The sequence below is a fragment of the Microchirus variegatus genome, assembly GCF_963457635.1.
Source record: "Microchirus variegatus genome assembly, chromosome: 4".
Taxonomy (NCBI): domain Eukaryota; kingdom Metazoa; phylum Chordata; class Actinopteri; order Pleuronectiformes; family Soleidae; genus Microchirus; species Microchirus variegatus.
Window position 1 is genome coordinate 32,219,527 of NC_139805.1, and position 72,089 is coordinate 32,291,615.

Sequence of the window (72,089 nt, forward strand, 5' to 3'; positions counted from 1 at the left end):
AGACCCCGAAAAACAAGTCTCGTAAAAGCAGACCCTGAAAACAAATATCGTAAAAGCAGACCCCGAAAAACAAATATCGTAAAAGCAGACTCTATAAAAATCTTGTAAAACAGACCCGAAAAAAAATCTCGTAAAAGCAGACCCCGAAAAACAAATCTCGTAAAAGCAGACCCCGAAAAACAAATCTCATAAAAGCAGACCCTGAAAACAAATATCGTAAAAGCAGACCCCGAAAAACAAATATCGTAAAAGCAGATCCCGAAAAACAAATCTCGTAAAAGCAGACCCCGAAAAAAATCATTAAAAAGAAAACGATTTACCAGATTTACCGCACTCTTATTTTAATTCAGTGTCTTTAATGTTTTCTTATTTATGTTACAGTGAAATATTTAACACACATAAAAAGTAAAGACATGTTAACAAAGTGCAGCGTCACAGTCTCACATGGACACAGAGAGCGTTTACATCACAATGGAGCAAACGCACCTTTATCACTTTTTCCAACCGCTGCCCTATTTTCATCTTCCTGTGAGACCAATAGGCTGCTGCCGTCGTCTTAGTCTTCTTCTTTTATTCATCGCTGTGAAATCAGCACTTGGTTCTGCAGTAAAAATATACGTGGGGAAGAGAAGCGGGAAAGACCGAACCAAATTGTTGCTATATTGGAGCGTCCACCTGGTGCAGCCGCTCTATTTTTAACTGGGAACTACAGCCAAGCTCTGACTGCAGACACTCTGTGTGTGTGTGCGTGTGTGCGTGTGTGTGTGCGTGCGTGCGTGCGTGTGTGCGTGTGTGCACTTCTCTGACATAAACACTGACTTTGTCAGGACCAGTAGTCCTAATAGAGACCAAAAACCTGGTTCTACTGAGGCAGAACCTCATTTCGTGAAGTGTTTCATGGCTAAGATTTGAATTGAAAGGTTCAGGTTAAGATGCAGATTCATGGCTATGGTTGGATATTAGGGTTAAGGCTTTTATTTAGTCTGTTAAAGGCTGTTGCAAATGTGTCCTCACATCTTTAAGGGGCTTTTTGTGAGTAAACACTCGGTTAGATAAGGAACTAGGGAAGGGTTTCCTATCATACTTGTATTTGTTACCTCTTTCGGACCTTTGTTGACATTAACACTGACCTTGTCAGGACCAAGTTAGACCAAAACCTGGTCCTAATGAGGCAGAATTTCATTTCATTAGCAGTTAAGGCTGATTTGAATTGAAAGCTCTTTTTAAGAGTAAAGACTCGGTTTAAGAACATTTAGGTTATAAACAAAGAACTAGGGAAGGCATTATTATGTCTTTGAGTTTCCTCTCATACTTTGACCTTTGCTGGCATTAACACTGACCTTGTCAGGACCAGTAGTCCTCATGGAGACCAAAACCTGGTCCTCGTGAGGCAGAAGCTCATTTCTGAGGAACTGGTTAAGTTCAGGATGAAGATGTGAATTGTGGTTCGGGTTAACTTTAGGAATAATGTTTTATTTGGCCTCTTGAAAGGGTAGCTGTGCAAACCTATGTATGTGGTTGAGTGTGTGTATATGTGTGCTTGTATATATGACTTTGCGAGGACAAAAACACTTGAACCACAGGAAGTGAGGACATTTTGGCTGGTTTATGGGTTAAGACTTTGGTTGAGGATTAGGTTTATATTCTGGTTATAAGCATTGCGTTGTTTTGCTTAAAGGGACAATGTGTAGTATTTATGGGTTTATATAACCCAAAATCCACTTTTTTATACATATTATGTGCTCCTGCATTGTCTGGTCGCTGTATAATAGTTTTTGTTTCATTTTCGTAGTGTTTCAAAAAGTCATGTAAAATAACATGGTCGCGGGGCGCGGTTGCATAGTCACTGTTAGCAGCGAGACGCCATGTTTCTACCGGAGCCTGTAAGGACAAACGCGAGAGAACAAATCAAGCGTCTCTTTAATTGTATCGGAAGTCCCGCCTCCACTCTCTCCGCTTCGTCTGTTACAGCCGCGGTAGCTCGCCCTCTCCCTCGCCTCACGAACCTCATCTGCTGACACGGAGAAAGACAACGAGGACGACATTTGACCAGCTGCGGATACCGTAGCGCTCAGGGAAGGGAGGGGGTGAGCAGAGCAGCAGTTCTTTGTTGTAAATTTCAGCCTCTCCTCTAGATGGCACTATAAACTACTTACTTCACCTTTAAGATTAGGGTAAGGGGTTCAGGGATGCGTATATAAATGAGTGTCCTCACTATGAACGATGTGCAAGAATGTGTGTGTGCGCACTGTTGTGCGCTTGCGTCTGCACTCGAATACTGACATTTCATTGACGGGACAAACACACGCACACACATTTGCGCAGCATTCGAACCTGAACCATCACAACTAAATCCCTAACCTTAAGACCAGGTCTTTGGTCCTCACAAAGATACAAATACAAGAACACTAACATAGGGTGAATGCATGTGTGCATGTGCGCGTTGTGTTTTGATTATAAACATACGCAAGCGTGATCCTTGCTGTAGGAGCGCAGGATAACTGGTAGTCCTGATGCACTGCGGGTGGTCCGAGAGAGAGAGGGGGAGAGTGTGTGGATGAGAGTGTGTGTGTGTGTGTGTGTGTGTGTGTGTGTGTGTGTGTGTGTGTGTGTGTGTGTGTGTGTGTGTGTGTGTGTGTGTGTGTGTGTGTGTGTGGATGAGAGAGAGAGAGAGCGTGTGTGTGTGCGGATGAGAGAGAGAGTGTGTGTGGATGAGAGAGAGGCGCGTGCAGCTGCACATTGGTCGGGCCACTTTCCTGACGACACCAACAATCGTCAACCTGTGGATAGAGAGCAGAGAGCGGCTGCTCTGCGGTCTCCTCCACTGCCACCCTCTCCCTCTCCAACACCGAGCCGAGCCGTGCCGGTGCCACACTCCCTCACTCGGACATCCAGGACTCATGCACTGCCGGGGAGAGGGTGCCGGTTCGAATCCCGAGCGGCGGAGAGAGGAGCCGAAAAGTTGAGCGGCTCGTGCGCCATCCCCGCTTCGTGAATGGCCGGAACATGGAGGAGGTGCCATTGGAAAGAGTCAAGACCCGGCGGCGGAAGGGTCACTGGCCGGCCGCTGCGCCTCTGGGCACCATCGCCTGCGAGGACGAGTTCAACAGCCACGAGCTGGAGGTTCTGTTCCAGAGCTACAACCTGAAGCTGGAGCAGACCGCCACGCTCAAAGCGCTGGCCGTGCTCATCGTGGCCGCGTCGACGCTCTCCCTGGTGGAGCTGCTGTCCAGCCCGCGCCTCACCTTGTCCAAGGGCTCGTACCCGGTGCACTGCGTGGTCTTCCTGTCGCTCTTCATCGTCACCAACGTCAAGTACCTGCAGGTGACGCAGCTGCAGCAGATCGCCAAGCTGGCGCTGCTCTTCAGCTTCACCTTTGCGCTGCTCTGCTGCCCGTTCCCGCTGGCGCTCGGCACGCCGGAGCCGGTGAGCGCCGCCGCTGCGCCGGAGCAAGGCGTGTGGCAGCTCATGCTGGTCACCCTCGTGGCTTACGTGCTGCTGCCGGTGCGGACGCTCATGGCCGTGCTCTTCGGGGTCATGCTGGCCGCGTCCCACTTCATTGTCATCGCGACGTCGGTCACGGGGAGGAAGCAAAAGCTATGGAGACCGGTAAGTCCCGCACCTGGCTGCGTTATAGGTCACGTGTCCTCCAGCTGTCAAACAGTTAGTGTTTACATCGTCAAACGCAGCCGAGGAGCCGTTGAGCAACTTAAATTGATGATGAGAAAGGCAGAAAAGCCGAGGTTCAAACCGCTTCACTGATGCTTTTTAAAGTTGCACTTTAATGACGGAAGAGCAGGCGAGGAGCTGTCCAAGCCACAGGTGCTGAAACAAGCGCTAAGGATTCCTGCTCAAACTCAGTCACTCTCTCTAGTTTGAGCCATTATTTTTTTTATTCTAAAACATCCTCATTTTAATCTCTCTCTTAGGACATTAAGGTTATATAACTTTTCACCTTGGTTTTTCTTTCAAATATTCACTAGGTTTAGACCAATATGGATTTTTCCACTGCAGATAATTCATGATTTTTCTTTTTTCCGCTCCATCTGAAAAAGAAAATTCGGATATTGATCTACATTTTCTGCTCTCCTGTGCAATTATTTCCAGTATTTAAATATATATGAAACTAAATCATAAATACATGAAACATTTAATCAAAGACTGGATGAAGAAATTAAACCTATAGCAACATTTAATGCAGTTGTTATTGGTGGATTAATAAATGTTGATTATTAAAAATAAAGGCAAATATTGACCCGACTAATTGACCAAACTGATTAATTAATCTGCCTCTACTTGTGAGTCAGCATGTCACCTTTTAATTGTTTTATTTAGAATGTTTTGGCCCTTAAATATGTAAATAAACCACCAACTCGCCAATAAAATACTTGTAGTGGGATCTAGCTTGTACTATAACCCCCTTATGACCCTTTGTCAGCAAATGTGACCAAATCTAAGACTATAAAACTATGACTTAATTAATCGTCAACTATTTTAATGATCGATTTGATTGGTTTGAGTGTTTTCTTCATATTAAGCATTCAGATTTTTCACCTCTTAAATGTGAATTTTTTCTCCAGAGAAATCGTTAAAAACTGAATGTTTGGGAAACACAGCTGAACATTTTCCTACATTTGCTGTCATTTTTTGGCTCAAACAACAAATCAATAAATCAAATGTAAGCGACAAACTAGCAACAACGTGTTTTTACAACACATTCTCTTGTGGGAATTAGTGACAGAATGATTCGAGGTAAAGACACAGGACAGAGAAAGTGTCGTTCCATCTGTCTCCCTGACCTTTCACCTCTGGCCTTTCTGCAAATTGACGACCCAGAGTGGCTCCAGAGTTCATTCTCTAAATGAAGTGTCCGTCAGTGTCAATACGCTCTGTGATCTTTAATCAATAGAAGACACTTTGTCCTGCAGGTCATTTCACTGTATGGTCTTTGTCACCCAAGTCCCGCCCACCTCTCGTTCCACCATTCATGTTGTAATCCATCAGCTCACTGTGATGTTTGTCACTCAATCCATCCTATGGATTAATCGAGGATTGCAGAGTCTAATCCCGTCAGGGTGTGCGACCGCTTCACAAACGCATATATGGACATGGGGGTTTCTTTAGGCTCATGTTGCACTTTAGCCTATTTGTCATGTGATGTTTTAGCTGCTTGTATATATGTGTTTTTTATCCCATAAATAACAAAACTTATCCATGAAAGATCCAGCACGAGAGCTAGTGACAGAAATGCTTTGAAGTGCATTCAATGAACCTTGCAAATGTCAGTATATCACAATATAATTTTCTTCAATATCAATATGGCACTCAATCCATCCTGTGGATTAATCAAGGATTAGAAAGTCTAATCTTGCCAGGATTTATGATTACCTCACATATGGACACAAATGTTTTGTTACGCTCAAATTTTACACAACATTATTTGTATTAGAGGATATTTTAAGCGATTAATTGCCTCCGATAATTATTACAAGCTACTACTTCAGTTATGTGTATACATGATTTTTTTTCCCCTAAATAACAAAAACAAAGACTTAAATTAATCAAGGATTACGAAGTCCAATCTCGTCAGGGTGTATGGTTGCGTCCACATCGTTTAATATGGACTCGAGACCAATTATTTAGCTTGGATAAGACATTATTACAAGATACTGCACTGATTGATCGTGAAAACAACCCTTTAAAGACTCCATGAAACACAGGCCATTGCTGTGGCCATGAAAGATCCAGGGCATGAGAACGAGTGACAGTCATACAGAGTCCGCAGTGTGTTGAGTTTAGAGTTGCATTCAGTTATCTCTTTTTGGGGTCATATCCTGCAGCCCTACAGTACAGTAGCTGATGATGAGTTCAAGAAACCTTGAAAATGTCGTCATTTTGGCAGTCTGCTAAATTATTATTATTTTTTTTTATCCTTTTTAATATTGTCATGAATATTCTATGAGCCTTTAGAAATCTATTAGCGGTTGCCCTGTGATAAGCAGTCATATGTGGACGTTTTGGCGGCTTGTGTTTGACATGTCTGCTCTTGTTTGTGTGCAGCTGGTGGCCAACGCCGTGCTGTTCACCAGTGTCAACTTGTCGGGGGTGTTTGTGAGGATTATCACTGAGCGCGCCCAGAGGAAAGTCTTCCTGCAAGCCCGCAACTGCATCGAGGAGAGGCTGAGGCTCGAGGACGAGAATGAGAAACAGGTGTGAATGTGCACACACACACACAAACCTGTTTTTATATCATAGTGAGGACACATAATAGACATAATGCATTCCCTCGCCCCTTTTCATAACTTTAACCATAACCACAACCAAGTGTCTAACCCTCACCCTGGTCGTGACCCTGAAAGGTTCTCCCCTTTGGTCCCCACAAAGATATAAAACATACACGCACACACACTGTCTGGTTTCCATTACTTCAAAGGACAGTACATTGACGTCCCCACAACATGATTAATACCTGCAACACACAGGTTTGTGGGGCTATTCTTTGTAGGACACTGCATTGACTTCCATTCACATGGGCAGCCTAAACAAAATGTTATTCCTATATGAATCATCACCAGTTAACCAGTTCCTCAGAAATACTGTTCTGCCTTGTTAGGACCAGGTTCTGGTCTTCAGGAGGATGACTGGTCCTGACGAGGTCAATGTTTGTGCGCGTACACACACACTAGTCCCTTATCCTACACAACTAAATGCCTAACCCAACCCTAACCTACTTTTTTACCCTTAGTCGCTGGGTTAGGGTTAGTCCCTATAAAATTGTGAGGACCAACTAAAATGTCCACATATAGGTAGGTTTGAAAGGTCCTGAAGACGTAACAAATTCAGGTACACACACACACAAAGGTGCCCATCCCTTTGCCCGAACCTAAACCCGATTCTCTAACCTTAAAACCAAGTATTAACTCTGAGAAAAGCCCTTTAAAGTTGTGAGGACCAGCCAAAAATGTCCCCACAAAGATAGCTTTGCAAGTTTTTTTGGACCTTACAAAAATATAAATACAATCACACACAGCACGCCCCTTGCCCTTTACATGAACCTTAACTCACAAATAAATGCCTAACCCTTAACCCTAACCCTAACTGACTATTAACCCTCCCTTTATATATTTATAATATCCTGTTTAAAAGAAAATTTACCTTCACACAAATGTCCTACAGAAGTAACAAATACAGGTGTGTACACACACACACACACACACACAGAGGGGTGTGCGAGAGATGACGACACACGTCCACTTCCTGTGCTCATGAAAATCTTCCAGTCTATTGAGAAGTTTGTGTTTTTTTTTTTTTTTTGAAGGTTTCAGGTGCCAGTGTGTTCCAACAACCTGCCCACAGGCACAGAGTAACTATGACAGCAGCTATTTAAGGAAAGAACAATTACTGTGGCACATGCACCGGCGCCACACGTTCCACCCCCTTCGCGCGCACCTACAGCACACGGAGCCCTTTAACTCTTTTTTTAAACACGCAAAACGCACGCGTCGTCGTCGTCGTCGCGCACCGCAACTCGCACCGCAAAACCCGCCTACACCTGGTGCGTAATTAATTATGCCGTCTAACGTGCGCACGCACAGTTACTGTAGGACCTGCGCTTTTGTAGATTAGATGGTAATATGCTGTGTTTTCCTCAGCAGTAACAGGCTCCCTTCTGACAGGTAATTACACAAGCAGATTGCTTTCATGGCCTCCCCACTCCAGTAAAGGTCACAGTTTATCTGGGTGAGAGAAACACACACACACACACATACGGACCCCCTGATTCTGATCTGTCACCAGGCAGCCAACACAACAGCCTGCAAAAGCAAAACCTGCTTCTGCAGAAAAGTCTCCCGATTTGACTTTCACACATCAAACAGGTCGCTGGTTATCACGCGGGCGTTTGCGTTAGTTTTTTTTCTAGCTCCGGATCCATGTTGTATTGATTCCTGAACAATGTATATAGGCTCTGCTCTGTGCGTCTGGGTGGGAAAATTGACTCCGCAGTTCAATAGCAATCTCAGAACAGCACAGTGTCCAATGCGTGGTTTCCTCTCCACTCGTGGGATTCAGGGACGCCGGACAAAGACAAAGACAAAGCCTCTGCTCCTAATTCTAAAACTAAATAATGAGACGGCGTCACGAAAGTCCTGAAATGTAAATAACACGACAGGCAAAAACAATCACAGGCTCCCTTTATGAGCACATTTTTCCATTTAATACAGATGACAACCTCATTTTTGGTGCATCGATGACCATGAGGTGGCAGCAGCAGCAGCAGCAGCAGAAGCAAACATTAGGTCACTGGACATTTAAGAGGTTTATTGAATGCATCTTTAAGCAGCTCCTCCAAACGCAACACGCTGTGATCCCCCCTGCAAAAAAATTAATAAAATTTTCCTGGATCTTTGAATGCATCTCTTTAGCTGCTCCTCTAAACTGTGAGACCTGCATTACGTTACACCGAGCATATCGCATATGACGTTTGCATAAGCTCACTTTGCATTACCGTAATTATGCGCTGGTTTGCGCGATCGGAAGAATTCCAAAGGTTTCTGAAAGCCGAGAAGTTGCACGTCAAAGACGGCATGTGGTTATTATGGTCATTTTACTTGCGCTGTTGCAGGAAGTCGGTAAATCAGCGTCTTTGTCACCAGAGAGGAGAGAGTTGGGAAATACACCTGTACATACAGTACATTTATTTTTTGGGCTGTTTTTACACATTGAGACTCAAGCAGTTGTTTGTTTCATACTGTTCACATTTCAAATTTAACACACAAAATCTGGTGTTTGTTTTTCTACATTTTAAATTGCTTATTCACTATTTTAACATGGCAGTAAATGATAAATAACTGCCAGATATTGAAAGTTATTCTGGAGAAATGGGCAAAAGCTACGTACTCACAGGACCTTTTATGGTTAAAATAAGTACAAAAAAAAAAAAAAAAGAGTCCAGGCGGACAAAAAATTAATTACAAAACTGAAAATTACACACATTTATTGTTATTTAATGACCTTTCATGGCTGCGGCCCACACTTTGGAAATGGCTGCGCTGGAGCTCAGAATATGGGCATTTCATGCCAAAATACTCAAATAATATTTTGGCTGTCTCTCACACAGAGTGGCCTGAAAGTGTAGTAATTGTAGTGTTTTTTTTTTTTGTTTAGCTCACAGAACATCAACATTTAAAGATCCAGGAAGATGTGACAACATTTAACTGTAGTTAAAGTAAGGCTCAGGGGGGAAAAGGAGCTAATCCCAGCTGACATAGGACAAAAAGTGGGGTTCATCCTGGACAGGTTACCAAGAAACCAACCATTCACTCTCACATTCACACCTATGGTCAGATTAGAGTGTCTAACTAACCCCTAATCCCTGATCTGCATGTTTTTGGAATGTGGAAAGAAGCCGTAGAATCCCTTGGTCGAACAGGGATCCGAAACTTCTGATCAATTTCTTGATTCATCGTGCAAAGATTCATTTATGAGGAAGACAATCGTTAAAAAAATTGCCTAGTTTTAGTTTAGTAGTTTTTCTAAGTTTTCTACATGTAAGGACCTTTGGTCGAACAGGGATCTGAACTGGTGACCTGGTAATATTATCTAAAGAATTATTTAAAAGAGTTGATATTGATAATTATCACGACAAAATGTTTCTAAGATACACAAAGATGAGGTTCTAAACTTCTTTATGGACAGAAAAAAACAGTGTTCCATGTTAAATTAACACTTTTTGAAGTGTTTCATTAAAAACATGTTCCTTCTCTCTCTGAGACTGAGGCTTCACTTCACAAACAAACAAGTCAGATTCTCTCAGTTTCAAAATATCAAAGTCGTGTGCAAAGATTAACGAGTTATTGTTGGAGTTTAAGTGTTTTTTTGTTCAAATAGAGGGTGTGGAATATGTGTGTTAGTGTGTTAGTGTGTTAGTGTGTTAGTGTGTGTGTTAGTGTGTTGATGTGGGAGAAAATGAGCCGGTGATAATAAAGCAGCGTGAGCAGAACCACAGTCAAACAGAGCTTGGGACAGAGCAGAGCGCTGGGAATCATTAATGTGCGATTATGTAACGCGGCGCAAGGGAGGAAACGAGACGCGAGGAGCTCCGTCTCTCTAACACAACAACCACGCCTTAACACTCTGGTTATCACCATTTCTGGAACACACACACACACACAGATTCTTGCACAGCGTCCTCAGTAAGGACACAAATGTTAGCCCTAAGCTGAACCAGGCTCTGCCTCATGAGGACCAGGTTTTTGGTCATGACAAAGTCAGCGTTTATGCCAGAAAAGTTCCAAAGGAAAGTGACAACAAATACAAGCGCACGCACACTTGGACTCACACACATATCCCTCGCGTCAGCGCACACGTGTGTGTGTGTGTTATTGGCAGTTGTGTGAATGGCTGTACAGTGTGGAGAGAGAGAGTATTGTTGTTGCTGCAGGGAGACGCAGGAGAAGCCCCGGCAGCTTTGAGAAGGCTGCCTCTAAGCAGTTCTTCAGCCTGCGATGATTCATTGTGCATTCACAGACCATTTGACATCCTGCTGGAGTTTCAAGAGCACTTCTGTTGCTGCTGGAAATGCTGATCGACGAGGCCGATGGGTAGTTTATCAAAGAATGTGCTGATTAATATGAACTAAATAGTTGAAGCTAATAAAAAAGGGTGTTGTTTTCATTGAATCATCATCTTAGCTGGTGGATACTGATACTGATGATGAAGTGAAAACAGATTAGAGGCTGAGCGAAGCCTTTTCAGGTGTGCTAACATTAACGTTGTCTGTTTCCTCGTGGCTGCAGGTTCTTCGGTGCAGCTCATTTTCTTCTGGTCGAGATGTTTTTTCTAATAAATAACATTAAGGGCCAATTCAAATTCCTATCTTAATCCTCAAGCTCAACCCTTAATCTTAACTGGCCCTCAAAACCAAGTGTTGAGGGTTATTTTGTCACTTAGAAATGGGACACCCCTTAAATGCAGATATGTCTTCAGACTGTAGGGGGCAGAATAGCGCGAAAGCTGCGTCCAGTCTGTCAACTCCAAAAAAGAAGAAGAAGAACACATTTACGTCAGGATTATTTATTACGATCCGTTTGTCAGTCACGTTATTAGGTTGTCAGTTAGTTATAAGATGATACTCATACAAATACCACAACCACGGACATATTCAGCTGACAGTTACCACACACCACGGCTTATTGAAAAGTAAACCATAGCAAACCATCGCTTGTCCGCAACCGGCCGGCTATTGACAAAAGATCGTAAAATGAAAATAAATTTTACGCAACAATGACGTCAGTAATCCATAATATGGGCCTAAACTAAGATAATACAATGGTTTTCATAATTTTTTCTCTGCTTTCGGCACCATCTTTGTTATGGCAAAACACGCAATGCATTCTGGGTAGCCCTTGCTCCCAAGGGTGGTCTCAGAAAACCTCAATATTAAGGGCGATACAGCGCTTAAACTTGCCCCTCAACTTAATTTTTCTGAGCACGCATTTTTGAGATCGAGGGTTAAGCAAGGAATTGGAATTCACCCTAACATTTCTAACACTTCAAAAGCTGTGTTCGGTTAAATAATCTGGCAACCCGGGTGTCAAATCGCTGCGTGCCTCTGTAAGTCTGTAAATTAAAATTTAAACTGGCTTTTTTCCTGATTTCTCCCCATTTTTATTTGCAATAGAAAGCTGAAGAGCTTGAACTGCGTCTCGTTCCTTTGCCCCGCACTCAGAAAAACCCGTGTTTTGTGCTTTCATGTCCGTTTCCTCGTGGCTGCAGCAATCGTACCACGCCGTATGCGCGTTCATGTCCACGTCCTCCCAGAATAAACTTCTAACGCTGCTGTCTCCTCTGTTTAAACCCCCTCTCTCCTCCCTCCCCTCTCCTCACCCACCACCACCACCACCACCACCTCCTCAGGAGCGTCTGCTAATGAGTCTACTGCCGAGGAATGTTGCCATGGAGATGAAGGAGGACTTTCTGAAGCCGCCTGAGAGGATCTTTCACAAGATCTACATCCAGCGTCATGACAATGTCAGGTACGGGGGTGTCATGACAACTGTAGGAGCGGCGGTGGCCGCCGTGTGTTTTGATCCAGGATTCACCTGCTGTGACGTCAAGGTCAAGAATAGAAGGGGAGCAATTAAGATTAGCTGTTCACGGCGCCGATGCAATCAAACTATGTAAAGGTTAGAGAGAGAAGATGCAGCTACGACCAAATTTTTTGCTGTTTTTGTTTCTGCATCACAGTTGTTTTTATTCAATTTGCTAATATTAAGCCACCGAGAATGCCGACTTATTAGAGGCTCAGCAGCAAATCCACAAATTGGAATAACTTTAGTGCGTCTCCAAAGCACATTGGGACTGAACCGCCGTGCTCAATAATAATGGGCTGCTATAATATGTTTTGCCGTCTTTTCATCATCATTTCCTCACATTCAAAAACTGTGAAAAAATATTGGGGGGAAAAAAGCAGCTCTTTTTTTTTTTTAAATCATGAGTCAATAATGTTTAGAGGCGACATCATCACGACGTGATTAAATGATTCCTGTTTTCCAGTCACGCAAGTCAGGGAGTGCAGCAGTTCCCTGACCTCACTTTTGAATCCGCAAAAACCTTTTCTGCAACTTTTCTCCTTCTCGCTCGTTTAAGTAGGGTGCAAATCGCAAAAAAAATGGATGCCAAAATTCCAAACGGCCGACTTCCTGTTGAGTTGAGGCCATGGTTATGGTCGACTTTTGTGGTCGCCTTGGTCTATAACATCTTCCCACCAAGTTTTGGAAAATTCTGTGGAACTCAATTTTGCCTCTGTTTTCACCTTAGTGGATGGGTGCTATAAAGCCCTTGAGCAACGCACGGGTCTGGAAACTATGCCAATATTGCATTTTCGCCAGACCTGACCTCCGTGGCAAGTTTTTATGCACATTAAAATCAAAAATGATTGCAAATCAGTTTCGACACCTGCCGTTCGTTTATCAGGCCCTAATTAAAGCTGTAGTATGCAACTTTTAAACACGCTCACACAAATGGCTCTACATTTATTTATTCTTCAACCTTTTGCATTTTTATCTCGTCAGCGTATCATTTTAACTTATTCGATAAATATTGTCTGTAATATTACTGTTACTCGTCTAGTGGGCACACAAAATGTGCAATTTTGATTTTTAATTTTTTTTTATCATAATTCCCTGCAAATCCCAGCCCAGCCTTTGACCTGGATCTGGGATTTGAACCAGCAGTGACCCTCTGGTTACAAGCCCAAATCCCCTTTCCCTAATAAACAGCTGTAACTTTCAAGTTTGCATGTAATTACTCAGACGTATACAGGGGGGCGATAGAGGTTCTGCATTGGAGCTTTGGTCAGTAGGTTTGCAGAATTCGGGGAATTTAAAAATCTTTCCATGGGAATTTAAGTGAATATATGGGAATAACCTATTGGCATTTTTAAAATTGAAGGTTTATTGGAGCATAATCTTAACTAAAACTATCATATTTGATACAAATACAGTTAATTATCAATGCTATTCCACTGCAGTTTATTAATTCAAGTTCACATGGAAGGTTTCTGGATATTTACTGGGGATTTTCCGCACCGTTTGCTACCATACGTGTCCGTATTAAAGACATATTTATTGTTGTTCTTGGTCTTGTTGACACTCAATAATTGGCCGTGCAAACACAACACGTGAAACAAAAAGTACCAGCTAGACTCTCGTATTAAAATAAGATAATCTAAATTTAGATTTAGAAGTGGGCTTTCTGACTGTGTATTCCAGACGTTAAATTTTTACCCATAATAAGCCTCTCTGCTGAGTGTTCAGCATAAAAAACAGAAGCAGAAGGTTGGAACTCTGAGATGGATTCCATCCACGGGGGAAGCAGATATCGTCTTAGTCACTGCGTCAAACTATGGAAACTGGAGATATTCTCCTGCCTGTGAGTGTGTGGCTGATACAATTAGGGCATAGTTTGACATTCAAAACAACACCAAAACAATAACGACATTAAGTGATGAGATGAAGTATAATAAGCGATGCGCTTAGCGGCCTCGTTCAGGAGAACACTTGTGCTGCACTCGTAATGAGTGGAGCGTGAGAACCTGGCCTGACTTTGAGCTGATTTCACTCTAACGAGGCAGTAAAGAGAAAGTGAGAGCTGTATCAGTGCTGCTGAGTGTGGGAGTGGAGGGCGAGGTAGCATGTCAACAGCACTCCTGTCAAGAGACAATCCACTCCCCTCTCTCTCTCTCTCTGTCTGATGAGCTCCCACACTCACCCACGGCTCGGGGACATCACCTCCTGTTCTGCAGCCTCTCTGCTGCACTGGCAATCAGCCAAACATCACTGCTGCTGCTGCTGCTGCTTCTTCTGCTGCTGCTGCTGCTTCTACTGCTGCTGCTGCACCACCGTCGCCACCCAAGAGCGCTCGTCCCTGCTCGTCTTCAGGGAGACGCTGCTAAAAATACACACAAACACACACACGTGTAACTTTAACATAAAAAAAACGCCTCTCACATTCAAACCGTCGCCAAATTAGTTTCCGAAACGCTCATTAAGTGTTCCTCAATTAAGCGGTCTCGTCGTGGCGCCCCGGTGACATCACACAGGAAGTGACTGGTAATCTGCTCGCTAGCTTGAGTCGACCAGACTTTTGACAGTTTGGGGGTGGAGACCCAAGCGGTGGCACCGGCCCTCTTATGATTGGTCACTTTCAGTGTGAAGGAACTTCTTGTATTTGATTGACAGCTATCACTACAAATCTGTAATATGCTAACACTTAAAATACACAGTCGTTTTTGTTTGTTCTCTTCTGGCTCAAGACATCAAGGCTTATATCGCCACCTATTGACTTTGACAATAGTGCATACAAGATTATTTTCTCACGTTAACTCACGCCGTGTTTCCATGATGATTGACTGGTAATAGATGCGCGTGACGTCATGTTTACGTGCCACGGCACCAGAGTCCAGGGACCGTTTACCAGTTAGCTCCTTTAGCGCAGTAAGCACGCCTACAGTCGAACTGGAGCGGTCTGTTTATTAAACGAAAAGAGCAGCGCTACAAATAACCAGCGTACCTATCTACTGCGTATGTGTGCCTCTGTTTTCAAAGTTTAGAGTTACTTTAGAGACTCATTTTAACAATCGGGACTCACGTAAACATCTTTTTCCAGTCAGTCGTCATGGAAGCGCATCATGTGTTAAGGCTAACCCCGTTAACGTGCCCAGCACTATTATTTTTATCAGAAACCTCAGTTTTTCCAAATACACCACATTTGTGGACTAAGTAGCCTTAGTCGAGTGTCGTTCATACAAGAACTGACAAATTTTGTTCCCCACACAGGGCTCCAGTGTGTTGGGAACCCTACAATGGTATTTTTGTGAATACCACCAATTTGGGAAAACATCGATGTCTTCCTAAATTCCTTGTCGTTCGCCCTCTTCTTTGTGTTTGGAGTTCGTACACATAGCACACACAAGCTTCATGCGCACGCTGCACGTCTTCTACTCTGTGTTTTGTGTATTTCTGTGGTGGCCTTACAGCACCACATACAGGCTTGGCATATACACTACAGCATTTTTTGTATTTTGAAATGATGTCGTGTTGTTATGGAAAACGATTTTCGTCATGACCCGTGACCCCGAGTGACTGAAGCGCCTGCGAAATCAATCCGATCCAGCCTGAGCTTTAAGATCGATCGTGTTTTATGACAGTTCTTGCAAGTGGCTGCACAAACTCTGAACAAATAAGATAAAAAGTGTTTGGAAAACAAATTACAGACTGTAGCTTTAAACATACGGGGTGTAGACATTAAAAAGGCATGTTGCCAAGCAGTGGCGTGACATCTCCCCCAGCCTGCTCCCCTCACTTTGATGCTGGACAATGAACGTTTGATCACACACCCTCTCCTCACCTGCCTCCCTTTCTGCCCTCCTCTTCCTCCTCCTCCTCCCACCTCCTCCTCCTCACCCACCGCACATCAGCACGACCTGCAGCACAGCAGCGGCGTTCAAAGACAGATCACACAACAGAGCCCTTCTGTCGAACGGCAGTCGTGATCCCAGCTTTGCATACATCAGGCTCCCGAGCAGCTCCACTGTGCTGCCAAAAAAACAGACACAACAACTTAGTCACGATGCAGAGCAAGGGTTCTTCTTCTTCTTCTTCTTCCTTCTCAGGAACAGCACTTGACTGTTGACTGCCAGAGGCTCAGATGCACGGGGTTTTCTCCAAATTTGTTATCAGCCAATCACACAGCAGCAGAGACGTCGTCGAAACGACCCGATGAACTCACAGTTACTTTAGAAACTGTCGATCTTGTGAGGAGTCTGCTCTCTGGACGAGAATGACTCGTTGACAAGAGATATTTTATTGCCTTTATTGGAAAACACAGCATAGTGTGAACTAGGGGGGGGAGAGGGAATCGAGCCCCGCAGGGAGCTTTAAGCCATGGGACGCCAGCGCTATCGACTGAGAAATCCGGTGCCTCTTTGTCAATGTGTTGTCACGTAACTTGCTAAATCTATCTTTAGCTTCAGCGACATGAGTCCAGTGTCCTCCACAAAGAGCTGGTTCTACCTCTCTACTGGTGAGGTTTGGGTCATTTATCAGTGAATATTAATAACCCCGCACTTTGCAACAAAAGACCCAGTGAAAAGGTACATTTAAGTAAATAAAATGCCTCTTTTAGCACTGAAATAGATATATCTCTGAGAATAATACACAACTCCTTATATGGACATCCTGGGGGTGTGTGTGTTCATAGGTAATTTCTAGTCTTATTATGTGTTGAGGCAAATAAAAAAACACAGAGAATTTACAGAATAGACTTTAAACTGTGACATATTTCCTAATTTCACAAATTTAATCCGATTTTTTTTTTTTTTTTCAAATGTAGTACTTTTTTTTTACTTTATGGAGTTGGCAAAAATTATATTTACAAGAAATAATTTCATCAGATTGTCGATCGGTTGTGCTGGAAATAAATAGATAAATAGATCGCCAGTCCATAATTTTTGAATTTTCTAGATATTCTATTCTATTCTATTCTGTTGCTCACCCTGAAACAGTCGAGTGAATTCAATTTGCTGAAAATTACTTGACATGTGAGCGACTGTGTTGTTTTTTTTTTTTGTTTTTTTTTTATGCTTGTCGTCCTCCAGACAAAAGCATCGGAATGTAAAATCCAAAGATCTGTTTTCTGTTAAATGAGATGCATCGTGGGTATCGTATTAGTGTCAAACTATTTAAAACAAATATTATTTTTGTTGTTGTAATATCCCCCCTCAGATGCCTTTACTTCACTTTGTTTTTCCTCTTCTTTTGACGGAGTCGATAAGATCCATAACACCTTGTTTTGCTGCCAGCTGGCCTGCCTGCCTCTCAGCAAAGGAACGAGGGGCTAAGAAGCTTTCAACACCTTCATCAACGCCGCCACAGCAGCTAGCCAGCAGCGGGCAATTTAGCTCTGTAATGGATTTAGTGGTCGGCGTAAAAGTCGATGTTTACTTATCAGAGATTGAATTATGTTTCGCGAGCTGCGTTGCTTTGCTTTTGATCTTGATTTATTAGCAAACTTACCTGTGGCTGTTCTGTGTCAGAACAGCTCAGGGCAGAAACTGTGTGTTTCTGTGGATTTATCAACTGCAGAGTGTTTACTTCCTGCAGAAATGTCGGAACTCGGCTGTCAAGATGATGAGCTGAGCTTTAAATCGCTTCATCTTTCCTCTCTCTCTCTCTCTGTTCCCTGACAGCATCCTGTTTGCAGACATCGTGGGCTTCACCAGCCTGGCCTCTCAGTGCACAGCTCAGGAACTGGTCAAACTGCTCAACGAACTCTTCGGAAAGTTTGACGAACTGGCGACGGTGAGTAAACGCACACGTGTGCACAGTTCACCCTGTACAGAATTAACTAGAACATTGGTATTGGAGAATCAGTGGAGCGACATTTGGATGGATTGAACCTTTAAAACAGGGGTGTCACACTTATTTTATGTCAGGGGTCACATACAAGGCCATTTGATCTCAAGTGGGCCGGACCACTAAAATAATAGCACAATAACCCGTAAGCAACAAGATCACCAAACTTTTCCCTTTGTTTTACATTTAATGAAGTATCTTTTTACAAAACGTATTATGAACAACCTGAAATTTAAAGTGCAATTTCAACAATATTATTATGCAAAGTTGAGCGTTTACACGTGTGCATAACAACGTACAGATCGCATCAGATCTACGAAGGCACAAAACATTTATTCACAGCTATCTGGAACTGACAAATTCATCCTGCGGGCCACATAGGACCCTTGGACGGGCCGGTTCTGGCCCACGGGCCGTGCGTTTGACAGCCCTGCTTTAAAACATAGCCCTTTTAACTTGATGTATGCCCCTCCCCCTTCCAAACAGTCAAAAACCATTGAACAACAGAGAAAACAACATGTTTTGAACTTGTCGTATTTCAAGAACTGTTGATGATTGATCATTTTTTGGGTTTAGGAGGCTTTCAGGAGCTCCCACGTTTAAATTTGTGAAAAACGGGTGTGAACTGACCGAGAAATGACCAAAAAAAACAAACTGAGTTTTAACATGGGAGTCAATGGGAGGTTTGACCAGAACTCTCTGCGCTTTTAGGTGATTTTAACAAAAACTACAAGTCATATGAGAATTAAAACAACACACATGGCAAGACAACAACTATAACAGCATTTTAAGTAAAAATTGCCAGTGTAGGCTGGAAATTGTGGGCAGGAGAAGAGTTTGTTTGGAGATTTTTGTGATTTATTTTTCATGGACTTCAGCTATCTTTATTCTACACGCATTAAAAACGATGTCTCGTCTAATTCGTCTTGAAAATAACAAATTTTTCGGTGAATAACAGCAGGTTTAAAGTGTTTCTGCTGATATTCAAGTCTTCATGCTCTGAGTTTGGTCTCCACCATGTTCACCAGCTGCTCTCTAACTATGTGTGTGCGTGTGCGCGTGTGTGCGCGCGTGTGTGCGCTATTTGGTGCTGAGTTGGCATTTTACGGTGGAGTTTTTTTTTTCTTTTTTTTTTTTATCACAGCTTTTTCCTCTGAAAACAGCTGCCAGCTGTGACTGACAAAAACACTATGAGTGAGGTGAGAGGGAGGGAGGTGCAGGGTTCCTGTAGTGTCAGTGTAGCAATCACACAAGTTGTCATTTTAAAGCTGGAATAGAAAACTTTTTCTCTTAAACTTAGGTGCATTTACATCTTTAGAAGTTTTTCCTGTTTGTGACACAGGGGTTTTTGCATTTCTTTGTCCTCCTTGCTTCCTTGGTTTTGCTCTGTCATGAAGAACGTCAGAAATACCCGATCATTGCCTTTGAGACTTTGAGGCGTGTCTGTGTTTCACTGGACATTCTGGGTCTATTTTCAGATCAAAAAACAAGCTCATATTTTGTGTTTGTATGTATCACAATCACGTCGAATAGAATGTTTTTTTTAGAAGAAATTTAGTGTTTAAAACCACTGTAAGGCTAAAAACACAAAACATTGGCATATCTATTGGTCTATGACTGCAAGGTTTTTGACTCCTCCCCCCTTTTATAAAAATGCCAGAGGTGTGGCTTCATCTCCACATCTGCACTCTTAGAAATAAGGGTTCCAAAAGTGTCCTTCTACAAGGGCTGAGGTTCTACTTGGAACCATTTGCTTCTGAAGAAGGTTTTTCAAGGGTTCTTGGTAACACTGATGGTTCCAGTAAGAACCATTTTGATCCAGAGAACCCTTTGAAATCCCATTCTTGAATAAAATGTTTTAAAAGGGTTCTTGGTGGAACCCTACAAAAGGGTTCCAGGTAGTTCTAGCTGGAGCCGAAAAAAGGGTTCTCCTATGAGGACAAGCCAAAGAACTTTATATGGTTCTACTTAGCATTTTTATTTCTAAGAGTGTGGCATCAAATTCCGCTACCAGGCCACACCTCCTTCTGCTCTCAGTCCGTTTCATGGCATTCCTCAAAATCAGGCACTGGGCCGATGGGATTTATTTCCACTTTAATTACATCTGGGTTTTTTTTGCTGCAGCTACATTTAAAACTCATGTATATCTTAACTAGAAAAACAAGGGGCAAAGGCTTACAATTTATTAATTTTAGATTTTAAAGGTAGTGCAGATTAACACACTATTGTTAATCTACAAGAAAACAGGAAGTCGTAGTACTGTAGTAGATGAACAGTAGCAGCCACTCTCGTACTGATGTATAATAAAGTTTTCAGAGGCTCGTATATTGCGTCCGTTCTGATTAGGACTCACATATTAAGTTTTGCAAAGAAAACTAATTCTCGCTGCTTCTGCGATGACATGATGTCATCGAGCGGTGACGGTCGGCCAACAGTGAGGGAGGCAGTCTGGTCCACGACAGACTCCGAAACAGTTGGTGAGCTCCTGTTTCAGCCTGTCACTCCTGCACAAACACCGCAAATGCCTCCAAGACAAAAACAAGAATGTATTATTCAGTCCTGGCTGGAACTCATCTATTATGTCACGTCACATATTGATCCAAGAGTGAACAGTAAATGTGGGGATGCGGAGGAATGGAAGGGCGAGGAGGAGGAAGAGAAATGTTGAAGGTCAAGAAGAAGAAGAAGGAGGGGTTTTTTTGGGGTTTTTTTACAGCAGAATTAAAACCACCTCCACACACACAGAGACATTGGAATTATGGCTTTTCCATACTTTGTGGAAACGTCCTACAGAAGGCTGAATGTATAGAACGTTTATAAAACGTTAGAACGTATGACACATTTTATTTCTTCAAAACTGTACTGTTTACCTTCGAGACCAGGCTTAAAGAGGACCTAGACCGGAAGTTCTAATTAACGCTGTTTTTTAGTGTGTATCTGCGTCATTACCTTGTTTAAGAAGCCCTGAAGGTTCAAAACAGTTCAGCCACTGCTGAGAACGCTGTGTTTTATTCTAATCTCAGCGAGATCTCTGAAAAAACCTGGTCCGGTTACGTAAACACCGGTTCTCCTGAACAGCAGATCCTCCTGCTCCGGGCACTAGTCCGGGCACATCCGGTTGCGTACATTGAACTGCAGAAGAAGAATAACGTCCGTTGTGGAGGTGTTTCACGAGTGACAGTGTCTTCTGACTCTGGGTCTGACTCCGGGTCAAAGTCATAAAAGGGACTGCGGCGGGGAGTCGTGAAGAAGCTATTTTTAAACACTGTTAAAACAATGTTTTGATAATGAGTAGCAGTGCATCCACCGTTCCAGAGGGGGGAGCTGCGCTTCTGAGAGCGGGTGTGCTGATTATGTCACTTCCGGGTACTGGCCAATCACAAGACTCTGTCTTCTGGGTGAGAGAGTTGAGTCTCAAATCTCGCGGCTGGGGAACAGCGTCAGAAAAGAGGATTTCTATCGGCTCGTTTACAGCAACTAGGAGGTTTTTCACCATAAAAACAAGTTAATGTATGTAAGTAGACCTCCATAACTAACATATATGTGCAACAGGAGCACTCTATGTAAGCTTTAAAGCACCACAAGTGTTTAAAAAAAAACCTCTGTAGATGTGAAACTAGCAGCAGTGGTTGTGCAAATACGATCCTCAGGACTTCTCCCACATGTTAAACTTTTAAATTACTTCACATTTCAGGCTCCTGAGGTCACAAACATTTGATTAAAAATGTTCTATCTGGTCTAAAATGTCAGTTACGCTCACGCATAACCTGCCTGACCTCATCCTCCACCAGCCTCAGTCATCTCTCCTCTCTCTCACACACACAAACACACAAACACACAAACACAGGAGTCATGTGATCACCAGGATTATCCCTCATGGGTTCATTCTGCATCTCAGCAATCAGTCATGGCTTAACGTGAGGGAGATGGGAAGATACGAGGTGACGTGACGTGGTGTCAACGCTCCGGTGTTTAGTAAGACATTATATGGAAATCTTGCCATCAGGATATATATATATATATATATATATATAGTGTGTTTGTGTGTGTGTTGCTGCAGCAGCTGCAGCCTAATTGAGATTTATACCCTGTCGTGTTAGCAAGGAGGGAGGAAAAAGGGAAAGGAAAAAAAAAAAAAAAAAAAAAGAAGAATTCACTTCCATAGCTGTGGCTCTGTCACAGCTGCTGAGCCTGTCTGACTCTGCTGTATATGCTACACAACACATCCACTCCCCAGAGGCTCAAGCTGAACTTAACCGTAACAGACGCACACCTGACTTAACCTCGCCGTCGTCTGGCACGCGACCGTTAACGCACGTGCTAACCCCCACGCCGAGCCACGCTGAGGACAACGCACACACACACACACACGCACATACACATGTCCCCAGTCAGCTGGATCTGTTTTTTTTTTGTTTTTTTTCATTTTGTCTCCGAGAAGCAAACAGTGATAGCTGCTTCTCGAGACATGGCTCAACTGTCAGCTGATAACTTCTCTCTCTGACACACACACACACACACACACACACACACACACACACACACACACACACACACACACACACACACACACACACACACACACACACACACACACACAATCATCCACGTTCTGAATTCTCATATCCTCCTCCCACGACAGAATCTTTCTGCTCTCGTGAGCAGAAAACCAGAGCACCCCGTCTCCTTCTCATCTCTTCCGCTTTACCCTGCAGTTGCCGTGAATCCAGTGTGTGTGTGTGAGTGTGTGTGTACGTACACACACACTCACACACACTTGTGTTTGTCACTCAGAGGCTGCCTGCAGGCGAAGCTTTGTAGGGTCTACGTTTATGATTTGCTGATGACTATGTGTAATACAAATGCCACTAGGAAACCCATTTTTGTGTGTGTGTGTGTGTGTGTGTGTGTGTGTGTGTGTGTGTGTGTGTGTGTGTGTGTGTGTGTGTGTGTGTGTGTGTGTGTGTGTGTGTGTGTGTGTGTGTGTGTGTGTGTGTGTCCATCTAGGCACCTGTACAGTATGTGTGTAACTTGTATTCCTTGTGTGGGGACCTAAGTCTGTCCACACAGTCACATTATAGGCGACGTGCGTCTTCCTTTATTGAGTCCCCGTAATATGAATCACTGTATTTTAAGGTGAAGACGTGCTTTAAAGTTAGTTTTAAGGTTCAGGTTAAGATTTAAACCATTAGTAATGTCCTCTGAAGTCATGGAAACTGTGTGTGTGCGTGTGCGTGCGTGTGTGCATGTGCGTGTGTGTGTGTGCGCGCGCATGTGCATGTGTGTGTCATCACTGTTGAGTTTGTGCACAATGTGCAATGTGACAAATCTGTCTGGGAATGTGTGGGTGGGATTCTACTTCAAGAGCATGTCAGAGCAATTAGAGTTGGCCCGAACTATAAACACCCACACACACACACACACACACTCACACACACATTCTTATACAGTATTCTTAGTAAAGACAGTCATTGATATAAAGCTAAAACTGGGTCTTAACCCCCTGAAAAAGCCCTTTAAAGTTAGCAACAAATGTCCCCATTTTCCCCAAAAAGTCCTAAAACACACACACACACACACGCGCACACACACACACACACACTCTTGTACTTGCTGCACACTGAGGACCGGGTTGCTGACAAAGTGAGGACCAGCATTTCCACTTTATAAATCAACACAATTACAAATATCTACTTCATGAATGACATCTATACAGAACTACTGGGTGCAGTACCATAGAATGTCTGCAGGTGGAGCCCCAGAGCAAAACGTGTGTGGAAAAACCTGGGCCGGAAAACGGGTTTTTATACCAAATTGAGGACCTCGGTTAAAAGATATATACAGTATAGCATGTTTACAACCTAAGGAAATGATGTGAATGAAAACAAAGTGAGGACCAGCCAAAATGACCTCACTTTGTGGTCCTCAGTATGCCGCAAGTATAAGAACACACACACACACTGATCAGTACATTCTCTCTAAAGCGTGAACTGCGGTTAAATACAGAGTCGGTCGGCGGATGAACGATGTGATTTTTTTCCCTCGGAGAAACTGTTTTCCAGCTTTGATCAGCAGAGGAAACTTCTGTCTTCTGCGGGAGAGAACGATTAAAGAATGATGAGAACATCAACAACAAAAAAAACAGTGTAATAACATCTCGTACACTGTCGGAGCTGTTACCCCCACAGAATATCGCTTTGACTGTTTCCCAGAGAAACAAACACACGTCTGTACACTAAACTAACACAGAGACTGGACACGTGCCACAGTTTGAGAACCACGGAGGTCTAGACATTGGTTGAATAAAAGAAAGTCTTACTTTCAGGAGGAGACACTGGAACGCCTGTAAAAACAGACGATAGGGAAACACGCAACTGAAGAGAAAAGTTCCACATGGAATTATACCTGATAACCCACGTATTACAAAGCAATTTTGGATGGGAATCTGTATCAGATGGTTGAAAATGTAGAATCCGATACAAGAGTGTAAAAAAATTGGAATAAAAATCAGCAAAACCATTTTAGCTGAGTCATGTTTGGGCTGTTTATTATGTCAATGTGTGTTGTACACAGTTGGAGAATTGTGTCGTTGAAATGACTCGGCATTAACGTGTTCATAAATGGTCTTAAATGACTGCATCGTATCGTATCGGACACAAAAAAGTGGTATCGTCCCGTTCCTAAAAGTAATCATTGTTATCTAATCAAATAATGGCAGAAAACATGTGTAAGATGACGTGTGTTAGCATTAACTGCTAATATAGAGCTGATTTGTGTGCGTGTGTGTGTGTGTAGGAGAATCACTGCAGGAGAATCAAGATCTTGGGCGACTGTTACTACTGTGTGTCAGGACTCACTCAGCCCAAGGCCGACCACGCCCACTGCTGCGTGGAGATGGGACTGGACATGATTGACACCATCGCGTGAGTCACAGACACATTATAAGCCAAAGCTGAAGTGTTTGAAGGCTGTATTCTTTCGAATGGCCATCAGGGGGCGACTCCACTGCACAAACCCCCATAGTTATAAGCCCAGCACTGTACGTGATGTAGGTTTGTTTTGTTTAGATGCAACGATAAGGAACCTTGTTCATGCAAAGTAAGACGAATTCAGTGGCACACACACACACACACACACCTGTCCTAGACACACACCTGTCCTGCACCCATACACACACACACACAGATAGAGTTTACGTTGTGTGAGCACTTGTCTGTCATGTTCTTTCCCGGCTGCTCTGTCGTCTGAGAGGATGGATGCCGCTGCATGAGTCCTTTATCTCAGAGGACAGGTGCTGCCATATTCACTCATTCTTCCTCCCTCTGTGTGTGTGTGTGTGTGTGTGTGTGTGTGTGTGTGTGTGTGTGTGTGTGTGTGTGTGTGTGTGTGTGTGTGTGTGTGTGTGTGTGTGTGTGTGTGTGTGTGTGTGTGTGCACGTGTGCGCGCATGTGTGTGTGCGTGTGTGTGTGCGCGCGCGCGCATCATACCTCCTTCAACTTGGCGTGCAGACCACATTTTCTTTTCAGCCATAAATAACCCTAAATGCACACACACACACATTCTTGTACAGCGTTCTGAGTGAGGACACTCGCCAAGCCTTGAAAAACTACAACTACACATTTAACCCCTAACATTACCCCCTTTAAAAAAAAAAAACAACCTTTAACCCTTAGAACACAGAGCATTTAGGCTGTTTTATTTCCATTACTATGTCAAAACGTATATACAGGCTCTATAAGCGAGTGTCTTATATCCTTTTTTTTAGTGCAATCTTCATTTTCACCAATTATATAAACACACCTGAGCAAATTTGTGAAATTTGGAAACACGACAAAGTGTGCTTGGCTCGTTTTTGTGAACAAAAATAAAGGAAAAACAAGTCTATACCTACTCCTGTTTTTAAAAGGAAAATATGCAATAAATAATGAATCATAACTCAACAACACATACGAGGACGAAAAAACGAGTTGTCCTTCAACTGGGAAAATAAACTGTAATGTAAAGCAGCTCATCAAGACTAGAAAAGCTCTATATATTGTAAATACAGACCATAACTCTTCTTCTTCGGATTTTATTCTGTTGTAACGAGCAACATAGATAGTTAGAGGAAATGTAGTGAAGTAAAAGTTGCTAAAAATTGAAATAACAAAGTACAGATTTGTGTATTTTGTACTTTAACCTTAATCTAACTACAAATATTAATGAACCTAAACTGATCTGGTCCCTCAGATATAAGGTACCTTGCCTTATTAGGACCAGGTTTTGGCCTCCAAGAGGACTACTGGTCCTGACAAAGTCAGTGTTTTTGACAGAAAAGGTCCAAATACAAGCACACGCACACACACGCACACACACACACACACACACAGACACTTTGCTCTCCATTTCCTCTCTTGGCTCCGTCCGTGACTCTGTCTCTCGTCTGAAGTGTCCGACCTCCTGCTGGTGAAGGGGAAGCATTGTGAAGTGATTTATCTCCTGTGAACCACAGCACAGTAATGTAAAGGTGGTGCTGTGTGTACACACACATTATAAATCCACACACACACACACAGACACAGACACAGACACACAAGAGTTACTGAGCTGAGGTTTACTGCTTTTCTGAGGCAAACGGATTAAACGTGACATCCTCACTGGTCCGCCTGACTCTCTCCTCCCCCCCAGGTCAGTGGTGGAGGCGACGGAGGTGGATCTGAACATGCGCGTGGGCCTGCACACAGGACGGGTGCTGTGTGGCGTGCTGGGCCTCAGGAAGTGGCAGTATGACGTGTGGTCAAACGATGTCACACTCGCAAATGTGATGGAGGCCGGAGGGCTGCCTGGGTCAGTACTGTCAGTGTCAGTGTTGCACGTGCTGCACTGAAGTTGTGTGTTTTTGTGTGTGACTGTAGATTGAGTAAAACTACTTAAAATGGATGTGTTAATGTTCAGTATGAGTAACTGAATAACAACTGCTGCAGGATTCATGCGAGCGCCTGAGGCTTGTTTGAACTACTACTTCAAAAAAACTGTATTTTAATTCAATATTTTTTTTACCCTGCTGGTTTCTTGTTACTTATATTAAACAACACTTGCAGTAAGCTAGCAAAATGTGTCCCCACAGCCAACTTAAACATTAACCTCACTACAATATAAAGGTTTAAACTGAACCAGTTTCTCATAAATGAGATTCTGTCTAATTAAGACCAGGTTTTGGTCTCCATTAGGGACTACTGGTCCTGATAAGGTCAGTGTTTATGATAAGACTAACTACCTTTATAAACTACTAATACTTAAAAACTGTATTTTAACTTATACACGCTTTTTTTTTACCTCAGCACAATAACGCGTGAGTGTGTGCAAATCGCCAAGATGGGCACCAAATTCAAAATGGCCGACTTCCTGTTGAGTTGAGGCGGTGGTCCCAATTAACTTTTTTGTTCGTCTTGGGCGATTACAAGTTCCCACCAAGTTTCGTGAAATTCGGTGCAACTTAATCTTGGCTTGCTCCATTCACCTTTTGCCTGGGTTAGGGTTAGGGTTAGAGCCCTGGTGCAATGCGTGGATCCGAGCCCTATGCCAATATCGCATTTTCACCAGACCTGACCTCTGTGCAGAGTTTCCAGAGGTTTTATGGACATTAACCTGCTCAAAAATGACCGCAATGACACGGAACACTAATATCTAGGGCCGCTCGTACCACTAGCAGTCATGAAAGGGCCCTCGCCCCACACCTCGTCATATCCTAGCTTGAGCTAGCTCAAGCGTGCTAGGACGAGTTTGTTCAAATGCGTGGACTAGCCATTTTTGTGGGTGGGCGGAGCTAATGGAAGTACATTAGAAATTTGTTTGGTATCATGAGAGTAACAAGTGTACCAATATGTGTTTGGTTAAAATCGGAACGACTTAGACACGATAGAAAAAAAATGAAACATTTAGCATTTAATGCAATTTTGGCCACTTTCTTGTTACAAATTAACCAACATTTGCAGAAAGCTGAAAGTGGAATAATATAATGTCATCGCTTTATTCTGCTGTATAAATCCAGTCTAGATTGCCAAATTGCTCCTCGATGAGTTTCAACAAAAAAAAAATGTATTACGCAAAAAAACAAGCGTCCATCTCCAGCTGGTTTTATCATTTAAAGAGCAGTAAAATGAGGTCGCCTCGCTGGCTCAATTTGGTCTTGTTTCAAGTGAAGTAATAAGATTTTAGTTTTTATTAAATAAGTCGCTGGGATGGAAATTTCCTCTGCTGCGACGGATTTTCTAGCAAGCTCAGGGTCTATTAGACCGATAAGAAATAATGAGCGGGCCTAATGATTTGAGACCTGACTTTTATCAATAACCCCCCGTTTTTTCCCCCTCCGTCCTCTGCTCTGTTCTTGTTGCTCTCAGCAAGGTGCACATCACAAGGACGACGCTGGAGTGTCTGAACGGAGATTACGAGGTGGAGCCCGGCTTTGGACACGAGAGACACGCCTTCCTGCAGAAGCACCACATCGAGACCTTCTTCATCGTGCCGTCGCACAGACGCAAAGTAAAGGCCGGGCTGGGTTTTTCCATTTCTGCCGCTCTTAACGCCAGGGGGTCATCAAATGATGAGCCCCGTGATCCAGATTCGGACTGGAATGTGACTCGGGTCTTATTTTTCTGTCCACGGAGACAAACGGAGCCTTTCGTCCGTACTTTGCGTTCCGACAAAATGATGCCAATACCTCCGGAAATTGCGGGGGAGGCGGTATCGAGAACAATTGTCCGGAAAACGACTGAAAAGAGTCTAAAATGGCATAAAATATCTCTGTTTGTTGACGTTTGCAACGTGGCACTCGCCACTGCCCTCTAGAGGAAGCATTGCGTCAATGTCATACCGATGTAAGCGATGCGTATAGATATGCAGGGTAGTGACGTTTGGGGACGGACTGACTGACGGATGGACATAAAACGGACAACAGCGGTTATAATAGATTGGGATTTTTCATTAGATGGAGTATTTGCCAGGTGCAAGATTCAAAAAGGTCATAATAAGTATTGTGTCTCAACTAAAACCTTACTAAATTAGCGGCAGAGGAGAAAATAAATACACTTCATATGAACCCGAATGGATTACTTATGTATGAAATTGATTTACAAAGATGGAAACTCAGAGTGTAATGAGTATAATAAAATCTTGGCCCATCAGTTCTTTTTAATGAACTCTTATTGAACCGATCATTGTTTACATTTATTAACATAATCCAACTATGATGGTTTATTTTGAGGACAGGAAAAACATCCACTGTGGACGGATTTTAAAAAAACCTTGAAAACAAACTCAGTTTCTGCTTGTTGTCACTTATTTTTTTTACGTTTAACATCATTAAAGTGTTTATTCTATGTTTTCAACATGGAAATTCACCCTATTTTACTCCACGTTTCACTAAAATAACTTAAATGAAGCCCAGCAATCAATTTCTGGAAAAAACTAAGAAAAGAAAATGGTTCACAAACTAAAAGAAAATGACCTTAATTGGTGATTAAATTAAACTTTATTTAAACTAAAGTAAGCAACGAGCAAACTCAACTGATAATTGCCATGTACTGACATTTTGCACCAGAGGTTTAAAAATTCTATACAATCATCAACAATCAATCGGTCAATACAATTACAATTTACTGAATTTAACAAATAACATTGTTAAAACATTATTATTGTGATTTCTTTCATTTTTAAGTCATTTTGATGCACTCTGTTTTTTAATACATTGCGATGTTCTGGACGTCATTTGCATGAGGACATTTTCTCCCGGGCCTGGACCTCGCGGAATTTTAATCTCATTAACCCCCTGAACGAGAGGATTTAGGGAGCGGATGAACTTCATTTCCATTAAGACGCTGGATCTCGGTTCCTTCTGTGGACGTTTATATCGGGAGAAAGACGTGTGATTTGGGGAAACATGTGAATGTTTAATTTGGAGGGAAGTGCAGTTATTTTAATGATGATTCAGACACTGTAAAGGAACATGAATCAAAGCCTCCGGCTGCATTGTCTGGGATGAAAAACCGCTTGTGTGTGAGATCCACAGACTTAAGTGATCATTTATCACATTTACGGTTTTGTCAGGGCGGTTGAAGGCTTTCTGCTCGTCTCAGCAGAAATTGTTCGGATTATTATTTTTCTCCGCAGGGAAACTCGCTAAACGTGCGTGAAAACGAACGAAAAAATTGGCTCGCAAACCAGAACTGGCGGAAAAATAAATAATACAATAAAATAATGGACTCGTAAAAACCGATGCAAAATGGCTCCATAGCGCCCCCACAGGTCAAGCTCCTATGGAGCGGGCCGAAATTTAGTTAGCCAAATTTCGTGAAATTCTGTAGGAATATTGTACGGCCCGAGATGAACAAAAAACCCTCTTGCCACCATGACCTCAACACAACAGGAAGTCGGCCATCTTGGATTTGGCGTATATCTTGGCATTTCGCCAGTTTCATAACTGAACTTGCTAGTCTGAGGGCGTTTATCCTAGGAAGACGAAAAACGCGTCAAATTGTACTAGACTCATCCAAGTTCAAAAGTTATCGGAAACTTTGGCAGATTCAAAAGCGGGGGAATCTCTCTCTGGATTTAATTGCTGTTCTTCCAACCAAAACTTTGGCGTGTAACTCCTCCCACAGTTTTGAGTTTCCTGAGTTTAATTTCTCATATTTTTTTTATCTCTGCTTTCCTTGTGTCCCCCAGATTTTCCCCGGCCTGATCCTGTCGGACATCAAACCAGCCAAGAGGATGAAGTTTAAGACGGTGTGCTACCTGCTGGTGCAGCTCATGCACTGCAGGAAGATGTTCAAGGCCGAGATCCCCTTCTCCAACGTCATGACCTGTGAGGACGACGACAAGGTAACAACATTTGAGTTTCACCTGCCACTTTATTAGGAACACATGCTCATTTAAGATACTTCGAACAAGGAAACAAACATTCAAATCTTTAATATTGGTTATGTGCATTGGGAGCTCAGAGGCTGCACCCTGCTCATAATTCCATGAAGCTTCGTAATAGGGGATGGCTTAAATAGTTAAATAGAGAATTTCCCTACAGGGATTAAGAAAAAGCACCAGTCATTAAAAAAAACTAAAAACATTTCGGCATTAAAATAATCTTAAAACAACAAGACTAATGTGATTAGTGTAGTACCTGCGTTCGACAAAATTGGTATTTCTGTTCAGGGTAACAGACAGTTTTATTAATTCCTGTCTCCTTTTAAGGACATCATCCACTTTGAGGAAGTGTGGCGATGTTATGTGTAAAACTTGCTTTTCAAAAATTTGGAAAATCTACATGATACGTCTGTTTATTAGGCCTGAGTGCTCACACGGCACAGATCAGTGCTACGTGATCACCCTTCATAGATAGATAGATGCTATACCTAGCTAGCCTTGTAGTTAGCTAGCTGCTATCAGATGATAGATAGATAGATAGATAGATAGATAGATAGATAGATAGATAGATAGATAGATAGATAGATAGATAGATAGATAGATAGATAGATAGATAGATAGATAGATAGATAGATAGATAGCTTTGTAGTTAGCTAGCTGCTAATAGATAGATAGGTGGATAGCTTTGTAGTTAGCTAGCTATCAGATGATAGATAGATAGATAGATAGATAGATAGATAGATAGATAGATAGATAGATAGATAGATAGATAGATAGATAGATAGATCTAGCTAGCTTTGTAGTTTGCTAGATCTCGCTAGCTTTGTAGTTAGCTAGCTGCTTTCAGATAGATAGATAGATAGATAGATAGATAGATAGATAGATAGATAGATAGATAGATAGATAGATAGATAGATAGATAGATAGATAGATAGATAGATAGATAGATACTATATCTAGCTAGCTTTGTAGTTAGCTAGCTGCTTTCAGATAGATAGATAGATAGATAGATAGATAGATAGATAGATAGATAGATAGATAGATAGATAGATAGATAGATAGATAGATAGATAGATAGATAGATATTGTATTCGTCAGTACAGAGTCCACATGAATTTTTCTGGGTTATGTAGTAAAAAAAAAATCCTGGTATTTTCATTTGTGATGGGAGTGAAATCCTGCTTGGATTCTTAATCTGCTGCCACACACTACCACACACACACGCGCACATACACAGTAATCTGGATTTGGCAGCATCATAAGCACGACAGTATGCCTGCATTACAGCTACATGTTGAAAACTAAGCCAGAGGAATAGATATTATATGCGATTCTTTCATGTGAACTCGCTGCTCCTAATCTCCCAGTGTGTGTTTCTTTCTGTGTACGTGTGTGTGTACATGTTTGAAAGTAAACATGACTGATTTGTGCTCGCCTCTGTGGGCGTATTTACTTAAACACCACGACGATGACGCAGCAGAGAGTTCGGCTGCATGGTCGGGGTTTTTGCATCACAGGGTTGAGCTGTCAGAAACAGCGTAGTTGCTGTAATCTGCCCGACTGTGTGTGTGTGTGCTCGGCCTGGCATAAGTGTGTCGTCGTGATTGTGATGAGGTTGCATCACGACTGCCGGTAATCGCCCACCGCCGCCTGCTATCATCTCCTCTAATAGCATTAGCCACATTGTTACACGATTATCAACAAGTCGTACCAAAATCCTCACATTGTGACACTGGATGAATTTTATAATGGAATTATGACACAGGAAATTGTTTGGAACAGAGAAAATCATTTTGGAGGGGTTTTTCACTCGAGTACTCCCCCCACTAGGGGTCGCCACATGGACGTAGCTGCTGATAGATAGATAGATAGATAGATAGATAGATAGATAGATAGATAGATAGATAGATAGATAGATAGATAGATAGATAGATAGATAGATAGATAGATAGATAGATAGATAGATAGATAGATAGATAGATAGATAGAAGCTATGAGAGAGAGAGAGAGAGAGAGAGTTAGATAGATAGATAGATAGATAGATAGATAGATAGATAGATAGATAGATAGATAGATAGATAGATAGATAGATAGATAGATAGATAGATAGATAGATAGATCTAGCTAGCTTTTTATAATTATCTAGCTGCTATTAGATAGATAGATATATAGATAGATAGCTTTGTAGTTAGCTAGCTGCTAATAGATAGATAGATAGATAGATAGATAGATAGATAGATAGATAGATAGATAGATAGATAGATAGATAGATAGATAGCTTTGTAGTTAGCTAGCTGCTAATAGATAGATAGATAGATAGATAGATAGATAGATAGATAGATAGATAGATAGATAGATAGATAGATAGATAGATAGATAGATCGCTTTATAGTTAGCTAGCTGCTATGAGATAGATAGATAGATAGATAGATAGATAGATAGATAGATAGATAGATAGATAGATAGATAGATAGATAGATAGATAGATAGATAGATAGATAGTTTTGTAGTTAGCTAGCTGCTGATAGATAGATAGATAGATAGATAGATAGATAGATAGATAGATAGATAGATAGATAGATAGATAGATAGATAGATAGATAGATAGATAGATCTAGTTAGCTTTTTATAGTTAGCTAGCTGATATTAGATAGATAGATAGATAGATAGATAGATAGATAGATAGATAGATAGATAGATAGATAGATAGATAGATAGATAGATAGATAGATAGATAGATAGATCTAGCTAGCTTTTTATAATTATCTAGCTGCTATTAGATAGATAGATATATAGATAGATAGCTTTGTAGTTAGCTAGCTGCTAATAGATAGATAGATAGATAGATAGATAGATAGATAGATAGATAGATAGATAGATAGATAGATAGATAGCTTTGTAGTTAGCTAGCTGCTAATAGATAGATAGATAGATAGATAGATAGATAGATAGATAGATAGATAGATAGATAGATAGATAGATAGATCGCTTTATAGTTAGCTAGCTGCTATGAGATAGATAGATAGATAGATAGATAGATAGATAGATAGATAGATAGATAGATAGATAGATAGATAGATAGATAGATAGTTTTGTAGTTAGCTAGCTGCTGATAGATAGATAGATAGATAGATAGATAGATAGATAGATAGATAGATAGATAGATAGATAGATCGATCTAGTTAGCTTTTTATAGTTAGCTAGCTGCTATTAGATAGATAGATAGATAGATAGATAGATAGATAGATAGATAGATAGATAGATAGATAGATAGATAGATAGATAGATAGATAGATAGATAGATAGATAGATAGATAGAACCTGCAGCCCTCTAGTTACCAGCCAAGTTCCCTTTCCACAAAACTAATTGTACCTCTAACTGCTTCCACATTAATGGTCATGTATGTAAAACACACAACAACGACCTTTAACGTTGAAAACCGTTACTTCAGCCACAGCTGAAAACCATTCAGGATCACATAAAAATAGGCTGATGGAAACCCCATTCCAGGAAACAACATACAGCACCTTTAAGCATCTTTTTCCCTCCTGGTGCCACCTGTTCTGTCCATGAACTCCCTGCACACCCTTCCATTCTGCACGGTTACACGCAGGTTTTTAAAAAGGTAATAATTTGTGAAAGTTAAACTGAGGTGAAGTGTCGGCACGTGCCAGGCAGCAGCAGCAGCAGCCTGTGACTGACTGTGGCTGAGCTACAGGCCTTTTTCACCGAAGACATTTTGACAGCACAGTTAAAGAACCATGAGCGCAGGTGTAATTAAAAACATTAATCAAGGCTGCATTACATTCGGGGTTCGGGTCATGTGAACGCTCATTGGCTTTCCGGGGACACTTAAACACAACAGAACCGCCGTTAAGGTTATTAATTACACATGTGCTTTTTCCCAGGCGGCTCTCAAATGTCTTTTGTGAAAAACACGAGTCTGTAATAAAGCATGTGTAGTAGAGCTGAGCCTGAGAGTCCTGTCCAGAGATTATCGCCTAAATTTAGCTGCGGCTCAGTTCATCTTATCAGTGTTTTGAGCTGCAGAAATGTGTCTTTGCTGCTCCAATAGCTATGTTAGCACTTTGGGATATCGTGCAGGATTTGTGCAGAACGCTGCTGCTGCTGCTGCTCAGCAGCTGTCCAGCTGTCAGCCCGCAGTGTCGAAACAAACTTAAAACCTCATTATTTCTTATGGCTCATCAACATTTTAATGGCTCATCAACGCGGGATTTTAACTAACCCAGAGTCCTGTCTTCTTTTGGGTGGCAGCACCCAGACTGTGCAACAGTTTGCCTCGTGACATTTAAAATGTATTTTTAGTCTCTAGTTTACTATTGTGGTTATTTATTTATTTATTTATTTATTTTTCTCTTTGATTAGGCTTAAACAACAACACTTTATTTTCACTTTCAACCGAGCATTTGTAAGGAGTGGGAAAGTGATACAAATATCTTTTAATAAAAACGTGTTACTAAGCACCTTGCCAAATTTGAAAGATTAAAACAGTCTCTCAGTGTTAAAACATGAGCTTTCTACACTCTGTCGAGAAGACTAATTGTGCGTCTCTCCTTCCCCGGGGCGTCTTGACAGCGGAGGGCCCTGCGGACCGCGTCGGAGAAGCTGAGGAATCGGACGTCTTTCTCGGCCACCGCCGTGCAGAATTCCCCCGGAACGCGAGTCAACCGCTACATTGGGCGGCTCATCGAAGCACGGCAGACCGAGTCGGGGGGAACGGACCTGAACCACGTCACGCTGTTGTACAGGAGCAGAGACAGGGAGCGCAGGGTGAGGATGGACAGGAACCAGTTAATCCTAACCCTTATCTTATCCTGCACTCTTATAAATAAAACTGCTAAGTAGAACCATGTAGGGTTCTTTGGCTTGTCCTCATAGGAGAACCCTTTGTGGCTCCAGATAACACCTTTTTATAAAGGTTCCACCAAGAACCCTTTAAAAACCCTTTATCCAGGAAAGGAGTTTTAAAGGGTTCTCTGGATCAAAATGGTTCTTACTGGAACCATTAGTGTTACCAAGAACCTTCTTCGGGAAAGGATTTTTCAGAAGCAAATGGTTCCAGGTAGAACCTCAGCCCTTGTAGAAGGACCCTTTTGGAACCCTTATTTCTAAGAGTGTAACCATCACTACTACTGTCCTAACCCAAAACCATGCAGCAATAATCTACACTTGCTTGTAACATAGTCCCCATGATGTGGCTGTTTTATCAGCGTTAGGTCCCCACAACATGAGTAAAATACCTGCAACACACACACACACACACACACACACACACACACACACACTGAACATCTGTGGAGAGAACTTGTATTTCTATTTGCAGGACGACACAAAACAGAACAGATACAGTTGATACTTTCCTCATTACACACACACACGGTAACATGCTTCGTGCTTCCCCATCTTATTATCACACATACTCACACCCCACACAGCCTCTGATTCTCCTTCTCCCCCTTTTCCCTCTCTCCCACGCCTGTTGTCTCTGATATGTGTGTGTGTGTGTGCGTGCGTGCGTGCGTGCGTGCGTGCGTGCGTGCGTGCGTGCGTGCGTGTGCGTGTACTCCACCCACCCTCTCAGGAGGGGGTGCAGATAATGATTCGGGAACGTCTGAGTGGCACACGTGATATCCTTCTCCTGTGTGTGCGTGGGCTGAGTCATAAAGGAGACACAGAGCAGGGGTGTGTGTGTGTGTGTGTGTGTGTGTGTGTGTGTGTGTGTGTGTGTGTGTGTGTGTGTGTGTGTGTGTGTGTGTGTGTGTCAGTATTTGGGAGTCTTCAAGATGTTTAAACTGCAGCAGAAGATTTAAAACCTTATAGAGATTTTTTAAAAACGGAGGATAATTGGGTCTAATGTTGTTACTTTTCAGATTGGTCTGATCTTTGTTAAAATCCCACTTGTAGAAAACAGGATGGAGATTAAAAGTAAATTTGTGTAACAAGTGTGTTTACTCCCACATGACGACGGTAAAAAGATTCCTTTTGTACGGTGGTGGTAGAGTTCAGGACATCAGCTCCGCACAAGTTATTCTTTATTCAAGCATGAGGAGGAGAAACATTTCAGCAAAATATGAATTTAAATCTCTTAAACTCCTCCACACGTAGAGAGCATAAATATTATTTTAAAATCTGGGTTTAACACTCGGATTATAATCTATGCCCATTCCTGTTCTCAAACTGTGGCTATGTCCTTCTGACTTCCCATTCCTGATTTCCCAGTTCTGATTTCCAACTAACCAGTATTTATGTTCCATTTCTGACTTCCCAGTTCTGATTTCCCATTTCCGACTTTGACACTCTGCATCAGCGATTTCAAAATAAAGTTCATTTAACACAGGTTTGAACTGTAGAATTTCACCAACATCTGCTTTACTTCAAACATTCATGGCTTTTTACAGTTATAATCCTCTGCTGCAGCTAAAGCATCAGTCCATTTGTTGACGTAACATCAAAAATAAACCCGGAGACCTTATTTGAAGGTTGAAATTGTACATCGTGTTGCTTTAAATCAACATTTAATCTAACTCTTGACTGTCAGGACTCATGTCTGGGCAGGTGTGCACACTAAAGGATGGTATGGGTGAACGCCGGTCTGTGATGACAAACTTACACCTCCCTAATCTCCGCAGTGCGTCACTCTGGCCCGAGGAAGTTTGATCCGACTTCTGACGACAGCCGGGTTTGAAAAGACAAAAAGACACGTTGACTTGTTCAAACACCTACAGAAGAATGTACCACCCCAAAGTCAGGGAGAACAAACACATCAGCTTTCACTAAATGGACTGCACGTAGTGATTTTGTGGTCTAATTGAAGTTCAGAGTTCAGTGACTCGGCCCCGAGGACAGTTCGAGGACTGAGGAGACAGACCGAGATCGAACCGCTGACCTTTTGATAAGTGGATGACCCGCTCTATAAGGGTATTTAAGTGACTCTGCAGTGGAGAAGCAGAGCTGGAAACACGAGAAACATGTGAAACAAAGGATGTTAGAAATGACATTTTCTCTGCTTTGTTCTTTTTTTAGTATCACCAGGTGTTCGACGACTATTTCATCAGCGCTGTCGTTCTGTCTCTGATCCTCGCCGCTCTGTTTGGCCTTATCTACCTGCTAATGATCCCACAGTGAGTGTGTATGCACACACACACACGCACACACACACACACACACACACACACACACATACACACACACACACACACACACACACACACACACACACACACACCTACACACACCTACACACACACCACTACTAGTAAATGCCTGTATAATCTTTAACGTAATAAGCACAATTCAAATCTTAAACAGTACCTCCAGAAATTAGCTTCTGTCTCATTAGGACCAGGTTTTTATTTTTGTCTCCATGAGGACGACTGGTCCTGACAAGGTCAGTGTTTATGACAGAGAAGGTCCTAAAGAGGGAACAAATACAAGTACACACACACACACACTGGTGTAGTATAATTGGACTGATCTTGCCAGTGTGTCAGGAGACAATTAGAGAGGAAGGTGATTTCACTACAGTCAGTGGAATATGGGGAAAGACTGTCTCACCCTGACCTCTCCTTGTTCCCTGTCCTCTTGTTTCCTCTCATCTTGTCTCCTCTCACCTTGTTTCTTCTTCTCTTGTTTCCGCTTCCCTTGTCTCCTGTCCTCTTGTCTCATCTTGTTTCCTGTCCTCGTTTCCTCTCCTCTGGTTTCATCCTCTTGTTTATTTTTCTCTTTGTTTCCTTTCCTCTCCTGTCCTCTTGTTTCCTCTTCCCTTGTCTCCTGTTCCCTTGATTTCTCTCCTGTTCTCTTGCTTCTTTCTCTTTTGTTTCCTTTCCTCTCCTGTCCACTTGTTTCCTCTTCCTTTGTCTCCTGTCCCCTTGTTTTCTTTTGTTTCCTTCCCTCTCCTCTCTTTTTGTTTCCTCTTCCCTCGTCTCCTGTCCCCTTGATATCTCTCCTGTTCTCATGTGTCTTTTTCTTTTGTTTCCTTTCGTCTCCTGTCCTCTTGTTTCCTCTGTCCTTTTTTCCTGTCCTCTTCTTTTCTATCCTGTTCTCTTGCTTCTTTTTCTTTTGTTTCCTTTCCTCGTCCTGCCCTCCTGTCCCCTCTCTTTTCGCTTCTTTTTTATTTTGTTTCATTGACTCTCCTGGCCTCTTGTTTCCTCTTCCCTTGTCTCCTGTCATCATCTTGTTGTCAATCCTATCTTCACTCCTTTCATTTCCTCTCCTCTCCTCTTGTCTCCTCTCCTCTCCTCTTGTTTCCCCTCCTCTCCTCTTGTTTCCTCTCCTCTTGTCTCCTCTCCTCTTGTTTCCTCTCCTCTTGTCTCCTCTCCTTTCCTCTTGTCTCCTCTCATCTCCTCTCCTCACTTCTTGTCTCCTCTCCTCTTGTCTCCTCTCTTTTCCTTTCCTCTTGTCTCCTCTCCTCTCTTTTTGTCTCCTCTCCTTTCCTCTTGTCTCCTCTCTTCTTGTCTCCTCTCCTCTTGTCTCCTCTTGTCTCCTCTCCTCTCCTCTTGTCTCCTCTCTTTTCTTGTCTCCTCTCGTCTCCTCTCCTCTCATCTTGTCTCCTCTCCTTTCCTCTTGTCTCCTCTCCTCTTGTCTCCTCTCTTCTTGTCTCCTCTCCTCTCCTCTCGTCTCCTCTTGTCTCCTCTCCTCTTGTCTCCTCTCTTCTTGTCTCCTCTCCTCTCCTCTTGTCTCCTCTTGTCTCCTCTCCTCTTGTCTCCTCTCCTCTTTGTTCCTCTCCTCTTGTCTCCTCTCCTCTTGTCTCCTCTCCTCTTGTTTCCTCTACTCTTGTCTCCTCTCCTCTCGTCTCCTCTCCTCTTGTTTCCTCTCCTCTCCTCTTGTCTCCTCTCCTCTCCTTTCCTTTCCTCTTGTCTCCTCTCCTCTCTTTTTGTCTCCTCTCCTTTCCTCTTGTCTCCTCTCTTCTTGTCTCCTCTTGTCTCCTCTTGTCTCCTCTCCTCTTTGTTCCTCTCCTCTTGTCTCCTCTCCTCTTGTTTCCTCTCCTCTTGTCTCCTCTCCTCTCTCCTCCTCTCCTCTCCTCTGTTTCCGTTTCCGGTGAGCGTGAGTGTGAGTGTGTGAGTGAACTATCATGGACAACATTTTCGTCATGCGTGATGTGATTGATCTGTGTAAATGTGATAATGTAAGTGTTGGTGTCTTATCCTTAGACCAAGAGAAGGCGTTCGACAGAGTGGATCACACATACTTGTTTTCCACATTAAAATGGTTTGGTTTTGGTGATGGGTTTTTGGCGTGGGTTAGCTTACTATATAACAATGCACAGTGTTTGTTGAAGATGGGTGCAGGGCTGAGCAGACCTATACCAGTGAAGCGAGGTATAAGACAGGGATGTCCTCTCTCAGGTCTGCTGTACAGCCTCGCCATTGAGCCGCTGCTGAGCAAACTGAGAGAGCGACTCAGTGGGTTCTCGGTACCTGGGGCCTTTGGTCTGGACCAGGGTTTTCCTACCATCTCTGCTTATGCAGACGATGTGAATATCCTCGTGTCCAATCAACAAGACGTGCAGCAGGTTCAGGATCTCCTAGCCGTCTTTGAAAAAGCATCGTCTGCAAGAGTGAACTGGACTAAAAGCAGAGCTCTGTGGGTCGGACAAGGGAGGGATCAGGTGATGCCCAGTCTGCCTGGAGGGCTTGAGTGGGGAAAGGAGGGTTTGAAAGTGTTGGGAGTGTTTTTAGGTTCTGAGGGATTTTTAAATAAGAACTGGGAGGGTGTGAAGGAAAAGGTGTCTGCTCGGTTGTCTAAATGGAAATGGTTGCTACCTCAGCTGTCCTATAGGGGAAGAGTCCTGGTCGCCAATAACTTGGTGGCCTCGTCTCTCTGGCACAAACTGATTGCTCTGACGGCACCAGCAGGTCTGATCGAAGAAGTCCAGAGAACCATCGTGGACTTCTTTTGGTCAGGGAAACACTGGGTCCGTGCAGCTGCCCTCTATCTGCCCATCACTGAAGGTGGACAAGGGCTGATAGACATTAAATGCCTCCTTCAGACTCCAGACAGCACAAAGACTGCTCTTCACCTGTGGTCCCCGGTGGTGTGACACAGCTCGTCTGCTGCTGAGGAAGGTGGGAAGGCTTGAATACGACAGGCACCTCTTCCTTCTTCGGCCTACAGAAGTGGACCTCACCGGGCTGACACCATTCTCCACCTCAGTGCTGCAGGCATGGCAGATATTCAACATCTCCAGGAAGACCAGTGAGACTCCAGGATTGTGGATTTTTCGAAGAACCTCTGTTCTTCAACAACTCTGTAAAGACCAAAACGCTGCAGTCTGCTAGTCTCCAAGCTCGACTCAGGGAAGCTGGTTGCACTAAGCTTGGACACCTAATGAGGATGACGGCAACATCTGTCATTCCCTTCCAGGACGTCTGCAACATAACCTTTCTCAGGCTGATCAGCAGGATGGTGAAGGAGGTTTGTGCTGCTCTGCCACAACATCTAAGAGCGTTCACAGAAAACCGCACCATATGTGACCAGTGGAGCGAGGGGTCGGACTACAGCTTCCCTTCTCTATCAATCACTCCAGCTGTGGGGGATTGGCAGGAGGGAGGAAACCAGCTGTTTTCCTTCACCACCTCAAATCTGGACACTTTTAAATCCATGGATAAAAAAACGATCTACCAAACCTCCGTCAAGACGCTACATCTGAACTCTCTGGCGGGCGTACAGGAGTCGAGGTGGGCTGAGTTTTTTGGACCAGTCTCTTCCCCAAAAGGCAGCTGGAGGTCCCTGTACAAGCTGCCTGTTGACAAACAGACAGCAGACCTCCAGTGGAGGATTGTGCATGGTGCAATAGCCACAAACAGATACACAGCACACCTTGATCCTGACACAGGGGAGGGCTGTTGTTTCTGTTCTCAGAGTGAGACAATCGTCCATTTGTTTGTTCAGTGTCCCAGACTGACACCTTTATTTGATTTGTTAAAACTTTGGTTTCATGGGCTCGGAGAGGTCTTCTCTTTTCCATTGTTTATTTTCGGTCCAAAATACTGTGCAAAGAAAAAGACTTTGCACAGTATGATGAACTATCTGTCTGGCTCTGCAAAACTAGCCATCTGGCTAACGCGGAAAAACCGGGTCCAAAATGCAGGCAGTGAAGAACCTGCTGGGGTTCTTAAAGGCCTGATTAAAGCCAGACTGAGGGTGGAACACACTTACTATGAAATGATGGACAACCTAAACACTTTTAATGACTTCTGGGCTGTTCGGGAAGTTCTTTGTGTTGTTGGAGAAGATGGTGAGATGACTGTGAACATTTGAGCTCTTTGTTTTCTCTCTAACCCTCAAAATGTTGAGGGGATGAGAAGATATTTGTGTTAGTTTAACTGATTAATAAAGGGATTTTGAAAACCAAACTTCTTGTATCCTCTCCTCTCCTCTTGTTTCCTCTCCTCTTGTCTCCTCTCCTCTCCTCTTGTTTCCTCTCCTCTCCTCTTGTCTCCTCTCCTCTCCTGTATAGGGGGATGCTGGTGCTGCTGCTGCTGGTGCTGTGTGTGTGTTTTCACGTGGCCTGTGTCATGTACCTGCATCTCACCAGTGTTCAGGTGAGACCAACTGTTTACAGTAATCATGACTCTATGTTACATTATTATTATTAAAATATCAATAAAATAGAAAATTGTTATTGATTAAAATCACTATTTATTTATTTTTTTAAGTCATCCCAATTTCTGTCAAAATAATCACACTTAGATATTCATTTAAAATAGTTCAGCCCTGTAAAGCTGGTGCTGTCTGGTTATAGTCATTATTACAACATAAGAGATTAGAAATTAGAATCTGTAACACACTGCTCACATACTACACCATCAGGTGTCGTGTGTGTGTGACACTGTGTGTGTGACACTGTGTGTGTGACACTGTGTGTGTGACACTGTGTGTGTGACACTGTGTGTGACACTGTGTGTGTGACACTGTGTGTGTGACACCGTGTGTGTCACAGTGTGTATCACGCTACATTGAACTGTCATCGCATCCTTTGAGCGTCTCCTCTAATGAGCGTCTCCGACCAAGAAATTCACCCGTTTCATTTCCACTCCTGGCTAATGATGTGTCCAAAAAGGCTGTTGAGGTAGATAAACAGGTGCTTCATTTACTGACTCCCTTTCTGTTCGCCCTCCCTTCCACCTCTGTCCTCTGTCCTGTGGTTTCAGTGCCAGCCGGGCTGCCTCACCATCCAGATCCGAACAGTTCTGTGCGTGTTCCTCGTCCTGCTCACCTACTCTGTCACCCAGGCCTGTGTGGTGAGTATGGGACCAATATTAAGCTCCGGCAACCGTAAAACTAAATCTACTCTAACTAATATCGTACATGCAAGCAGTCAATTTTTTCCAGTGTTAAAGTAAAATCAGTGCCAGTCAGAACCAAATTCACTCTCAAGTGTAACGTACTTTATTTCTATAGACCTTTACAATCAACCCATAGGTGACCAAAGTCCTTTTCAAAATAAAAGCATTACGGACATGCAGCATTAAAAACAGACGTTAAAAACTAAAAGCGGGAAAATAACAATTACAAGAATAAAAAGGTACTAAAAAGAATAAAAACTGTCATCACACGACTGGATGTTAAAAGCCATTCTGAATAAATTAAGTTTGGATTTAAAAAAATAGTGTGAAATCTCACTCTTTTGGTGATTTACCACTTAAATACTTAATTTCAGAGTCTATGTAAATCTTTTAGTGTTGTGTTAATACTAAAAGAGTTAAATGTAACATTAATTCAGACTGGATTTAGTCATAATCTGGTGTAAAACTGATGTTAACAACAGTCTTAATAAATGTGTATTATTAAATCATTTTACACACAATTATGAATTTATTAAGATACCATATTTAAATAGTCTTTTATATTAATCCATATTAACATTATGGACTTTATTATAACATAACACAACAAAAAGATTGTCCTCGACACATTTCGCTTTAATCTCCAGACCAGGAAACTTTGTCCATTTTAACACGTAAATCCATTCATATCTCAAGGATTATTTGTCTTAACAATGTGACATAAATTAATTACCGTAGTTTAGCTTAACATGAAGACGAGGCACAGGGAAAAACAGATATTTTGTGCCAAAAAGTCATGAATTACTGCTCGTCTGTTGCCCTTGCACCTTTGGTTAAGACACAGTTAAGACACTCCTTATTATTATTATTATTATGATGATTATGTTGTTGCCAGGCTGTCCGTCCATCTGTCCGTCCCAGCGTCATGAAAGCAGTGTCCTCGGGACACACTGCTGTGAGGGAGGGATTGTCTTTTTTCCAAACTTGGCAGTGATTTACTTGGACACTGGTGAGACTGTCGTGCTGAGAGGAAACTAAACTTGTTTTTTGACCCCCGCAAAATGTGCTATTTCAGCAGGGGCCTCGTGAGAGTCCTTTCAACAACAAAAAATGTTGGCAGAAAGGTTCCCTTGGATTCTGTTTTCACTTTCACGAGGTCACCGTGACTTCACATGACAAAAAACAACAATTAAAAGTTGTCATTATAACGTTATTTACGTGTTAAAATTCTTGTATTGTCCTCTCCAGGTGGGATGTGTCCCTTGGGGGAAAGTGATGACAAACTTTAACTGCTCAGGGGAAGACGACTACAACGACGATGTCGTCCTCATGGACGCTAACAACGCCACGGTGGCGGACCGATCGTGTCCCAACATGGCGTACGCACTGCTGTCCTGCGTGGCCGGCACGCTCACCATCGTCCCCTACCTCAGAGTGTCCTCGCTTCCCAAGATCCTGCTGCTCCTCCTCCTCTCCGTCACCTACACCGTTGTCATGGAGTCCAGCGGCTATCGCCAGGCTGTGGGGTGAGACTCAGCTGCGTGCGGGCGCCTCATTCAATTACAATGACTAGTGCAGTGCCCATAGGAAGTATGTATTCCTATAGTGGGAGCTGAAGAAGATTATTCAGTTATGGTAATGCATGATAGGGAACGTAAAGGCTAAAATAATACGAACACTGTGCAACCTCATTATGCACAACATACATGTGCCTAATGTTTATTTGAAGAAAGTCAGCTCAATGTCAAACTGCATCAGGGCAAATGGATAATTTTGTGAATTTCAAAAATTCATTAAAATTTATCCTGCAGAGATTTGCAAATATTTTCAAAAGATCATTGTTCAGGGCGATGCCGACTATTGTGCTGGTAAAGTTCAAGTCATTCCGAGATACTTTTTGTTTTTTTGAAGAAAGTCAGCTCACTGTCAAAGTGGATCAGGGCAAATGGATAATTTCCTGAATATCAAAAATTCATTAAAATTATTCCTTAAGAGGTTTGCAAATATTTTCAGCGGATCCTTGTTCAGGGCAATGCCGACTATTATGATGGTAAATTTCAAATCATTCCGAGATACTTTTTGTTTTTGTGAAGAAAGTCAGCTCACTGTCAAAGTGCACCAGGGCAAATGGATAATTTCCTGAATTTCAAAAATTCATTAAAATTTATCCTTAAGAGATTTGCAAATATTTTCAAAAGATCATTGTTCAGGGCGATGCTGACTATTGTGCTGGTAAATTTCAAGTCATTCCGAGATACTTTTTGTTTTTTTTGAAGAAAGTCAGCTCACTGTCAAAGTGCATCAGGGCAAATGGATCGTTTCCTGAATTTCAAAAATTCATTAAAATTATTCCTTAAGAGGTTTGCAAATATTTTCAGCGGATCCTTGTTCAGGGCAATGCCGACTATTATGATGGTAAATTTCAAATCATTCCGAGATACTTTTTTGTTTTTGTGAAGAAAGTCAGCTCACTGTCAAATTGCATCAGGGCAAATGGATCATTTCCTGAATTTCAAAAATTCATTAAAATTTATCCTTAAGAGATTTGCAAATATTTTCAACGGATCATTGTTCAGGGCGATGCTGACTATTATGATGGTAAATTTCAAGTCATTCCGAGATACTTTTTGTTTTTGGTGAAGAAAGTCAGCTCACTATCAAAGTGCATCAGGGCAAATGGATCATTTCCTGAATTTCAAAAATTAAAATTATTCCGTAAGAGATTTGCAAATATTTTCAAAAGATCATTGTTCAGGGCAATGCCGACTATTATGATGGTAAATTTCAAGTAATTCTGAGATACTTTTTGTTTTTGAGAAGAAAGTCTGCTCACTGTCAAAGTGCATCAGGGCAAATGGATAATTTCCTGAAATTCAAAAATTCATCCAAATTATTCCTTAAGAGATTTGCAAATATTTTCAAAATATCATTGTTCAGGGCGATGCCAACTATTGTGCTGGTAAATTTCAAGTCATTCCGAGATACTTTTTGTTTTTTTGAAGAAAGTCAGCTCTCTGTCAAAGTGCATCAGGGCAAATGGATAATTTCCTGAATTTCAAAAATTCATGAAAATTATTCCTTAAGAGGTTTGCAATTATTTTCAACTGATCCTTGTTCAGGGCGATGCCGACTATTATGATGCAGCGCCTGCCTGGTGCAGCGTGATAAATCATTAAAAATCAAGGATGCACACCATCTGGTTATGCTCAACCCATATCCAAAGTCTTAGGGCAATCTGACTAACGGTCAGCGAGATATACCTGTCACAGACAGACAGACACAGAGATGCAACTTGCTTTATACATAGAATGTTTGTTGTGCAACAGGAGCTAAGCTGTGAAAAAATATCCAAACATCGCATGGAGACAGATTAACAATCTGCGTTTGTGTGTTTGTGTCTTTCAGTGGTGGGTTCCTGCACGTGCGAGGTTATGACCCCGTGTTGGCCGTCTTGTTGTTTTCTGGAGCTTTGGCGCTTCATTCCAGACAACTGGACCTGAAACTGAGGCTGGACTATTTGTGGGCCACTCAGGTGTGTGTTTGTGCAGTTCTTGCTCATGTGTGCACAGGGTTTTGTGTATTTACTGAGTCGTAAAGTGTTATCAAGGCAGTGGCAGTACTTCAGTGAGAAGCTGAAGTGCCGTGATGTCTTCTGAGGCGTCAGCAGCTCAGCTGGAAGGACCAACGGTATTGGACATTGATTGTATTGTCGGACAGTTTTTTTTTTAACAGTGTAGAAAATGAACACAATTCATATTCAACAAAGAAAAAGAAGAAAAGAATAAATACAGATATATAACTATATAAATATCATACTTTTCTGGAATTTCACCAAATAATGTTATCAGGGACAGGAAAATAGTTTGAAAGACATTGGAAAAGACGATGAAAATGTGTCCCTGTGTCCGTTCAAGCCTGGAGTGAGACCAAAGATGTCTTACCCTGGACCAAAGATGTCTTACCCTGGACCAAAGATGTCGTACCCTGGTGCAAAGATGTCATACCAAAGATGTCTTACCCACCCGAGACCAAATATGCCTTATCCTGGACCAACGATGTCTTACCCTGGACCAACGATGTCTTACCCTGGACCAAAGATGTCTTACCCCGATCCAACCCCGATCCAAAGATGTCTCACCCCGATCCAAAGATGTCTTACCCTGGTCTAAATATGTCTTACCCTGGACCAAAGATGTCTGACCATAGATGTCTTACCCTGGTCCAAAGATGTCTTACCCTGGACCAAAGATGTCTTACCCTGGTCCAAAGATGTCTTACCCTGGTCCAAAGATGTCTTACCCTGGTCCAAAGATGTATTTCCCTGTTCTAAAGATGTCTTACCCTGGACCAAAGATGTCTGACCATAGATGTCTTACCCTGGACCAAAGATGTCTGACCATAGATGTCTTACCCTGGTCCAAAGATGTCTTACCCACCCTGGGCCAAAGATGTCTTACCCTGTGTGCAGTGTCCAGATTTGACTGATGAAATTTATCTTACTTTAGTTATGTCCGAGAGAATCTTCCTTCAAACATGTTCAAGTATTTTCTATTTGTCCAAGAATCCTTGAACAAGCGAATTAACCTGTGAGAAAAAAGGTAAAAATCAAGAAAATGTTGCGTTAGCTGGAAGACATGGCAAGAACCTTTAGTTTTTACTGTAGTTCTTTTTGTTTTATTTAGTACTTTTTTCCCTTGTGTCTACACCTGGTCACATTTGACTTCCTGTCCTGTCCTCCCTGTTGATCGTCTGCTCCGCTCTCATGTGTTTCACCTACTGTCTGATTAGTTCCACCTGTGTCTCCCTGGTGTGTTTGGTCTCTGTTGTGCTCAGTGTTTACATCCTGTTCTGTGTCTCGTTCCTGCTCCTCTGTTGTTTGCTTGTTTCCTGTTCATCTCTGCGTTTTCCACATTTAAAAGGTATTTTACAGTTTGAGGCGTTTCTTTGTGCTTTGATTAGACATGAACTCACGTGTGAATATAAATGAGAATGTTCTTAGTATTAGTTTATGTGCAGATCATATTGATTTTTTCATCTTTATTGTGTTTCTATAAATAGAAAAAGCTGCTGCGATTCAAGAAAAATGAAAGTAAACGTTAGGCGGAGGTTGACACACTGTTCCTCTGACAGATTCTGATTTTCTTTAAGCACGAGGATTAATCATGAGGCAGAAATAACTCGACGTGATGCTGTTTTTGTTCTATTGAGCTGTGTGTGTCTGTGTCTGTGTGTGTGTGTGTGTGTGTGTGTTTACGTGCACAGGCTTGTGTGCACACTCTCAGAGGATCATGAAATGTGTTTCTATTTTAAGACGGGTCAAAAGAGTGTCTGTGTGTCGTTTGCAAACCATTACCTCCCTCTAGTGTTAAGAATTAGCAATTACACGGTGGCTTTGAGCCGCAACAGAGGGCTTTTATTGTGTCGAGACAATAGAGCATAATTTTCTCTGTCTGTGCTTTCATCTATAAATAAAGGTCGCTCTTGTAGAAAGAGTCTCCTCACATCCTTCCCTTCCCTTCCCTTCCCTTCCCTTCCCTTCCCTTCCCTTCCCTTCCCTCCTCTCCTCTCCTCTGACCTGAGCGTCATGTGATCTCTCGTCTCGTGCACAGGCCGAGGAGGAGAGAGACGACATGGAGAAGGTGAAGCTGGACAACAAGAGGATCCTGTTCAACCTGCTGCCGGCTCATGTGGCTCAGCACTTCCTCATGTCCAACCCCAGGAACATGGTGAGAATCCCCACACTGTTGTGTCCAGGCACATGTCCAGGGATCGACAAACTCCCCAAACTAGACTCCTAAACACTTCCTGACACACACACATGCAGGAAGTGTGGGAATATACAGGTCAAAGAACGTCTAGACTCTCAAGTTGAAAAGCAACAGCTTAATATATATATTAAGAACCCTTTAAGGTAAAATATATGTATATATATGTATGTTTATATGTATGCATTATGCATGTGTATATATAAATGTGTGTATGTATATATGTATATTTATGCATGCATGTATGTATGTATATATATATATGTGTATGTATATATGTATATACATGTGTGTGTATATATATGTATGTGTGTATATATGTATGTATGTATATGTATGTATATATGTATGTTTATGTATATATATGTGTGTGTATATGTGTGTATATATGTATATATATGTGTGTGTGTATATATATATATGTGTATATATATATATGTGTGTGTATGTATGTATGTATGTGTATATGTATGCATTATGCATGTGTATATATACATGCATGTATATATGCATGTATGTATATATGTATAGTTATGCATGTATGTATGTATATATATATATATATATACATACATATATATATATATATTTATATGTATATATATATAGATGCTTTACATATTTTTTTGAAATTAGTTCAATCAAAGAAACATTATTTTTTGCAAATGTAAAGCCACAAAAAGCATAAATAAGTAGAGTAAATTATTCATCCACATATTAATATATAAATCCCAAGTTTTTATTCATTATTCATTTGAAGATTAAAGGTTAAATATCTAAGGGGGAAAAAGTTGAAATGTTCAGAGTTAAGTATGCGTTTCTAAAATATAATGTATATTCTCGTTAATTAAATATAATTCGATCCTCGGTTATCGACTTTCCCAATAAATTATTTTTCTTTTTGCTTTTCTTCTTGCTGATGAGTTCCAGATTCAAACTCAGCGCTCCAGTATCCAATAGAATAGAATTGTATGGTGTTAAAATGGATGTGTGAGTGTGTCCACAGCCACTGATTGATGAACATTCCCACCCTCCTCCTCCACCTCCTACTCCACTGATCTCTGTTCCTTCCTCCCTTCATCCTCCTCCTCCTCCTCCTCCTCAGGAAGTGATGAAAACATACATCCTTTGGCCTGTGAATCAGGAAATGCACAGCCGCTTTGTAAACAGTGAAGCTATTCTCCACATTGGTGTCCAAATTTAAACATTATGATATAATAAATGAAATAATACACTCCTAATGTAAATATGTGCCACGAGAGTGAGCAAAAATGCTCATCCTCTGTTAAAATATACACTATTTATGCATCTTATGAGGAATATTTTATAAAACAGAATGTAATCAAGAATATTCCATTAGTTATTATGAAGGATTTTGTCACTGTGATGCAACAGTGTGTTATTAGGTCTAAATTCACTGTTAGTTTTGTTTTATTTCCTACACCCAAACTGACATAATATATAATATAAATAATAATAACAATAATAATAATAATAAGATAAATCTGATCCATGCAGCAGACGACACAGGGATCAGCTGAGGCTCAGACCTCGTAAAAACACTGGGAACAGGAAGTGTGTTCCCGGCACACTGGTGACCCCATAGAGCGACGGTGTATAGAAAAGCTTCCTCTCTTTCCTCTGGACCAAAGTTCACAGATTGACGCTGTATTCACAACACAAAGCAGACTCAGACTAAATCTGCAGCACCTGCAGGTTTCTGCTCTGGTCCTGCTCTGGTCCTGCTCTGGTTCTGCTCTGGTTCTCCTCTGGTTCTGCTCTGGTCCTGCTCTGGTCCTGCTCTGGTCCTGCTCTTGACTTGACTCAACTGCCCATGACTTGAAACCAAGTGGAAATGACATCATTAAACGTTGACTTTAAGTTTGGAGCCTAAAATGATAGAAAATGTGCAACTAAAATGATATAAAATATATCTTTTCAGTCTAAGGGTGAATAATGCGCAAAACTAAACGGACACAGAGGTTCGTAAATGCTTTTTTAGAACAAATAATCCCAGTTATGTCCCTTTTGAGTGGAATAATCCAAACTAAAAGGGTTTACACACCAGCTTTTAGTCGTGTTCAACTTCCTCTTGCAGTCTTTTTCATGACCTTTGACCTTAGTGTGGGAGTTTGGTCATATTGTGATCTTGTGATTTTTTTTTCGCTCCACATACTCATCATGCTCAACGGCCGTCACTCGGTTATTTAGCATGCTTTTTTTTCTTATTTATAAATGAATTTGGCTTCATGAATATGTTTTTTTGGATTGTGAACTATATGTAGTTCTACTTTTATTGTGAAATTCTCTGGAATATTGTCATGGAATATCATCATTATTGAGATTACATCATGGAATATCATGATACAGTTTTCCTCCTGACCAGACTGACCCTCCAGGTCGTTGGAGTCTGAGACTCTTCCTTTTAATAAGTTCTTATTATCCATGATCTAATTTGTCCTTCACAAACCTTGGATCAGGTCAAATGTGACTAAATCTGAACCTCCTCCTCTTCCTCCTCCTCCTGCAGGACCTGTATTACCAGTCCTACACTCAGGTGGGAGTTCTGTTCGCCTCCATCGCCAACTTCAACGACTTCTACATCGAGCTGGACGGGAACAACATGGGCGTGGAGTGTCTGCGGCTCCTCAACGAGATCATCGCCGACTTTGACGAGGTGAGTTCAAGCGGAGGGTGGAGTTCATCGGTGATTCATTGTCTTTAAATGACTTCATTTACTTTCATGAACACATTCAGGTTGTTCATTTCCTGACAAACATGAGCGTAGAATACTGCCCCCTTGTGGATTTCTGCCTCCTTACGGGATAAAGTGTTGTGCAATGATGGGAAAGTTTCATCTGGATTTAACGTCAGACTTTAGCATTCGTCTACATGACTCTGATGTTTCTATAAAAACAACCCAGTGGAATGAAGTAGAAATACTTTGTTCTTGTGTACTTAAGTACAATATTCACATATCTGTACTTTGCTTTAGTTGTAATTCTAGCAACTTTTTACGTCGACTCCACTACATTTTTCTCTAACTCTGTTTGTTACTACCAAATAAAATCAGAAGAAGAATAATACCCCCTGCAACATGGGGTTAAGAGTCTTTGCTCAAGGACACGCATAGACTAGCAGAGCCAGGAATTAAACCCACAACCTTCCAGACGAATCGTGTCACCACAGAACTACCATTTTTATATCAGAAAATTGTGACTTTTATTTACTTTTTACTTCATTAATATTCTAAAAAAGTGACTTCATCTTCTATCAAAGTCATTTTCTTGTTAAGAAACTGCGGTTCTTTTATACAAGACTGTTTGTGACTAATTTACAGATTTTATATCATTTTTGAATTGGTATTTAAATCATTTCTAAGACTAAATTTTAAGCAAATTAATTACCACTTCATGTTATGCACATTATACTCCCTAAAAAACCCTGAAAAGGTTGGGTGAAATTCTTCAGATTCATTTTTGGGGACCCAAATAAAGTCTCCCATGGTGCATTTGTTGTGTTTTTTGAAATCACTGGTGTAGAACACGTAAAACGAAGAGGTCTTTTGTTTGAAAACTCTGGGGCTGCATTTAACGGTAACAGTTTAATCACTGAATGCTTATTCTTCCTTTTCACCGTTGTTGTTCCGTGTGTTAATCGTTCTTTCTGAAACTATAGCAAAGAAGCAGAGAGAAGACACCAGTTTACACTGTCGTTTATCCTACTTGTATAACTCATATTTCCTTCTTGTGTGTTATCTCTCTTTCCTTCCAGCTGATGGATAAAGAGTGTTACAGGGACATCGAGAAGATCAAGACCATCGGCAGCACGTACATGGCTGCAGTGGGGCTGGTTCCTACCACTGCGTCCAAGGTACACATGCTCTGTAAACTATATTTTGAGGCCTTACGGGTGTTTGTGTGCCTGCATATTTGCACGTATTCACGTTGTGTTTTTAAGAGGCCTAATCCTTTCAGGTAGTCTTGTTCCTAGGTGTTGACGCTCGGAGCGTTGTCACGTTTTTCACGTCTCAAATCCTTTTCGCGAGGGATTACCGGCGAGCGCCCTGCGGCGTCAGCATATTTCACATTTTGTAAAAGATTCTTTAAATCCCGCAAAGCTGACAAACAAAAGAGCCCTTTCTGCAACTCCTGCAGAGGTTTTTTTTTTTTTTTTCACGTGTCATAATAAAGCATCCTACTCCTACAGGCAAAGAAGTCCATCACCTCACATTTATGCACCGTGTCCGACTTCGCCATCGACATGTTTGACATCCTGGACGCCATCAACTACCAGTCGTACAACGACTTTGTCCTCAGAGTAGGTGAGTCAATCAAAACACACACTGCTTCATTATACAAACACTACTTTTGACCTACTTACACTGGACACTGTCCACGCTCACTGCCGGTAAGTTTGGCAGGAAGTGCGTCACAGAGAGAGCGTCCCCCCCCCCCCCCTCCGGGAAGAGCGTCACAACGAGACCTGGAGTTCTGGGTTCCATTGTGTTGGGTATCCTGTGGGGAGCCTGTGCCGGGAGGCCTTGTTTAATCCTGACGTAGCCTGGTGTACACATTGCCATCCTGTCTCAGACTGTGGGGGGGCCCTCCTCCATGTGCAGAGACAAAAAAATAATGCATATATGTGTCTGTGTGATGCAGGAATACCACTTTTTTTTAATCAATTAAGTGACAAACTCTTTACTATAAGACAGAAATAAGACATGTGATACAAAAATACAGTATTAAGGTCATTTGGAGCTTGGGATTATGCTGTGTTTTTGCCTCTCAGGACACATTTAAGGTAAAATGTTGAAATCAAAGCCGGTGTGTCAGGTCTGCAGGTGCAGATGAATGAGAGAGCGGCGTGAAACGTGCAGCTGTTAGACGTTACAATGACAAACGATCTTTGGCTGAGGAAAGCTCGCTTTTGTTTGGCCGTTTCCCAACGAGCAGCTTCCCCCCCCCCCAAAGATTCACTCTGTCAGTCGGTGTTTTATGGCGACGTCCGTTTGCCGCTAGCGAGCGATAAGATGGATGAGAAGATGAAAAAACCTCGCTCTGAAGACATTTATAAAACGTTTAAAGAGGCTGAGACGACGGTGTGTGAAGATGTGTTTAAGCATCAACATCATTGTCCTCATTTTCATCAGATTCTTCACCAACGAGAAGTCGAGAGGTCAGTGTGACATCATAGAAACTGAAAAATCTCCTACTGCAGGTGTTAAAATGGAGTTAATGTAGTTTAAAGTTAGTTGTAATACATCACGTATTAAATAAAACACTTTATAATGAGCATATGCAGCAGAATTTGTATGAAAATTTACTTAAATTAAAGTACGGGTTAATCCAATCCATGAATCCTGAACCCACGGCATCTAAATGGAACTCTAAATAAGCCGCCGTTATAACAAACTCATTTGCACCTGTGCTGTTTCAACTGTGACCTGCTAAAAAAAATGTCTGCCATGAAATAAATGGGTGTTGTGGAGTTGAATAATCCAGGTATGGTTTTTGAACGTTGCAGGCATCAACGTGGGCCCGGTGGTCGCAGGAGTGATCGGAGCCCGGAGGCCTCAGTACGACATCTGGGGAAACACGGTGAATGTGGCCAGCAGGATGGACAGCACGGGAGTGCCAGGAAAGATACAGGTGCAGTACTTTAGACAGTTATAGGAAGGGTTTGTGTGGTTTAACAGCAAGGACGACAACAATAGCAGTCATTGAAATCTGAAAATAACCTATACTAGCACAAAAAATGGCTATAACAGATACATGATCCTCTATATTTCATGTTTTATTTCATTTCAAAAACACTGAATGACCAGTTTAGTTTAGAAACTGCATTGGTAAAAGCAGTTTAAAGCTGTGCTGAGTTCACTCGAGGCTGATTCATCCAGTCACCTCCACATGACTCTGTGTGTGACTCAGACTCAGTATAGGGCACTGTTGTGTTTTCATGTCACCCGGTGACATTTTGCACACTGGGCGTGAGGTGTTTTTACGTCAGAAGCACGACGGAAGCAGCTTAGAGTCAGTAAAGTGAACGAGTGGCAAACGTAAGGATGAAGACGTCCAGAAACTCCCATGAAAAGTTTCCTCCTGATCCTCATCGTCCCTGACTGTGAGTGTGTGTTTGAGATCGTGAGAAACTTGATTTAGTGCTCCCACGATCGCTCTCTTGTTGAGATGGAGGAGACGTCGGGAGGACGTTGCGTTGGTCATACTTCAGGGCAGCTGGTCGAGCTACAGCTGAAGACGTTCCAGTTGAAAAGTCAGAAATAAAACATAGACCATAGCCCTCCAATCCATCTCTTACCACTCTATCCCCCAGATGAGGGTCGCGGGGGGCTGTGCCAATCTCGGGGTACACCCTGGACAGGTCACCAGTCCCTCACAGGGTCACATGGAGACAAACAACCATCAGATCTCTGACGCTGTGTCCAATTTTTGGATTTGGACTGTGGGAGGAAACCGGAGAAACCTGGAGAAAACCCCAGGCACACATGGGGGAGAGCATGCTAGCTCCATGCAGAAAGGCCCTTTTTCTGACCGGGTTGTGAACCCAGGTCTTCATGCTGCAAAGGCAACGGTGCTTGTTCTAGAGTAGATACAACTTATAAACAAACACTGTACTATGTACGACTGACTTATCGTGAAACAAATAGGACAAAAGTGCAATAAGCAGTAAAAGTAGGGAGAGTGTGAGCCATTTTATAATCTTACCAGTTTGCTCCGACTTCCCAAGTTGGAAATCCAACCTTCAACTAGAAACTAGGAAATTTCCGACTTCCGACTCCAACTGGAACGTGAAGTATGAGCAGAAAAACGATTTCACAGAAAGTACAGGACTCATGAGTCATGAAAATTAACATTATTACTCCCATGTCTCCCGTCCAGGTGACCGAAGACGTCTACCGTCTCATCGCAGACTACTACGACTTTGTCTGCCGCGGCCAGGTCAGCGTGAAGGGCAAAGGTCAGATGCTGACGTACTTCCTGCAGGGACGCAGACAGGGCCGACGTCTGTCCCAGACCCAGCAGCAGCTGCCGAGCAGCGCCGAGCGGCGGGCGAGCGCCTTTGCCCACGGCAGCGTGTGCACCAAGCTGAGCCCCGCCCCCACCGTCGCCTCGTACGCCGCCGTCAGGACGCCGATTCTGTCCAAGGCGAGCTCCTCCACCAGCACCAGCACCAGGTACCTGCCCTCTGTGCCCACGGCAGTCGTGTGACGGACACCGTCTCCGTGGTAACTGTGGAAAGCAAGGATATCGACGGGCGGAGACGAAACGTCCAATGAAAAGGCCTGAACTTGTGCCTGGACCAGGTTTAGGACCTGACCGCAGGAGTCTTGGGCGGCCTTGGTCTGACTCCACCCTCCCCCCCTCGCCCCGTCCCCCCACCTCCTCCACACTCCAGCACTGTTTGTTGCTTTGCACCGTGGGGTGTCACGGACAGGATACAGGATACTTTAGCCACGTTAACCACTCTGTCGTTAATCAAAGGCCAAGGATGTCTTCAGGATTTCAGAGTCGCCCTTAACCCCTCCCCCCCCCCCCAAAAAAACTACAAATCAGCATCAAAATAAAAACACCTTCTCACGCAAGCCTCAAAATTCCACTTCTGACCAAATCAGAGCTGTTGCCTTAGCAACCGCTCATCACAACAACGAGTTTCTCTTGCCATTGTTTTCGTTGCCTTTGGTTTTTAAACCCTTTATTGAGTCCCTGATTTACAGGGGGCGCTGCTGTGCACCACACGAGCATCGCCTTCGATCGTTTGGCTGAAAACCCTCTCTCCCTGAGAAGCACACGACGACTCCCTGAGTCTCCGGGTGCGTGTCCATCCGTCCACCGTCTGTTTCCCTGTGATGCTTGACTTCCAGATTCTTCCTCGTCAGAGTGTAGCAATAAAGCCGATCGTCTCTCTTATCTTAGCCTCACCTCTCCTCACCCCCCCGGCCCCGCCCTCGTCCCCTTGCATGCTGTAGCCTATATTTTGACCTGATGGTGTATGTAGCCGATAGAGTGCGCAGAGCTCGCCGCACTATTATAGTCTGTATCTCTGTGAAGTGGACGCATGACTTTAGGAAAAACCCTTATTTTCTGTATCGTGCGAGTGTGGTTTACTTCCTTTAAAAAAAAAAAAAAGCTTGTTTATGAAGAGGTATTTTCTATTGTTGAAATATCCCATTTCCACTATTTTTATGAACTTTACTGACGGCTGCTTTTTCGTAGAGTCGAAGAAGAGGTCAGCTGTGTTTTCTTTGCCTCCTCTTCCTCTTCGCTAAACTCTCTAAAGATGATTTTTTTAACGGTATTAGCATGCTACATAACGACAACAGAGCGCGGCTCGTACCGCACGCCGTTGACTCTCCTCTGAATCTGTTCTAGCATGCACTGCCTGCAAAAGCCTGTGGTGGCTTCTATTCCGTGCATGCTGTGATGAGACATTAGCACAGGCCGAGCGGCGGAAACTTGTCTTAATATAGTTCTAATGCATGCGCTGAAGGTAGCAGTCCTCTTGAATGTAAGGTCCTTTTCTTCTTCTTTTTGTAATTCTTGATGGACCTGTGTCTTCTTCTTCTTCTTCTTCTTCTTGAGCTTGGTATCTTCAGGATCGTTTGACATCAGGCGGGAGACTCCTCCTCCTCCTCCTTCTCCTTCTTCCTCCTTCTCCCCAACAGGTAGCCGGTTTATTAAAAATATGTGCCAACCTATTTTCATAAACATATCAAAGTGTTGGTGTCAAAACCGCTGTAGCACGGCTGAATGTTCGCCGCCTACAGCGGATTTCCTTTTGTCCGTGTGTGGAATGCCTGCGTTTTTACTGTTCTTTAACAGTTTTGTAAGAATTTGGAGCAGATTTCTTGGGAACGATGTTATTGTTGTTACTTCTTATCGTAATTTGAAATAGATTATTGAACTTTCTGAGTTTCTAAAGGTCAAAATGAAGTTTTTTTTTTTTTTATATATATATATATATATATATATAAACATTTAATTAAAAGTCGATGGGGCCGAGTTGTGTACAATATTTTTTTTCTTGTAAATTGGATATTTTCATACTGTATGATACGGGTTTGAATTGTCAAATGTATTAGCTATTGTATATTGATCAGATCAAGATTCCTTCTTTTTTTTTTTTAGTCGAAGATGTATTTATGGAGATGTTTTATGTGAATGTAAATTTTGTTAAGGACGATATTTTATACTAATAAGTGTTTGCACTGCCATGATATTGACGTATTATGAAAAATAAAGCCAGCGAGGATGATCTGGTGTCTCCTGTAGAGAGAGAGAGTTAGAGTTAGAGAGTGCAGCCCCTTCCTCTGCTCTTTTTTCCCCCACAGTAAACACACAGAGTCGAACCTGAGTTACGTAAGCGTGGAAAAACAAGAGTAGCTGATGTAAGAAGTCTGGAGCAACATCATTGGGGTCAATGTCAGCGGAGTCCAGCGGCGTTGTTTTGATGTAACTGAGCACAAGTATGCCAGAAAAACATGACCACAGCACAGTTTTTTTCCTTGTTTTTCTTATAAATATTAGAAGAAATATTATACGGAACTCCCTTCGTCGATTTGGTAGTAGAAAACGAAATTGGAATACAGTTAATTACCTTCATGTGGAGAGATTTTCAGAACATGTTTAGATTGGAGAGTTTAACCCTTCAACGCCAAGCGCACTTTGCATTACTTTAATTACGCAACGGTTTGTGCCGTCTGTAAATTTAGTTAAAACCAATATGTGGTTATTACGGTAATTTCACTCACGCTGTAAGAGAGGAGAGAGATTTGGAAAAACACCTGTACATAAGTTTGTTCATGCACAACTACAGTGTTTTCCTTCATTTAAAATGGTTAATGCACCATTTTAACATGTAGTTAAAGGTGCCATATGTAAGAATGTGGCCAAAAAGGTTACTACATTTAAATTCAAAATACCGAGGTCTTTTAGGTTTCGTTTTCTGACGTAACTGGCAACCCGTGGTTGCTCGGCAGCTGAGACTCTACTGACTGCAATGATTGGTAGACGGCGGTAGGTGGCGCCACATGTCAAAACATGATTTCAAAACATAAACATGATTTGCAGTCTGCAAATTATTTTTTTTATGCCAATATTTTGGCTGTGCTGTTGTTGTTGGTGAGTTCAGTTTGTTATATGAACATTATTCCTGAGTCTCTGTGACATATAAGGAGGATTTTATGACCAGTTGCTTTAGGTTTATTACATAATGCACCTTTAACTGTAAACAACTGCCAGATATTGAAAGTTAAACATGGAAAAATGAGCAAAAGCAACTTCTTCTGGCCCTTTTATGGTTAAAATAAGCAACAACAACAACAAAAAAGTCCAGACAGACATTTTGAGGCTTAGGTGTTAAAGGGTTAAAAGGGTTTTCAGTCCAGGGGAAAATGCAGAAATGTGTAATTCAGTGTAATTTTACACATTTATTTGAGGTTTTCAAATTATAGCATTAAATATACATGTATATCCTGTTTTAGGAAATATTGAAGTCCTGGCGAGACCATTTCCACCACTGGGCTCAGGACATAACAGATGCTTGTGGCCTCGATTGGAAGTTGGGTGGTTCAATTCCTGGCTCTTCAGATCTGATGGCTGCGTGTGTGAATGGGAGTGATCTCACTAGCTTTCTGTCAAGTGGTATTATCTTTTTTAATGAACAATCGCCACTAAGGAAACCATCTACATGAGAAACTTTGCTCTCTGGAGCTCTTCAGCGTTTGTTTGTCTAGTTAAGGGTTAAGTTCAGTTCAGGCATCTGAAAGTACGTTGGTTATGGCACAGGAAAGTGGTCCAAGACGGGCTGAAAGTCTTTGTTGTGCCACTCAAAATCAGTCTGGTTTTATTCTCAGAGAAACTCAACTGTCGAGTGGGGATTGAGCGTCAACACCACGACATATTTGATCATTCGAATACTTTTTGTCATCTTGCAGTGCTCCGACACGCCAGAGTAGCCTGCGCTGACCCCAGCACAGTTCTTTAACGTCTTCACGTGGCGTCTTTGTCGCCGCCGGAGACGTTCGCTTAATTAAAGCCGAGTGTCGGTCGGTGACCAGTGGAGAACTTCCTGTTGGGAAGTCCTCCACTGAAGGTGTTTTTTTTTAACCAGTGATGATTTAGTGAACAGAAACGAGCTGACGGAGCTGTTCAGGAGTCCACGCGTCACCGACCGTCTACAGACGGAAACACTTGGTGTCAACAAGGAGCGAATATGACGCGGACAATTCAAGTGGAACACGTCATGTGAACATGCGGCCGTGTTTATATACAGCAGAGGCCCGACTGTGGCAACAGGCAGCAGAAACAAAACAGACGAGACGGTTTCCCTTCAGGGTCCTTGAGATCATTGAAAGATTTTGAAGTTGATATTTAGGTAAATGTCTCTCCGCCACCTATTGTTTCATGCCCTGCATCGCTTGATGTACGTAGACTATAGGCCTACATAGGACAAACGTGTTGTTTGTGGTCACCGTCTACTGTCTCTCTCTCTCTCCGTCATTGATGTGAGATTCCACGCAGAACAATGAGCGAGTAAAGTTAAGCAAGAGAACCAATGACGTGACTTTGACCCAAGATCCCAAGGACAATCAAAAGTGGACGCCATCATGGACGAAGACGCTCTCACAAGTTTCCCTCCCATCTTAAGCTGCGTCGGCACATTTGGTCCTTGAATTTGAGGGAACTGGTCCTGGAAAGTCCTTGAAAAGTCCTTGAATTTGGTGTCAATCGATGTGTGGGAACCCTGAGGACGATACTTGTGAGGAACGTGGTTCCACAAGCGACCAATCGTCTTTCATGGTACGTGAGCATCAGGTGAGGGGTTGAGAGTGGTCTTCCCACGCTCAACCACCTTCTACTCCCACTATAGAGGAATGTGTGTTGAGAGGAAAAAATAAAGGAAAATAAACGAAGGCCCTCGTATCGTCACGAGTCTGTGTGAGAAGGTTATGTTTCGAAGTTCTGCAGCAGGAAGAACTGAACTTCCAAACATTCATCAGTGTGTGTGTGTGTGTGTGTGTGTGTGTGTGTGTGGATCTGGAAGCAGCTGGAGCTGCTGTGGCATGCGGAGCGTCCTGAGTGACAGGTCGTCATGGCAACACAACAAGGTCATGTGCTGACACGACGCCACAGAGATTGTGTGTTGTGTGTTTATCAACAAGTGAGTGAGTGAGTGACACACCCCCCCCCCTCCTCCCCCTCTTCATGATTGTGTGCAATCACCAAAGAGGAAGTCAATACTCCACGTCGTTGTTGATAACCCTGAAATGTACGACAACGTGTGTGTTTAGTTGTGTGAATGTGTTCTTTACTGGCATAAACACTGACCTCGTGTGTGTGTGTGCGCGTGTGCGTGTGCGTGCGTGTGCGTGCGGGGGTGTACCACCTGTTGCACTCTCATGATATGATCAAATACACCCGGTGCAGGAGTGCCAACGCAAACACTCACACACTCAGAGATAAGCCAGCGGAAACGGGCCTTTTTCAGGCCTGGTTTTACAGCTGTGCTGCAGCGTGTGGAGTGGCCGTCTGTCAGCAGAGGACCGGAACACTCTACGGGGTCAATGCTCCAAAAACACCCGCCGCCCTCCTCCCACTCCACTCCACTACACTGCTTACCCAGTGACCGTGTGTGTGTGTCATAACATCCCTTACTGTAAATCCTGATGGAATCTGGACACCGGACGGAGTGTTTTGTTGCTACGTATCAGCAGTTAGAGCTTTGTGTACACACACACACACACACACACACACACTGATCTGTATCGGCGCTTCAAAGGGAGCGCATTTTCCATGAGTGAGTGTCGCAAGTCAAACAATCGCTTGAACCTGGAGTCCAACGTCAAACAGGCATTGCGTCTGCAGCAGGTAGACGAGAACAAACTACGCGAGGACGTTAAAGCAAAAGAGAATCTGCTTTCCAAACTGGAGGTCACCCCAAACGCTTCTATCCCCCATGCAGATGAACTACAACCACAACATTTTTAGAGATTGATAATCTGATCTATCGGGTGCCCACCGGTCAATAAATAATTGAGAAAGAGTAGAAGAAGGTGTTAATGATCTCCTGTGGTTTGAAGGATCCTGAGATTCACTATATTTTATCAGGAACAGATCGCGTGAAGCAATCTCCTCGTCTCTGAAACTCTCTGGCGACATTGTGACGCTTGTTTTATCGCGTTTACGGCTCAACACTCTTTTAGACTGTTGAGTTTTTTTTAGGTTTCTTTGCAGCATCGTTTGTTTTCGTCTGTGCTACAGAACCAGAACGGTTCTAAATTTGGTGGATCTGATCAGAGCAGATGAAGAAGTCTTGATTTCTGTCAAATGACTTGGATATATATGATGCTGACAGATTGGTCTGGAGTTATTAATCAGTTATGCCAACTGTACCATTTTTTACTAGCGACTCCATTTCAGGGTTGATCAGTGGTGCGGTGGTTGGTCGTGGGAGAACACAACATAGTTAATCAGAGTTGCTTGATGGAAGGACGTTCTACTTCCAGATATGGTTCACACCCTCCTCCATAGCTAATTAATGATCACTGTGAATAATAATAATCATCTCGGTGGTTTGTAAGATTCTGCAGGACCGTACGTGGACGTTCTTCTCAAAAGGTCGCAGATGGAGGAGCGTCAAATCTTCAAAATTGACATTTTCCTGTCCCTGAAAATGTCCTCCAGCGTTCTTCATGTACGAATGGAAAACTGTTTTTCTGGCCTTCCTGGACCAACTGTCTTCTGACGTAGTCGTTCCAGCACATACTGTAACTCTGGACGTAGATGATTTTTTACAAGTTGGGATGTATCGCGGCTACTGTAGCAGGCCCCCCCCTCCCCCTCCGTCCCCCTGTGTTTTCAAGTAGAACATCGAGGACAGGCCGATGTTCCTCGGTGTCGAAACTTGAGGCCATTTGCTTCACATTACGTCTCCCGGGGTCTTCGTTTTGGATTGTTTTTATTTAGGGATTTGATCAAATCCATATGCACAAACGGAGCGCTGGAAATCTCTCCATGTGCAAAACCTGAAGAGAGAAAAAAAAGAGAAAGAAAACTGTTCCTCGGAGACACTTATTTCACAACAGAGCTTCTGCGAGGCTGCGAAAGAAAAACATTTCCTCGAGGTCTCAGACGAGAGCCAGAAACCAACTGTGTTTTTCTCTTTCTGATTAGTAGAAGAGGGGAAAAAAAACATCCTCCCATGGGATTGTTTCTCATGAAGAATCTTGGGTGTTATTCTGTTTTGTACATTATGTTTTCCTGAAGCTCATCAGCACACACACACACACACACACACACACACTGGGTCAATGAACTCCATGTTTTGTCAGAACAGCGATGACCCTCACACTAACCTTCCCCTAACCACTCCTGCATGTTCGGTCTCTTCTGAGCGTCCACACAGATGGAATGCGACGAGCGAAAACATCGTAAAACTACGCAGAAAAAAATGTCATAATAACCTCATGTAACCGTGGATCACTGTGATCTGACGTAAACCCAGAAAAGACGCCCAGTGGGAAAACACTACGGTGGACGACGTCCCAACACCGGAATTCCAAAAAACACATTCTTCCAATTATCTACTCATGCAGACACTTCTCATTTGTTCGTTTGCTATGGTTTTTGTAGTATTTTGTCTTTTAAAGCTTAACAGAATGAGAGCTGAATGGGATTTTTATTCACGTTGTGCATTTTTCAGATGTTTTTCTTGAGTTGATCCAGAGACGAGTAGAACAGGACGTCCTGTGGATTTGTCCAGGACATTGTTGCTGCCTGTTTTTAATATTTACACATCAATGCAGTGGAAATTCAATATTCAAGAGCTTGTGAGATGTTTCTCCAGATGCTTTTTCGCTTGATTTAATCTTCGACCCAAACCTATTTTGGCAAGAGTTTTCAGCGACTCACTGAGCCAAAGTATGAATAAGCTTCTTGCTTCCGTGTTTCATTATTCGTCCACGACTAACGCACTCATGTATCATAGACTGGGTTTGTGAGTCAACCTTTTTTTTTTGTCCATCTTGGCTTCTTCTTCTTCTTCTTCCTTGAATGGCGTGGTGGGATTTGTGCTCAAAGGTCAAAGGCGGCATTCTCTCACATATTTAATTTGGCTGAAATATTTTGATATTTTTACTGCCAGACGCCCTTTCCTGATGCCTTTCCTTATTGAACATTACTGGATACAGACCAATGAGTATAAACTGTAGCACTGCAATCTGGTCATTGAAATTATTACAAATGGGATCTCTTTCTGTTTTTTTTTCCTTTGGTGGCCCTCAGTCCGATTGTTGGGTTCCTAAATTGGCCCTCAGGTATCAAAACTTTGAGAACCCCTGGTCTAGAGTATCCGTTTTATTCCTATCTCGTTATGTCTCGTCCTAGCGCGTTATGAGGCCCAATCAGCGCAGGGATCGTTGTTCCACATGGACCGTTTTAGCAGACGCACACCGCACATCCGGATTTCAGGCCATAAAAGGCAGGAAATGTCCAAAGTGTTGGACCATTTCACGCTTAAACAAAAAGCCAACAAGGTGCAGTGTAACCACCTCAAACTACAACTGGCGTACCTCAACAGCTCGTCCTCAATGATTCAGCATCTGAGCCCAAAGCATCCAGTTGCCAACAATTCCAGCACACGCTAATTTAATGTAGCTTACTAGGGCTGCAACTAAAAATATTCGGTAGCTGCAGCCCTAGTTGTGTTACCTTACCTTGCTCAGGGGTGGCACCTCAGCCCTTGACATATTGAGATTCAAACCCAAGTTATGCCCAATTTATGGCGATTACATGTTAGGTGGCAGGCCGCACGGAGGGTGAAGTGGTTTGCGCTCTTGCCTTTGCAGAAAGAAGACCCAGCGTTCGAGTCCCGGTTGGAACAAGGGCCTTTCTGCATGGAGTTTGCATGTTCTCCCCCCCGTGTGCCTGGGTTTTCTCCGGGTTCTCCGGCTTCCTCCCACAATCCAAAAACATGCAATGTCAGGATTAGGTCAATTTGACACTTGTGTCTATATTTGTCCCTGCGATGGACTGGCGAACTGTCCAGGATGTGACCCCGTCTGTCGCCCTACGTCAGCTGAGATTGGCACATTCCCCCCCCTCCCCCCCCCCCACGACCCTGTTGAAGATAAAGCGGTAGAAAATGCATGGATAGATGGATATTCAGCTCCACTTCATTTAGGTCAGACATAGAAAACACACATGGGATGAATGTTTCCCAAAAAAACATGAGTGTGTTTATTGTCCAGAGAGATGACTGAGGATAAACACTTAAAGCTGGTGCAGGTGGGCGTATAAACACAACAGTGACTCAATCTAAATCCTGTAGGTGGCATGGTCTGGATGACCGGTGTCCTCTCTGGAGGCTGAACAATCAGCTGCCAGGAATGTGATGACACTAATCCCCCAAATCCCACCACCACCACCACTCCATCAAGGTTTGCTCTCATTTTTCCTTTAATCTGATAAGCCATGATTTATTAAATTTGCTGTTCAAATTAAGGATTGAGATTTGGGAGAAAAACTTCATGTTTCCGCTGCACTGTGAATGGTCAGGGGAAATGGATTTATTCGTCTTGGCATGTCGCAGGACGCTTCGTGTGTGTGTGTGTGTGTGTGTTCCCTATGTTAGTTTGTGAAATTGTGATTTTTTTTTTTACACTTATGTGTGGGAAACCCAGGAAACCTTGGCTCCCATGCGCCAACATCCATTGTTTTTGGTTTCCTCCTCTCTCTCTCTGGTTCTGTATGTGTTGCTTCAATACTTCCCTGTCCTCGTTGTGACTCTAATGAGATGTAGAAGGAAGTCTGAGCCGGAGGACAAGTCGTTGGCAAAGTTAGGTGGAAACGCACTCATGAATGGAGCCAAGTCGGTCAGATTTACCATTATTATTATTATGTCCCAGTGCGAGACAATGGAGCTTTCCATTCAAATCCGCGGCTGCGTTCCTCACCCTCCTCCCCTTTCCTCGCCTGTAGGTCCTTCCTTTCGATCACAATAGAACAGTCTGTCCAGAACATCCACATCAAACAGTGTCACAGCAGTAAATAAAAGACCGAAAGACCATATACCGCGAGGCAGCGCTGCGTTCAGTCGCCGCTCTTTGTGCTCGTTCGCTTTGCGTTCGCTTTCATCTTTATTGTCCCCAGGAGACACAAATAAATACAGTATGTGGAAAACAGAGGCACAGACATTCAGATTCAGAGAACTTTAATGGGACCAATTACAACATACCAGAAAATAAGGGAGTTGAGACCAAATAAAGAGACATAATATTTTTAGACGTTAAAAACCTATGGCAAAGTGCTGTTTATGCGTATATTCAGACACTAGGACGGGTCAATATGGAAATTTCATGTCGAGATTATCTTGAGCATCTTTCAAATAGATCATATACTGTACATTTTTGTAATATTTTAATTTTTAATTATTTGCTGTCGCTGTGGTTGGTTAATACAATCACAGTCAGTGTGTTTACGCGCATGTCAAACGTCTGATTTTAGTCGGACTAAGACAATAATTCAGTTTTCTTAACACCAGCTAGTCTTAGTCAGACTAACAAAGCTGGATAATGCCATTCATAGTCCGATTACTCCTGCATAGTATACGTTTACTCCCGTGACTTATGTTCTCCCCGATCTTTGACCTGGAAGATCTACTGGATTATGTCTATAGGAAACCGATTCAATACGCACTTGCTCACAGAGAGATACAGCGCCACCTAACTGCGGAGTTACGGTTAGTCGGACTATACAGCCATAGCTCGATTAAACCTGTGCGTGTAAACCGTGTGCTTGCATAATCTGATTTGACTTGTATCCTTTTTTTTTAAAGTTCATTTCGTAGCACAACACAGCGGCTTCCGTCTATTTTTGACACTTTTAACACTAATTCCTCCGAGTGTGAAAAACGCTGGACCTGGACCATCCCGCAGGGAACTCCGGTGCAAGTGTCACATCAGCCGACGTGTTCACACTTCTGACTCCATTACTCACTTCTGAGTCAGCGAGCGAGTGTGAGTCATGAGTTTCTCGCTTGATAAGAAGCCACCGGGGTCCAGAGTTGTTACTGTAAGTAAAAAAAAAAGTCACAGTAGAATTGTAAAGTTGTCACGGAGTTTGGAAATATAAATATCCCACAAGGAGAGCTGAGCGGCTCCAGCGGCCAGTGTTGGAAAAAGCTCCAGAACAGAGCTTTAACACAAACAGGCATCATATTTATGTTGTATTAAACGTTATTACAGCCATACGTCTGCTGAGCTTCTCCTTCTGCTGTGACGATACACATGTGTTTCACTGGTAGCACCTCGGGGTGTCAGCCTGTGTAGGATTCATGCAGGTGTGCATTCTTTCTGTGGGTGTGATTTCAAACAACCGTGTTTTTCTGAGCTCATCTGTCGTAGATACACCACCCACCACCTCCTCCTGACGCGCCCTCCAAGGGGCAAGGTTTAAATCAAGTGGAGGGTGTGTGAGTGTGTGTACTTGCATTTATATCTTTGTCCAGGTCCATTTCCACAACTTTAAGGAGATTTTTCAGGCTTGAGACCTGGTTTTAGGGTTAGGATAAGGGTTTAAGTCCTTACCCTAGGGTAGAGTAAGGGGCTTTGTCAATGATGTCCTCACTAAGATGTAAAAACAAGTGTTTTGTGTGCGTGAACTTGTATTTGTTGCCTGTTTAGAACATTGACAGGATTAGTAGTTCCTTATGGAGACCAAAACCTGGTCCTAATGAGGCTGAATTTCATTTAATTTCCGTGAGGTCCATGTGGGGACATTTCCACAACTTTAGGGGGATTTTTCAAGCTTGAGACCTGGCTTTAGGGTTAGAGTAAGGGGCTATGTCAATGGTGTGTCCTCACTAAGATATAAAAACAAGTGTTTTGTGTGTGTGTGAACTTGTATTTGTTACCCGTTTAGAACTTTGTCAGGATTAGTAGTTCCTTATGGAGCACCAAAACCTGGTCCTAATGAGGCTGAACTTCATTTCATTTTTTGTGAGGTCCATGTGGAGACATTTCCACAACTTCAAGGGGATTAGGGTTAGGGTTAAAGTTCTTACACTAAGGTAAGGTAAGGGGCTATGGTGTGTCCTCATTAAGATGCAAAAACAAGTTTTTTTGTCTGTGCGTGGAGACCAAAACCTGGTCCTAATGAGGCAGAACCTAATTTCCGAGGAACTGTTCAAGTTTATTACTAATATTTGAAGTGCGGTTTGGTTCATTCTTGGGTTCCGCACTGACTGGTTATGGTTAAGGTTCGGCAAAAACTATTTTGTTTAGGCTGCGGAAACGAATGGAATTCAATGCAGGGTCCTTAGAAGAATAGCTGTGCAAACCTGAATGTGTGTGCGTGTGTGTGTGTGTGTGTGTGTGTGTGTGTGTGTGCGTGCACTGCCTCTGAAACAACATTAGTGTTTTTCCCGGTTCTCTTGTCAAAGGTAAACATTCCAGTCTTGGGACGTTCAATGCCAAGTGCCGTTTGATCTCCATCATGTGACATCTGAGAGAGGTGGGAACCCCCCCCCCCCCCCCCACACACACACACCCATATCATCACTCTCCCAAACACAGTGAGTGTATGGCTGCGCTGTAGAGGCCCGTCTCTCATGCATACCACAGTGTGTACATGTGTGTGTTTTTAAAAAAGTAGGTCTGTCCCTGACCTGAGATAACTCTGCTCACTTCCATTCCTCAGTCTCTGATCTTACAGCAGGATCAGAGGAGGAGGAGGAGGGAGAAAAAAACACTCCAACAACAAATCACTCAGCCTGTCACGACTCCTCATGAGATGACTTTACATGTTATAATCCCTCGTGTCTCTCCACCTTTACATCAACCTGCTAATTACCGAGACAACCCCCCCCCCCCCCCCGCTTTCGCTTTACCTCAGTCGGCCATGCGAGGTCATACCATAATATGTCAGGCTACACACACACACACACACACACACACACACACACACACACACGGGCCTTGATTCTCTGGCATAAGAGCATATGCTATAAAAAGCAGACGACGTGAATGGCTGAAATGAGAATAAACCTCCAAATCAGTTCCCAGCACGTCGTCCACGTTCCCCTCTCATGGACGCAGACCGTAGGCGTTGTCGTCGCCATCCTCGAGTCACGATCCTCCTCCTGTGGAAACGACCACGGCGGGAACCATACTATGACTCACATTATTAGTCCGACTATAGGTCTGTTTTAGTCCGACTAAGCGTATACATGAAGGAGTAATATGAATCACATTATTAGTCCGACTAAGACTAGCTCAGTTTTAGTCCGACTAAGTGTATACATACATGAAGGCGTAATCAGACTATGAATCACATTATTGGACCGACTAAGGCTAGCTCGGTTTTAGTCCGACTAAGCGTATACATGAAGGAGTAATCAGACTATGAAGCACATTATTAGACCGACTAAGACTAGCTCGGTTTTAGTCTGACTGAGTGTGTACATGAAGAAGAAATTAGACTATGACTCACATTATTAGTCCGACTAAGACTATAGGTCGGTTTTAGCCCAACTAAGCGTATACATGAAGGAGTAAAATGAATCACATTATTAGTCCGTCTAAGACTAGCTCAGTTTTAGTCCAACTAAGTGTATACATACATGAAGGCGTAATCAGACTATGAATCACATTATTAGTCCGACTAAGACTAGCTCGGTTTTAGTCCGACTGAGCGTATACATGAAGGAGTAATCAGACTATGAATCACATTATTAGTCCGACTAAGACTAGCTCGGTTTTAGTCCGACTAAGCGTATACATGAAGGAGTAATCAGACTATGAATCACATTATTAGTCCGACTAAGACTAGCTCGGTTTTAGTCCGACTGAGCGTGTACATGAAGAAGAAATCAGACTATGACTCACATTATTAGTCCGACTAAGACTAGCTCTGTTTTAGTCCGACTGAGCGTGTACACGAAGGAGTAATCAGACTATGACTCACATTATTAGTCTGACTAAGAGTGGCTCGGTTTTAGTCCGACTAAGTGTATACGTGAAGGAGTAATGGGACTATGACTTACATTATTAGTCTGAGTAAGACTACCTTGATTTTAGGACTAATGTGTTTATGTGACATTAAGAAAAAAACACATTTCTTGTCTTAGTCTGACTAAAATCAGACTTTTAGTTATACAGTGTTTTTTATGACATGGAAAGTGATGTTTGTGCCCTCACCAAAGTCCATGGAGAAAACTGGAGATTTTACACCGCAGAAAACAGGAGATGCTGATCCACTCACTGCTGCTTCTGTCACATACTCCAAATGCACAGATTATTTGAGCGAAAACCGTAGTCTGACTAAGACAGGCAATCGGACAACTTGCATAGTCTGAGTATGTTTAAGTATTATACACTTCTAATTCTACTTGGTCCTCTTCAAACCTTGGTTGTTACCTAAGGAGTGATCGTTTGAGAGACTGTTGACGCATCTCCGACCTCCTCCTGAAGTGGTTTGGCAGATCGGACAACGATCCATCCTCAGGTGTATTTACTTGTGCTTACTTACAGAAAACACATTTTAATGCCAGTTGTAAAAGGGGGAAAACTTTGGTTTCTTAATCATTCTGATGCTCGGTTTAAACTTAAGCCAGTAATCCCCAAAACACTGGGTCAGGACCCACAGATGGGTCGCAGGAGAGTTTCTTTGGGTCCCCAAACACAAATGATCCCAACTTTTTATTGAAGATGCATGCACAACATAAAGTTTAAATTCATTTATTAGTCCAAAGTGAGGGGTGACGCTACATTACGCACAAATTTCTTGATGTATTTTGGGTCACGGTCGTTTGACATCTTTAAAAAAGTATGTCCCCCATATTTAACGTTCGGGAAACACTGGTCTAGACCACGCTTTAATGCTTTAATTGCTGCCATGTGACTGACTGATTAGATGTGTGGGCTCACCAGTTGATCAGGTGTACCTAATAAAGTGGCCGGTTGAGTGTAAATTCTTCATTTCAGATAACAGTGCCAGTAATTATGCAGATTCCCCTCCAGAGCAGTACTGCATATTTACATCATGTACTTCTTGTACTTTACTTATTGGTGGCTACTTCATAATTTTACTCGATGAAATGGCAGCTGATGTTACTTTGCTGATTCTTTAACCAGACAACTTTCCAATTATTATGTCATGATGACGTAAATGCAGTGGATTGATCCCATCTTCACAAGTGCACTCTAGTGTTTTGACTGAACGCGAGTGTACAGTATCTCGGAAATGTACTCGAGTGTGAAACTTTGCCCCAGTACAAAAAAATTTTTTTTTACGATTAGAATGAAGCTGTTTGCTTGCGCATTAAGGGACTTCCTGTGCAGTGAGAGTGAGAGCAAAACAAACATCTTCACATCCTGTAGGACATACTGTGTACAAGCTTCACATACAAGCTTCACATACAAACACACGTCACAGACTCGAACGCACCCCCTTGTTCCTTAAATCTGCATCTGAAAATGTCTGGGAAAATATTTGATAGAAATATTATCAAGCGACGATGGGAGAATGTGCATTTAAAGGGGGAAAAAAATCACTGCTGATGTCAGTGAGTACGTTGAACATGCACAGTTTTATCAGGCTAAGACCGTAGTCTGACTAAGACGGGCAATCGGACAACTTACATAGTCTGAGTATTCAAGATCAATTTATTGGCTGCGTATGTCGCTATATGTCAGTAAGCTAGTGTGCATTGAGCCATTTTCCTAATTTTTGGTGCATGTGCAGAACACCAAGTCTGACTCCAGTCTGACTAAGACATGCAGGAGTAATCAGACTATGACTCACATTATTAGTCGGACTAAAACTAGCTCGGTTTTAGTCCGACTTAGCGTATAAATGACGGAGTAATCGGACTATGAATCACATTATTAGTCCGACGAAGACTAGCTCGGTTTTAGTCCGACTAAGCGTATACATGAAGGAGTAATCGGACTATGAATCACATTATTAGTCCGACTAAGACTAGCTCGGTTTTAGTCCGACTAAGCGTATACATGAAGGAGTAATCGGACTATGACTCACATTATTAGTCCGACTAAGACTATAGCTTGGTTTTAGTCAGAATAACGAAAAGAATTGTGACTATTTATTGTGGGGAATAGCAGTAAAACCAGCATAAAAGTACTTAAAAGGAAAGTATTAATGTAAAGGGACTGGGAAAAAGTAGA

General features: G+C 42.6%; 1 protein-coding gene across 2 annotated transcripts; it reads left to right on the plus strand.

The window, feature by feature from the left end:
* Positions 1–3,006: 3,006 nt before the first annotated feature.
* LOC310925965 (adenylate cyclase type 1-like) lies at positions 3,007–56,115 on the plus strand (the record flags this gene model as incomplete). Of its 2 annotated transcripts, XM_083888048.1 has the most annotated exons (20): positions 3,007–3,609; positions 6,061–6,210; positions 11,917–12,035; positions 17,750–17,861; positions 24,711–24,838; positions 26,583–26,745; positions 28,299–28,436; positions 30,618–30,773; positions 35,410–35,604; positions 37,858–37,955; positions 42,293–42,377; positions 42,987–43,076; positions 44,370–44,647; positions 46,527–46,653; positions 48,731–48,847; positions 51,417–51,563; positions 52,661–52,759; positions 53,096–53,210; positions 54,413–54,537; positions 55,786–56,115. In XM_083888048.1, the coding sequence occupies 20 exons, from the start codon at positions 3,007–3,009 to the stop codon at positions 56,113–56,115; spliced, it is 3,375 nt and encodes a 1,124-aa protein (XP_083744174.1). The 2 variants fall into 2 exon arrangements, with proteins under 2 accessions (XP_083744174.1, XP_083744175.1); XM_083888049.1 differs by lacking the exon at positions 48,731–48,847.
* Positions 56,116–72,089: the final 15,974 nt, after the last annotated feature.